The sequence below is a fragment of the Pseudorca crassidens genome, chromosome 4 (assembly GCF_039906515.1).
Source record: "Pseudorca crassidens isolate mPseCra1 chromosome 4, mPseCra1.hap1, whole genome shotgun sequence".
Lineage (NCBI taxonomy): Eukaryota > Metazoa > Chordata > Mammalia > Artiodactyla > Delphinidae > Pseudorca > Pseudorca crassidens.
The window spans coordinates 7,491,838-7,563,926 of NC_090299.1; the positions used below are offsets into that span (position 1 = coordinate 7,491,838).

The 72,089-nt window shown below is 36.1% G+C and overlaps 1 long non-coding RNA gene across 1 annotated transcript; it reads right to left on the bottom strand.

Moving 5' to 3' along the window:
- Positions 1-25,730: 25,730 nt before the first annotated feature.
- Positions 25,731-57,555, bottom strand: LOC137223073 (uncharacterized). Its single transcript, XR_010942709.1, has 3 exons — positions 55,274-57,555; positions 46,213-46,326; positions 25,731-25,956 (listed from the first exon to the last, which is right to left on the bottom strand). It is a non-coding gene; the product is annotated as an uncharacterized lncRNA (long non-coding RNA).
- Between the last annotated feature and the right edge of the window lie 14,534 nt (positions 57,556-72,089).

Here is a 72,089-nt window from a genome sequence, read left to right on the forward strand (position 1 = left end):
TGTTGCACAGCACGTTCGCGTCTTTGAAAGTTCCCAACTTGAATGTTTGTACGTAGGGGGCTTACTGTATAAGTATGCCCTGTGTGTCCCTTACATAAAACTCCTATTGGTATTCAGAGCTGAATTGTGTGTTATATTTTATTGGATAATATAAGCTACATATAATAAACCGTTTATGTCTCCCCATAGCAAAGAAGTTGTTTCTCCTTATTCATTGACTGTACAAACAGTAGTTACTGTATTGTAGTTCCTACTATGTGCCAGGAACTGTATTAGTCACTGAGAGTAAAGCAGTCAGAAAATAACAGTTACAGGCCATTCTTCCATAAATATGGTGTAGTACAGTACATTAAAATAGACTGTGAACATTCTATGAATGAAATTTATAAAGTTATAAGTTCATAGAGCCTAGGAATTCATTATAGTCAAGCTAATTAGGGAAGGGCTCTTGATTAAGTAATATAAAGCAGATATCTAAAGAAGGAAAGTTAGTTAAGTAGGAAAATGACTGAGAGGGGAGAGAAAGCAATAGAAGGGAAAAGCCTTCTAAACAGGAGATACAGTACGAAAAAGGAACATAAAAGTTTGGGGTAAATTTATGAAATATTGCCTTTTCAGCTCCGGTATCCAAGGGTTGCAAATCGTAGATCATTTAGAAGATAACAGTAAGAAAGGGGGTAGAGTGTGATGACTTCTTGAACTAGTATGGTGACAGTGGAAAGGAAATAAAGTTGTTTTTAGTGGAATTTTGGAGATAAACAGATACGACTTAGGGGTACATAGGATATAATATGTGCGGGCAAGTGTGACTTCTCAGTATCTGTCATATTCATAAAGATGAACAGTGGTATCAATCACTGAGATACAAACCTGGAGGAGAGACAGTTAATTTTCTTGCTGGGGAAGACAAGGGAAGAGATTCTGAGCTTATTTGGAATATGTTCAATTTGAGGTAACTTTGGCCTTTATTTAACATATTTTTAATACTCTACTTTGTGCCAAGAAAAGTTTTAGTTCCTTTAGGTATTAAGTGAACAATTAGAGATGTGAGTCTGGAGCTCAATGAATAAGTTTAAATATAAATTTGCAAATAATTGGCATATAGATGATATATAGATGACGGTGGAAGCTTTTTAACATGAATAAGGTGAGAGTGAGAAAAGATACAGCACTGAGTCTTGAGGAACTCCAGTGTTGAGGAAGAGAGGTGATAATCCAGAAAAAGATCAAGAAACAGGGGCCAGATATAGCAGAATAAGATAAACACGGCTTGAGTGACAAAATCCAAGGAAAATGTTTTGCAAAGGAAGTAATTCACCAGACAATTAAGAAACCTAAAAATATGCCTCCAAATTAACCTCCGGGAGGTCCTCAGTAATTAAAGTGAGTGTTGTTTGGATGGAATGATTGGAGCACAAGACAGCTGAATGGGGTTAAAGAGTTTAAAAAAAAAAGTGAGAAAGTGGATACAGCATATGTCAACCACTGTAAAGAAACTTCATTGTGAAGAAGGAATTGATGTTGTAGTTGTGGAGGTTACATATGGCCCAATAGACTATTTTAAAGATAATTTGACAATGTTTCATTGACAGTTGAAAGGTTTTATTATAAAGTAAGTAGTTGACAAAACAGATGATGTAGGATTCCTGATAAGAAGGGTGGAGACAACATTGTTGAGGTTCTGAACAGTATGTATACTGCTAATGCTCCAATATTCTCCAGTAGTACATGTGACCCTTTTTGGAAGTGGAGAAAACAGATGATCAAGCAGTGGGTGCAATGAGAATAAAAAAGTGAACGATGTTTAGCATATTGGCATGAGAGTTATTAAAATAATGAGCCACGGAGCAAAGACTGAATACGGAGGGGCAAACGATGAGGGCAATGAATGGAGATATGGAAATATGGAAAAGTGGAGATTTGCATGGGGTCAAAAGAATGTATGGATAGAAGTAATTCACAAGTGAACTGAGAAGGTTGGTATAGAGAGCAAAGGTGAGTCGTAGGAGCACTACCGGGTGGAACAAGATATAGCTTATGATGTAGGATTATGTGGCCAAGGAAAGAGGGAGAAAAGTCATTGGAGATGAAGATATTAAAGAACAGAGAGGCTGAATGTTGAGATGCTCACCTATATGGAAAGTGGGGTCACCCAGAATATTGGCAATGAATGCCGTGGAGAGGAATACTGAAGTTAGATGCTGACAGGTTACAGATAATAGCAGGAAGAGGAATGTTGGGTGGTATAGCACAAGGACACATGTCTCAAGGTGCAGAATATCTACAAGATCTACAAGGTTAGTGAGTATAGATCTGGACCTTACACCAAGGATCAAACAGAACATCAAGCACAGCAAACAAAGGTGAAGTGCATATGGGGTGAGTGAATATTCACCACTGGGTAGGGTTACATATAAAGTAATTCTCAAGGAAGGGGACATACTTCAGTTAAGGCATGAAACACTTAAGAACACAATGATAGTGAACAGTATATAACGTTTAGGTGAAGAGCAATAAGGTTACTGAATTAAAACTTATTGAGATGAAGTTGCAGTAGATGATAGATTGCAAGGGTAAGATATGGGGAGGGTATGGAATTTTGAGTGGGGAAAAGAGGACACTATATGGTTTTCAGGGAAGACATTTTTTGGATAGTGTGCATAAAATTTAAATAGAGGTTACCATCTGTTTTACATTCCATTCCATTCTGTGGTTCAAAATCCTACAGGGACAACAGGCTCACATCTCCTACCCACTGCCTTAACTCTGACAAAACATTAACTATAATGATCAGACTTGTTTTCCTTTCTTAAGCTAACAGAGGTGAGGATAATTATCAACATGGTAGCAATCCTTATCCACTGCCTACAAGCATAATTCCTCCTCCATTATTTCAAAAATTATTATTTTATGAATACATCAGATACTATGCTTGGACACTATAAGACTGGAGCAAGTTAAAATACAGATGGAATCATTTGTGCATAATCATGATCATTTCTCATTACTGGAGGCTGCCTATCACTATATTTTCAAACACACCAGCTTGAAGCATTTGGTATCTCCGTAAGTACTGTTCATCATGAAAGCATTAACATTGTGTTAGAAGGTGAAGTAAGTGCAATAAATGCATCTGTTTTAACATTATGATCCTTCAATTTATGTTAATTTCAGAAGACATAAAACAGTATCTTATGTATCTGAAAAATCTGTATAAGGTTGTAATTTTAATTTATCAGTGTTTCTACATTAATTAAATATGCACAGATTTTTAAAATAGAGATCAAAATATGAAAGTGATGAAGCTATTTACAATCTAATTAGCTCAAAATTGGATGAGTAATATAAATGCATAATTTATCTGGTTTGTCTATGACAAACTTGAAAGGAAGATTATGGAATTAATAACAGAAAAAAAATATCTAAAAAATCTTTGTAATCAAAGCAAGAAGAATTTCATGACATCTTTAAAATAATTCTTCCATACTTTATTTTCTGGAAAGTTTTCTGACATATACTGGTGAACAAATACAGAGTGAAACGTGAAAATATTTTACTTCCTACAGAATTCGTAAAAAGACCCCTCTTGTTGCAAAATACTTACCAAGTAGATAAATAACAATTTTTATATAAACTCACTTGATGTATCTTTTGCTCACTCTCTCTCATTATCTTTTTCTTTCACTATGAACAGAGTAAGTTGTATATTTCATTGCCCTTTATCCCTAATACTTCAGTATGTATTTTTTAAGAATAAGGACATTCTTTTATATAACCACAGTGCAATTATGAACATGTAATATTGATAAAATACTTTTATCTAAATTGCTCTGCATATTCCAGTTTGCTGATTGCTCCAATAATCTTCTGTAGCAAATTTTTTTTTCTCCAGTAAAGAATCCAGTGTAGCTGATGAAAGAAATGGCAAATGATACTAACAGATGGAAACACTGGTCAGTATTGTCATCATCAAAAAGTCTACACATAATAAATGCTGGAGAGGGTGTGGAGATAAAGGAACCCTCCTACACTGTTGGTGGGAATGTAAACTGGTACAGCCATTATGGAGAACAATACGGAGGCTCCTTAAAAGATTAAAAATAGAGCTACCATATTCTCCTGAAACCCCACTCCTGGAGCTATATCCAAAGAAAACCATAATTCGAAAAGATACATGCACCCCAATGTTCATTGCAGCACTACTTACAATAGCCAAGACATGGAAGCAACCTAAATGTCCACTGACAGATAAATGGATGAAAAAGATGTGGCATAAATATATACACAATGAAATACTACTCAGCCTAAAGAAAGAAAGAAATAATGCATTTGCAACAACTTGATGGACCTACAGATTATCAAGCTAAGTGAAGTAAGTCAGAAGGAGAAAAACAAATATATGATATCACTTATATGTGGAATCTAAAATGTGATACAAATGAACTTATTTACAAAACAGAAACAGTCTTACAGTCTTAGAAAACAAAATTATGGTTACCAAAGGGGAAATGGGGGTGGGGGGAGGGATAAATTAGGAGGTTGGGATTAACATATACACACTACTATACTTAAAATAGATAACCATCAATGACCTATGGTATGGCACAGGGAACTATATTCAATATTTTTTAATAACCTGTAAGGGAAGAGAATCTGAAGGAAAAAAAATATAAACTGAATCGCTGTGCTGTACACTTGAAACTAACACATTATTGTAAAACAACTATACTTCGACAAAAAAAGTTTGTAACTATGTATGGTGACAGATGTTAACTAGACTCATTGTGGTGATCCTTTTGCAATATATACAAATATCAAATAATTATCTTTTACACCTGAACCTAATATAATGTTACATGTCAATTATATCACAATAAAAATATAAAAACATAGTTTTACAGAAAAAAATTTTAAAAAACAATCCAGTCTAGGATCAGGTATTCTATTGAGTTGTCATTTCTCTTCAGTCTCCTTAGATCTGGAAAAAATTGTCAGCTTTACTTTGCACTTTATAAATTGATATTAATGAAAATTATCATCCCTCTGGTGTTGTTTTAAATTTATTTAAAAACAAAATTTTGAGTTTGTCTTGCTTCCTTATGATTAGATTCAGGTTTTATATTCCTAGCTTGAATATTCCATATTTTGTCCCTCTTAGTGTAGATATCACTTCTGGAGGCACCCAATGTCCATCTTCCCCTTATTAATAATATTAATTTTCATCATGTCAAGGTGTCTTCTGATATGTTCATTATAAACATGGTTCTCAGACTATGGGCCAATGCATCCTAGGGTCTCATGGTGAACACATGGGGTGACCAAGGATACTTTTAATTTTCTAGGGAAACACAATGACACGTGCCATCTGCTAGTAACTGCATAAACTATTAGCTTGAGGTCAGCTTACATTTAGATTAGATCATCTTATGTTCTTTCAAAGATGTTCTAACGGTGCAAACCTAGGTATTTAGTGTTCACTGTGATGAAAACAAGACCACAAAAAAGCAATGTAGATACTCACAGTCTAATCTGATTCCAAATTTGAGAATTTGTTCAGTGCTCAAAAGGTAGACACATCCCATTAGGTTATTTAGGAATGAAAGAAAATGGTTATTTGTTTCCTTCAACATATGTGTATTTTTTCCAAATGGTTAGTAAATCTTTGGATATAGCTATTAATAAGTTGCTTGAATTTCCTTAATAAATTGAACTGTTTGGTATTTCTTTTGGACCAGCAAAACTATTAAAAATTACTCAAATATTGTACAAAGTGTTGTAAGCTTCTCTGCTATATGGTTACTAATCTTTTCCATTGTAATTAATAGCTAATCTATGCTGAGACACTAAGATACTCATTTTTATCTTCAATATTTAATCTACAGGGAGACACTTTAAGATCCTTAGCAACATGCACCAGTAATAATTACAACATGATTATTTATCTCCATTATTCCCTCCAAAATTAATGGTCCATACTTGGCCTTTTTACTGAATGAGTCTACTTTTCCTTCCCATTCATCCATCTAGCCAGCATTTATTATAGACATGGTCTCATTAATTACATCTTATTTCAAATTTTATAATTCATCACTCTCCTTAATTATTTTACTGATCAAACTGTCCCACATTTGGCCAGTGGAAGCCTAGTCAGGTGGTACTTATGTCCTTGTGACATGCTTTTTTTTTTTAAAGTGCTTCTTTACTTTCTGGCATGGCAAGATGCTCTAGTCTCATCTTGTCCTTCCCTGAACCAGCCATACATTTAGCTATTTCTCCAAGGAATCTAACTCATATACTTGCATATTCATGCACATACATATTTTAGAAATCAGTCCATATCAGCACCTCCAATTCAACCTGGCCAACAATTTTCTTTATCCCTTTCAATATTTGAAATCTTTTCTTCCAAAGTGAGATCGCTGGCCCCCACCCAAAACATCAAAATATTTGCTCATTTTCTAAATGAGCAAATACTGTATTCATATTTCAAATAATCATTTCTATTTGGGTATCTTATTCATTTGAAATACATTTGGGTTAATTTGCTTCTGTTTGTTTTCATTTTTAGCTTTTCCTTCCTCCCATTCTTATTTCAAGGTAAAAAATATAAATAGCATTCACATGCTTGCAGAAGTCAAGGTCTTACAAAGATCATTTATAGAAAGTGTCACTTGCTCTTGTCCACTTTCCAACCTCACCTCTTATTGGTGACCTGATTTTGGGGTGTGCTTTATACTTTTTGTGTTTCTTTTCACAGAGACAAGCAAAAATATGGTTATTGCTTACTGTCTCTACTTTCTTACACCAAATGTAGCATATTAAATATTCTATTTTGCAATTGCTTTATTTATTTTTTATACAACAGGTTCTTATTGGTTACCTATTTTATACATGTTAATGTATATATGTCAATCCCAATCTCCCAGTTCATCCCACCACCATCACCCCCACCCCAGCTTTCTCACTTTGTTGTCCACATGTTTGTTCTCTACATCTGTGTCTCTATTTCTGCCTTGCAAACCGGTTCATCTGCAGCATTTTTCTAGATTCCACATATATGTGTCAATATACGATATTTGTTTCTCTCGTTCTGACTTACTTCACTCTGTATGACAGACTCTGGGTCCATCATGTCCCTACAAATGACCCAATTTTGTTCCTTTTTATGGCAGAGTAATATTCCATTGTATATATGTACCACATCTTTATCCATTCATCTGTCGATGGGCATTTAGGTTCCTTCCATGACCTGGCTAGTGTAAATAGTGCTTCAATGAACATTGGGGTGTGTGTGTCTTTTTGAAATATGGTTTTCTCTGGGTATAGGCCCAGTAGTGAAATTGCTGGGTTATATGGTAGTTCTATTCTTAGTTTTTTAAGGAACCTCTATACTGTTCTCCATAGTGGCTGTATCAATGTACATGCCCAACAACAGTGCAAGAGGGTTCCCTTTTCTCCACACCCTCTCCAGCATTTGTTGTTTGTAGATTTTCTGATGAGGCCCATTCTAACTGGTGTGAGGTGATACCTCACTGTAGTTTTGACTTGCATTTCTCTAATAATTAGTCATGTTGAGCAGCTTTTCATGTGCCTCTTGGCCATCTGTATGTCTTTTTTGGAGAAACCTCTATTTAGGTCTTCCGCCCATTTGGGGATTGAGGTGTTTGTTTTTTTAATATTGAGCTTCATGAGCTGCTTATTTTATTTTTTTATATTAACATATTTCCATACAAATAACCCAAAGAAAGTTTAGAATTAGTTGTTTTTCATTGTTTGTTTTTTATACTGCATGTTATTAGTCATCAATTTTTTTTTTTTTTTTTTTTTTGCGGTGCGCAGGCCTCTCACTGTTGTGGCCTCTCCCGTTGCGGAGCACAGGCTCCAGACGCGCAGGCTCAGCGGCCATGGCTCACGGGCCCAGCTGCTCCGCAGCATGTGGGATCCTCCCGGACCGGGGCACGAACCTGTGTCCCCTGCATCGGCAGGCGGACTCTCAACCACTGCGCCGCCAGGGAAGCCCTCAGTAGGTTATCTTAATGAATACGTTAGATCAATGTTTTATCTGTTGGTATCTATACTACAATTACATGTGCTCAGGAGTGATTTCTGCACAGAAATTTGTATCAAAAGTTAAATATATTTTATCAAAAGTTAAATATATTTATTCAATATATTTATCATGCTTTATTTTTTTAAAAAAATCATATAATTAAAATCAAAATAACAATCTTTGGTAGCTTAACTTCCCTGAGGATCTTAATGAGGTAAACTTGTGTATTTCATCCATGCCAAAGCAAGTACTGTGTTCTAACATCAAAGTCCTATATGAATAAGCAGGTGAAGTGTTGTGGTTGTAACTTTTCTTTTAATCACTCAAAAACTGGGAAAACCATCCAAGACAGCTGGCATTAATAGCACTTAATTTTCATTGCAGGGGCTATTTTCCCCTCCTCTGCTCTTTGTGCTATGATGAAAAGGAGACATGAGTTTTGAGTTCAATTTCTCTTTTGAGTTAACTTTTTCACACCTCTGATAAAAGAAACACACAAACACACATACTTCCCTTCCCTAGTAAATATCCATCTGGTTCTACATTATGTCTGTGTCTTCTTTATCTCCCCATGCCCTACTCTCCCCCATTCCTGTCTGGAAATATATTTGGGGCTTAGAATTTATTACAAGTAATTTGTCTTCTTTTTCTCTCTTGCTCTCTCCCTCTCTTTCTCTTTCAGAGTTTATTCAGGTTGGAAGAGCTGAAACAACTAGCAACAATTAGTCTTCTACAGCAGCTGCTCCATCATTACAGAGCAGTAACTCTTTCTTTTTGCCTATGGGATGATCCAAATGGTGCCCTTCACTCCATTATCTATGTTGGTTTATTTTATATTGGAGTATAGTTGATTACCAATGTTGTGTTAGTTTCAGGTGTAGAGCAAAATGATTCAGTTACACATATACTTGTATCTATTCTTTTTCAAATTCTTTTCCCATTTAGTTTGTTACTTAATATTGAGCAGAGTTTCCTGTGCCATATAGTAGGTCCGTGTTGGTTATCCATTTTAAATATAGCAGTGGTTACATGTCAATCCCAGACTCCCACCTACCCTTCCCCCCCCCCATAAATTTGTTCTCTAAGTCTACGAGTCTGTTTCTGTTCTGTAAATAAGTTCATTTGTGCCTTTTTTGTTTTTTTTTTAAAGATTCCACATAACATTCCTTTTTTTTTTTTTTTGCGGTACGCTGGCCTCTCACTGCCGTGGCCTCTCCCTTTGCGGAGCACAGGCTCCGGACGCTCAGGCTCAGCGGCCGTGGCTCAAGGGCCCAGCCGCTCCGCGGCATGTGGGATCTTCCCAGACAGGGGCACGAACTCGTGTCCCCTGCATCGGCAGGCGGACTCTCAACCACTGCGCCACCAGGGAAGCCCCACATAACATTCTTAATTGAAATGATTATATTGTTCTTCCCTGATCTAACTGTTTCTATGTATAACAAACTTTTTTTTTTGCTGTATTTATGGTAGAGTAATTCAGGATTTAAAGAAGTGGTATTTATCATTATTTTGAACTTTTGAAAGATATTTGACACGTGGAACCATTGTAATTTCTGCATCATCACACCTCCTTACCCTAGGTAGTTCCAAAAATGCAACTTTTCTTCATATATATGGTTGTAAGGCATTCATTAATTTACTCACTCGACAGCAACTATGTGCCAGGTTCTATTCTAGGTACTGAGATTTCAACATTAAAAAAGATGAAGCTCTGTGTTAAAGGAAGTTGCATTCTTATGGAGTTGAAAAAGATTAACCAAGTTAAACAACCAGTTAGATTTCAGTAGTAAATCCTACAAATAAAATAGCACTTATTAAAAAATAAAAATGACCTATATAATGAGGATTATTACATAGTGTTTTTGGGAAAACTCTTTTCTGTGAAGGTGACAGTTGAATCATACAGTCAAAGGAAGAAGTTTAGCATGTTTAATTTGAAGAAAAGTGTTAAAAAAAAAAAAGTCCAAATCTTTTAACGTATGAAGGAGCTCAGCAGGTTCAAAGAAAAGGAAGACTAGTGTGGTTAAAGTACAAGATAAAAATAATAGTGTAATGGGCTTCCCTGGTGGCGCAGTGGTTGAGAGTCCGCCTGCCGATGCAGGGGACACGGGTTCTTGCCCCGGTCCGGGAAGATCCCACATGCCGTGAAGCGGCTGGGCCCGTGAGCCATGGCCGCTGAGCCTGTGTGTCCAGAGCCTGGGCTCCGCAACGGGAGAGGCCACAACAGTGAGAGGCCCGCGTACCGCAAAAAATAAAAATAAAAAAAAAAAAAAGTGTAATAAGCATAGAATAGTCAATGGTCAGATGCTATAGACCTTGCAATGGGGTTCATGGGGGTTTCCACTAGGAAATAATAAACCAGTAAGTTTACAGAAAAGTTAACATAACCTTAGCACCCTGTCCCTACGCTGGTGACAACTTCATGTATGTTACACAGCTTAAAAACATCCTGAATATGCTTCTAAAACCTCTGACTGATCCTCAGAAAAGGTCTCAGAACAGCTGTTGTTCTTGTTTTTTGGAAGGTATAGCTGTGCAGACTTGTAAATTTATGGAGCTTTATCTATAACCTGAGAGCATGAATCTGTAGACTACTTTCTTATATTAGGACTCTTTCTTTTCTCTTTTTAAAACACATTCCAGCACTCGTAAAGAGCTGGGAGTATTCGCTCAGTGCAGCCTTCTGCAAGTACACTGGTACATGGTTCCCCACGTACCATGGTGACTGTTGGGGTAGCTATCAAGTTCATGGAGGGGCATTAGGAATAGTAACCAAATGTTGCTATAGATACAATGGAACAGAAAAATAATAGAGCAAATCTTGCCCATCAAATACAGTCTATAATACATTTATGAATATTCAAATATACCAAAACCTGGCCACATTATTGTCTGGTGGAATAAATAGGTGAGAACCTTAATATTTTGAAAACCTCACTGCATCAAGTAGGCTTGTCGGAGTGTCTTACTTACAGCTCCTCTGGAAAAGTAATTCTGTATCTACAGATGCCAAAAGTAAATACAGTTGGCCCTTGAACAATGCAGTTTGAACTGCATGGGGTATTTTTCAATAGTAAATGCTATTGAAAACTACATGCTATACAACTACATGGTCCATGGTTGAATCCACAGATGTGGAGGAACTGAGCCTATCGAGGGCCAAATTAAGTTGTATGTGGATTAACCACCGCCCACATTGTTCAAGGGTCAGCTGTACATGAAATGAAAATATCAGTAACCTCAGCTTGTTATTTTCTAAGTAATTATACACACATTTAATATATAACTATATATAATCTTAATATATTATAAATTAATAATAATATTAATCAGGCCAAATTGTTTTATGTTCAAAAGAAGCTTTAGAATCCATTTCCTGTAACGATGAACAGGATAACTTTGATTTGTGCCTATATTAAGCCTTTAGGATTCCTTAAGACAGAATTTCAGTGAGCAGCTTGTGAAGACTTATAACATTTATGTAATAAATGAAATCAAGTTACGGTATTGGGTGGAAACATCTTTTAAGCAGTGATAATGTTACTGATGACAAAATAGGATTTATTGTAATCTATTATGTATATGATACTACTAATATGTATGTCATTGTTTCAATAAGCAACAATAAAACTTAGCTATAGCTTTCTAAAAACTTCAAAGAAAAACAAAGTTGCAGATGATTCATTAAAACTCTAAAAAGGCAAGGATAGTTCAGAATAAACTTTTCAAAGCGAAAAATACAATGCAAAAAAAGAACATCACTCTCTCCACGGTGAAACATGGGGAATGTTACTTATTTAGAGGCAAATTGAAAAACCAAAATATTTATACCAGCACTTGTTACATGTTGTTAAAAGTTCCAGGTAAAGTATGGTTGTGTAAATTCAGGTGTTATTCCACTGAGGGTTTGGCTGATACGGTGATTAATCAAGACAGGCTTTACAAAGTCGGTGGTCACTGAGTTGCTCTTTAACACCAGGTAAGATTTAGACCTACACAGATTTGAGAGAGGACATTTCTGTGGAGGGTATAGTAGGAGCAAAGTCATGGAAACAGAAACTTGAGAGCATATACAGAGAAAAGTAGAGCAATTCAGTTCACCAGTTTATGACACACTTAAGAGTGTGGGAGGAGCATAGATTAGAAAAAATATGTAAGAATCATATGTTGAAGACTGCAAAATAAAATTGTTCCTTATTTGCTCACTCACTCCTTATCTCCTATCTCCATTCATTCCTCCTTCTCTCCTTTCTACTCTAATATTTCCCGGATATCTGATTATTTAAAAGATTATCGCAGTATTCCATAATAGGTAGAACGATTAACGATGTTGTTTTCCTGTAATTAGAGTTCTTTCTTAATTGCCTTATAAGCATTTCCATATAAGTGCTTATGAGTGCACTTGCCAGGGTAAACAAATAAGTTCATAGGTTTATTTTATACTCCTGTGGATTCAGCAGAGACTTAAATCAAATTAAGGATGATCTATATTGCCAGGCACCCATGCCCCAATCTGAAATTAATCAGAGGTTCTTTGTATCAGGGGAATCTAAGGCACAAGGGCTATATTTATGCTAATTTTTGTTAATATGGCTGGAAGGCATCAGAGTATAGTGGAACACAGGGCAGCCTGGGATGCCTAAGAATAGAATTCATTTCTCAGCTTTACCAAAGGCAACATTCATACTATATAATACTAAAAAATTACTTTTGTCCCTTAATGCATTGTGAACATCTCTGTGGATCAGCAATTATATTTAACTTGTTCATTCTAAACTTTGGATTTCATTGTGTACTGACACAGCGGATACAAAACATATTTTCCGTTGTCTACCTGTGTATACTTAAGCTGATTTTAATGTTATATATTATTAAAAATCATGTAATGAGCATCTGTTGATGTGCTGCCTTGAACACATATCTGAATATATATGTATGTACATTTAAATTTGTTACTGACAAATTATCTTGAAATAAGTTGTATCAGTTTATTACCCTCACAAAGACCTGGGAAGTTGTGCACTGTTAATTTTCCTTCTATTTTGATTACGCTTCCATGGTCCCCTGTCAAATATCTACCTTGGGTCATTTATTGAAGAAGGATGGCTAGAGCACGACTACCTGTAATCTAACTGACAGACCCACTGGAATCTATAAGATAAATGTATACTTTTGGTGTGGGTGCATATGTTTTATAATTCCAACAGTAAGTGTTTGTGTATAGCATCATATCCGTTTTCCATAAGCTGTTAAAATATTCTACTATATCTGGGCACTGAAGCCATGTCTAATTTAATGCATATCGATATTATTATGAGAAGTATGTTTTGAACAAAGGTGTCTATTATGTGTCTATTTTTCAGTGTGTATATTTTAGAACACACAATAAAACTTCAAGAATAACATTCAGCCATAAGAAAGAATGAAATCTTGTCATTTGTGACAATAGGTAATCTAAAAATAAAACTAAACAAAAAAACCTCACACACACCCTCCCCAAACCAAAAAAACTACACACAAGCTCATAGATACAGAGAACAGGTTGATAGGTGATAGAGGAGGCATGAGTTAAGGGGTAGGCAAAACAGGTGAAGGTAGTCAAAGGTAGACTTCCAGTTAGTATAAATAAATCATGGGGATGTAATGTACAGCGTGGCGACTATAGTTAATACTCTATTATATACCTGAAAGTTACTAAACCTTAGAAGTTCTCATCACAAAACAATTCTGTAACTAGCTATGGTGATGGACGTTAACTAGGCTTATTGTGGTGATCATTTTTCAATATATACAAATATAGAATCATTTTGTTGTACATCTGAAACTAAAAGTTGTAAGTCAATAAAAATAGTAAAGACCATTATTATTTTAAATATACAATTCCTGCACGAATCAAATCTATTCAAATAATATTTCTGATCCATTTTTCTAGGTAATTGACAACATATATGTTGTATTTTATGATCACAATAAACCTATAAGCTAATACAAAACTGCTCTGTGAAGGGAATAAGCATATCTTATCATTCAGTACAAAAGTATGTCCCAGTCAGAAAGACCAGCATTACTATCCACCAATTCACTTAAGTCAAAGACATGAACTACACACTTTCGGCCTCTCCCACTTACCCAGACCTGATAACGAGCCAGGATACAGTAGTACTGTAAAGCTGCTCCTGTCTGTTCTTATTGATTCGACATTCAATCTGATTGATTGGTACGTATGCTGTGTTGGTTTTTAAATACTATGAATATTATACCTAGTTACATTTCACTCCATATCTAATCAGTCTCCAAGACTTACAATTTCCACCTCATAAGCCTTCTTGCAATATGTCTGTTTCTTTCCATCTTCACATAAATATGGATGTAAATATTCTAAAGAAGGACAATATTCTATGAATACTAAGATAAACTCCAAACTACTAAATCAAAGCTCTCTCAAAGATTTGAAGGCTTCAACAGTTCTTAAGGCAAAGTCCAAATCCATTTACATTACACAAAGCATTTTTTTTTTCCTTATATGGTGAGGTGGAGCAAATGTACCTAAGTTCAAATCTTGGCTCCAAGGTTTCTAAATTTTTGGTTTGGGGCAAAAGATTTAATAGCTCTTTAAGTTTCCATCCATGAAATAGGTATTATTATACTATTGCATAGAGATTGGAAAAATTCTGGCACATATCAGTTTTTCAATAAAAGTTAGCCTTTCTCCATAACCTCTATCACCATCAGTCATCATAAAATTGTGCTTTCATCTGGTGCTAATCTACAAATTGAAATGTAGATACCAATATCAATATTTAAACAATCAGGTAATCTCTCACTCTAGTTTTAAGTGTCCCTCTCTTGGAACTCTTACTTTACCACAGGAGGGCACTTGAGGTGAAAATCCAGTTAATTTGCAACTCTGCCCCTGTCATGATACGTTTTGTGCCTGATTCTCAACATAGTCTGCCGTATAGTTGTAGGAAATGAACATGTCTGACATATAAGCCCTCCTGCCCTCAAAGTATGCTGTATAAGATAATTGGCTAACTTGAGCATGTAATTCTCTATTTGACTTCTAACTTAGATTAGTCAGATATACACAATCCTTAAATATTACACTCATGCCATTCAAGTTCTAGAACTTCTGCATAAGCCAATGCTTCCCTTTCAATCTGTGGCTCATTCTAATCCATTGCAAGAGACGCTACAGCACTGTAGGAGTTTTCACCACTTCGCTGACAATCAGCTCTTGCTTATCTGATTAGTGAAAGATCTAGTGTGAGATTCACTTTTTAAAGAGTCTCCTTTCTGTGTTCATGCCTTTTTAAAATAATAGTTTCATTTCTGTTTTGTAGTTGTAGAAAATTGAGCACTGAAATGGCACTATCTTGTTAGTTTATAAAGTTGCAGAGCCTGAAATAGGACGCAGTCTCCCTGGTACTGGTCCTGGTTTTCAGTTTCCATACCTTGGAGGCTAGAGTGTACAACCTCCAGAGAACAGGGGTAGCAAATAGACATCCAGACACAGGTGCGAGGGCTTGTTCACATGCTCTTCATTATATATACCTTCATTTGAAGGATTTATAGGAGAGGAAATATATAGTGTTGAGATCATATTCAGAACATAATGTAGGGTGAAAATAAAAAGTGCTAACTTCAGTAAGGTTTGGATTAATGTGAGCATCTCAGAAATTTGGGAAAGATAGGCCTGATGAAGAAATATAATGAATATACTGTTAAAGGAGAATGAGTGCAAAAGTCCATATTATTGGGTGAATGATATCTTGCGAGCATCTTATTGGTTGTGTCTTGTGGCTGAGAGTAAAACAGAAGGTGAAGTTTGCCTTTGTACTTATAAAATTCTCAGTACACACATTCTACATGCTTTTTCTCTAAGGTTACAGAGAATGCAAATATTATTGATGAGTCCTTAAAAGCATAAGAAATAGGGGAAAAGATAAAAGAATAGAACCACTTAACGGTCAGCCAAAATACTGTCTTTATACAGACTTTTTTGGGAACACTTTAAGAGCAGTTTTACGTTTACAAAAAAAAAAAATTAAGACGAAGGTATAAAGATTTCCCATACACTGCCAGCCCCCCACAAATGGATGCTAGTTTGTTGACAGATTTGGTGGTGGAAGGATAGATGATTAGATGATCTCTGAGTTCTTGTTTATATATTCTTAGTTAATTGAGGCAAAAACATCAGGTAAGAGTAAGGAGAGTTCACATTGTGTTGGAGTGTTGAAGATAGAGACGAACAACAGTCACTCGGGACAGTGGGAAAGTGAAGATGCCAAGAAGTAAAACAGTCTTGCCAAGAATATATTTAAGATTAGTCAATAGATATCTCAGATTCCATGTTTTAAAATGTGATCTATCAGTGCCATCATCTTCAGAACCAGATTTTCTGCACATGCACCAGAAATATTTGTAAGCAATTCATGAAATCATGAAAATGTGGGTATGTGTGAAAGGGCATGGGGGGAGGGGTGGGCGGGGAGAGAGGGAAAGAGGGAGGGAGGGAGAGAGGCAGAGAATAAGGATACTTACTAATCTTGAGGGTATTTTGAAATATAAGATATCCTTGAGTGGTAGAATTAGAAGCCTTACTTTCTTCTTTATCTACTTTTGGATTCCTTCAATATTTGAAAACGAGAAGTACTTTATAATAAAAATGGATGAGAGAGAGGAGAGAGAGATTTCTCAATGATTCTGTGCATTCTTTTGTAACAGTATCATACTCGTTTCCCTTCATGAGATACAAGTTGTGCTGTCAAGTTATTTCAAGTTTTCAACAGCAATGGGATGAAGTCGAATCTACTATAGTAAAAGTGTTCAGTCACTTGCTCATCTGGACTTGACAATTTCATTATGCGATCTTTTTGTAGTTGTTTTTAGCTTAAGGCATGGGTTTATGGTGACTCTACCCCAAAGCCACAGAGTGTATACAATTTTTTTTTTTTTTACTAACTTGTATTTCCCAAGACTTGTGGAAGTTACTTTATGAAAGAGTTTTCCAACATTCCATACTTCTACACATAGAGAATATTATGTATTTTGTTTGTTCATTCGTTTTCTCTCTACCATATTGTTTTCTGAAAATGTTTTTTGTATTCCTTTATATTAATAAAATTTGTATAGTTTACATAAAGTTATTACTTTAACAAATAGTAATTTGAAATAGCCATTATTTTAGAGATTTTTTTTCATAAGTAAACCTAAAGTTACATGGAGGAGACTGGAATATTTTGGATCTCAGATGAAAAATGCTAAAACTTAAATTATTTTATAATATAGTAACTAATTTTGTATAGATGTAGATTCTTTTCCACACTCTTTCCTACTTCACCTCCATATAGAATAAGCTCATATTGATTTATAATATTTAATTTTTTACATTAAGAACATATTTTAAGAAATCAACAAGAACCAAAGATCTCTTTTAAGAGATTTGTTTGAATAAAGATTATTGAGTAAGAGTTTGAACAGGGGAATACAAGAAAATGTGATATATTTTAGTAACTAGGAGTTTAATTTCCCAGTCTCTACTATTTGTCTGTTTCTTTTTCCTCCACTGTACTACTCACCTCACTTTAAAACATCCTGAACTAATTTAGAGAGCATAATCTTATTGTTTTGATGTTAAATATATGAAGCACATTTTCATTACCATTACTACCAAAATCTAGAAGAAATTAAAAATCTGCACTCAATTGCATTTGGTAGATAACAGTTCAAAGTGGCAAAGAATTAATGAGGAAGTTTCTTTGAAGGGGAATATATATATTTTTAACATCTTTATTGGGGTATAATTGCTTTGCAATGGTGTGTTAGTTTCTGCTTTACAACAAAGTGAATCAGTTATACATACACATATGTTCCCATATCTCCTCCCTCTTGCGTATCCCTCCCTCCCACCCTCCCTATCCCACCCCTCCAGGAGGTCACAAAGCACCGAGCTGGTATTTAAATAAGGAGGTAAAGGAGATAGATGTCTTGCTGTTATTTAAAACATTGTTAGTTGGTTCTATCAGGTCATTAAAATATACTTCACTCAAGTTGAAAGTTCTTTTTAAAAGCATTATTTTAACATGCTAAAATCATCTCCTTATAAACTTGTACAATGATCTTTGTCTGTATGTCAGCATAAATGACAAAGTCAAGTGAATAATGTAAGAAAAAGTCTCTATTGATTGGTATGCAGGACAGCCAGACTATTATTGGAATCTATATAAATCATCTCCTCCTAAACTAATGTATGTCTTGGAGCTATAGTCAACTTGATAAAAGCTAATTTGGAGAAAAGGCATTTGCTATGTGTCCTTGATGGTATAACTGTTAGTCTATTCATCACAAAATAATAATGACAGTGTTTTGAATATGTAAAAATCCATGAATAATGAATTTTGGCCTTAGCTTTTCATAGTCTCTTAAAAATAGGAACATGTAATTTGTTTGTCCTGATCTTATTTGGGGACTTTTCCTTATGGAGTGCATGCTCATCTAATCCATATATCACATGTTTTAAAACACTATATTTGTACCTTTTCAATAATTTAATGATAAGAGTTAATCATTGAAAATTCTTCCTTTATATTTTTATGCTTTAGTATTTGCTATAAAATTAACCATTATACAGGCATAAACTTTAGCTCATTCTCAACTGATAATTTAAAATATTCATTCACTGTCTGATAAAGTGGTCATGTAGCTTAGTTTTTGTCAGTGAGTTGCCAAGAGGAAGTCTCGTGGAACAACAAATGGTTTCTGGGGTGTATTCAGGTTCCTGGTAACAGAGGCAGATGCATAAAAATATTCCATTTTCCAAGCCTTTTCACCTATTCTTCCTGCCTATTTTCTGAAAATACGTTGCTTTTTCTTGAGATGGGCAACCCAAAAGGTAAAACAAAGGCAACGTAGACGGGTGAGTAGAATGATTAAGAGAACAACGTTCTTAGGGTCCTTGTGGCACTGTGTCAAGTATGACGTTTCTTATCTCTGATCTCTAATTACGTAAAGCAATTAGATGTCTTTAATAACTACAGTGGTAAGTAATCTCTCAATTTGTAATCCAAATCTTTTCTAACTGGTATATTTCAATATTTGACTTGATCACAAACAATAGATAAGAAGTTCCTCCATAATCCAAACACACCATTCTGCAAGATTGGCACTGGAGGATATGTGGAGGGTACACACTGCTTGACTAGGAGGTCAAATGATTTTTTTTTTTTTTTTTTTTTGTGGTACGCGGGCCTCTCACTCTTGTGGCCTCTCCCGCTGCGGAGCACAGGTTCCGGACGCTCAGGCTCAGCGGCCATGGCTCACGGGCCCAGCCGCTCCGCGGCATGTGGGATCTTCCCGGAGCGGGGCACGAACCCGTGTCCCCTGCATCGGCAGGCGGACCCTCAACCACTGCGCCACCAGGGAAGCCCTCAAATGATTTTTGAGCAAATTATCAAGTGACTGTGAGTTCCATATTCTCTCCTAAGCAAGAGTATAGGGATGGCCCCTACTGCTTAGCTGTGTGCTACATGATCAATAGATGGCCTATAGTTACCTCACATCAGGGTCAAGGCTGCCTGAAGCAATGGTGAAAACTCAAGAGATGAAGGATGGAAGGGCAGTACTGCATACCTAAAGAAAGTCAATGACCAAGCAGGTAACAAGCATTCAGCCATAAAGATGGGACAGTGAGTGAGCTGTCTGATGATGGTCAGGTTATTTTCTCATGAATCCATGAAATAAATCCCAACAGCACTCCAATGCCAAGTCAAGCTGACCATAGCCATCCAATAGGATCTTTCTTGACCCTTATATCACTCTTTCCCACGTCACTTTTAGATGATCTATTAAATGAGCAAGTACGTTAGTCTTCTAACGCTGCTGTAATGAATTACTACAAACTTAGAAGCTTAAAATAACACAAACTTATTATCTTAGTTTTTGCAGGTCAGAAGTCTGACATGCATCTCGTTGAGCTAAAGTTAAGGTGTTGTCAGGACTGCGTCTTTCTGGGAGCATTTGTTTCTTTGCCTTTTCCAGCCTCTAGAGTTCTACTGCATTCCTTGTCTCAACCCCTCTGCTGTCTTCAAAGCCAGCAATCACTGTGTCTCTTCGAATCTTCCTCCACATTTCTCCCTCCCCCCAGCAGTCTGCAAATTTCCACTTCTAAGATTACTACATTGCAATTACAATTGAACTTCATAAAACATAGACTAAGGCAACAAATTAAACCTTGGAAAAAATGTTAAGGCCTATATGATTGACATTTTTTGATAAATGTATTTAATGCTATCATTATTAAATGTGCAAAGGCTAAAATGATACTAAAAATTTTAAAAGCTTATTAAAAAGAAAAAATAAAATGAATGAGGTAAATATATAAGTATCTATATAGAAATGGGTTTAATAAAATATTAAGTAAAATTTGGGAGAAGATAATTTCTAATTTGTTATTCAAGTACATATCAAAGTGTGTCTTAAATGTAATTTCTTAAATCAATTCAAAAAATCACTCACTGAAAGAAATTGTTTGCTTAGATTATTTTAATGCCTTGTTATAACTTCCCACTGGCCTCTAGAGCATTTGATATTTGAACTTCAGTTCTAATGCACAAAGTTCAGTGAGCTAAAAGAATGGAAATACCTAGTGACAGTAATCATGACTTTTTTCCTATTCACAAATGACAGTTAAACAGATGTCTCTAAATCAGTGATTGAAAATAATAAACATGTAATGATTCAGAACATGAGTCTTATAAGTACACTTCCAAATTAGGTTTCTTTTTTGCTGAATTGACTTTGATCTTTACAGTGAAACTGAATTATATGTACAGGCACAGATTTTTTCATGAAACAATTAAAATATTTATATAATTTTGCTATGTAATTTAAAAAATAATTTATTTTATTTTTGGCTGCGTGGGATCTTCCTTGCTGTGTGTGGGCTTTCTCTAGTTGTGGCGAGTGGGGGCTACTCTGTTGCGGTGCATGGGCTTCTCATGGTGGTGGCTTCTCTTGTTGTGGAGCATGGGCTCTAGGTGTGCAGGCTTCAGTAGTTGTGGCCCGCGGGCTCAGTAGTTGTGGCTTGTGGGCTCTAGAATGCAGGTTCAGTAGTTGTGGTGCATGGGCTTAGTGGCTCTGAGGCATGTGGGATCTTCCCGGACAAGGGATCAAACCTGTGTCCCCTGCATTGGCAGGCGGGTTCTTAACCACTGTGCCACCAGGGAAGTTCCAATTTTGCTACATAATTAACCAATGATTATCAATTAATTATTGGCTAATAAATGGTGCTGAGCACTGTACCAGTTATATTTTAGTAAATTATGATATTTAATGAAAACATATGCATTTCTTTCTCTCTAGAAGTCTCACATCCTTCTGCACGAGGAGAAGAAACTAACACATCAATGACTGGAGAATATGCCAAATTAGATCACTCATTAGAAACTATGAACTACAGAACAATAAAGTGATACTCTAGCCAAGGGAACAGATGAGTATGGAATGGAATAATCAGGGAAAGATTCATAAAATAGCTAATAGTTTAGATAAATCCTGAAAGAAAATATTAGAAAAAATAAAAAGAGGAAAAGAATAATGATAGGTGAGAGAAAGAATGTAGAAGATGTAACAAAGGAAGACAATAGAAATAAGAATGTATTTGGATTGAGAAAAATACGTTTTGAGTAAAGTTATGAATATAGAGAGAATAACTGTGAGGAATAAGAATGATTAGGTAGTGTGAGGCCATCTAATAGTCCAGTTGATCTGACAAATAAAATAGCTGATAAGAGCAACAGCCTTAATCAAAATATTGTGTCAGCAGTGCTATGGTGGATTCTTTACATCAAATGTGCAAAATATTTGCCTCCATTGTAAAGACTTGGTCATTTTGTAACACATCAGAAGAGAAAGCCTGTATTTCAGCTAAGCCATACCATTTCAAATGAAAAAGTTTTGTAAAAATCTTATGAAGTAAAAATTGCCATGTTAACTGTCAAGAATATTCTCTCCTTTCTTCGAGCGAATGGAACTCAGTATTTGTGATTCTTCTGATATGTGTCATGTTCCCATGCACCACAACATATGTTAAAAAGTTAATAGTGTCACATAATTCTTACATATTTAAAAAATTCTCTATTGCCTATAAAGCCAGAATTCAAATTATTCTAAGTATTAAAACTGCCATGGACTTTTCAATACTTTATTGATTTATAATCAGACCAAGGTCACTTTAGTAGGAATTCCAGAGGAAATCCTAATTTAGCTCAGAAGCCTTTCAAAGGGGTGGATGCAGGGGATCACATGATCAAAATGCATAGGCAGCTTCTGTCTAGGATATAGAAAATTGGAAAGAATATCATTCCCCACTTTGAAACAAAAAAGAGCAGGGTAACAACATTAGTACTTTTCTTGAAATCATCAGAGTGCTGCAGTACCAGGACAAACAGTTGCCTGAATTCCAGGAAGAAACAGAACCTTGCAGGTAGACACAGTTCACCTATACAGATCATGGTAGACAGTGGTGTGAGCCACCATCTAGACGGGCAAGGAGAAATCATCTGGCGTTTAAACGAAATGCCAAAGGCCAACCATGGGACAGGGTGACATGATGGGACTGCTGAGAACACCACACAAAAAGACTATTTGCAGATCCTTCTTCATAGATGCCCGTCTGGTATTCAGGAGGAAGTTGGGGGAAGAACATGGGATCAGGGAGCCTGGCTCACTGGGACGTGTGTGTGGGGGATTGGCTGCAGCTTCAGAAAAGGCATATGGCCTCAGCCCAGCCTGGATATCTCCTCACAGGACAAGGGGAGAAACCCAGGATCCTGTGACAACATTACAAGCACACTGTAGGTGACCTAAGTAAAAACAAAACCCAAACCCAGCTCAGGATCCGCTTAGATTGACTCAGATCCATCTGTTTCTCACCTCACGGTCTGACAGAAGTCAAAAGCCAGGTGCTGGGTATAGGCTGTGTTTGGTGAGACAGAACTGAATATCGATGAATGTACTATAATCAGAAATTCATTATAATTATTTATATGTCAGTTTTAAAGTAGTTTAGACAGCTGAATATCTATTTGAATTGTCTCTTTGCACTTATTACAGGATCTGGATTCAGACATTCTCACCAAAATCTTTTGTCATCTTCATTTTTGAATATCCTTAAAGAATCACTCCAGAGATTGCTATATATAGGTGTCTAATCAAAATCATATGGGCCAGCCTAGCAAGTAGATTCTAGATGGACTGAGAACAACCTGGTAATACACTGCAGTGCTTTTAGAAAATTTGTTCTAAATGTGGTCATATTCCTAGTATATACCTCAGGTTAAATTTTTCTGCCAAATGTGTGTGAACAGGGGAGGGGTGTGAGTAGATGATGGGGAGGGGGTTAGGAAGACCGCTAGTAAGAAATTTCAAAAACTCAAATCTACTAACTCGCTACTAAACAAAATATAGCTATTCTTATTTTGGTTTTTTAAAGTATGTAAGTACACTATTGAAGTTTTAAGGCAGTTTTAAGGGTTTAAGGCAGATGTATAACACTATGCCTTATGCATTTGCAAAACCAATTCTGTAGCAAACTTCCAATAAATTATATCTCCCATCTATATTATGACACACAGTGGGACTCCCTTCAACATACACCACAACTAAGACTATCTGGTGCATTACTCCGTCAGATGTTTACTAAGAAATGCATAACACTTAGCAAGGAACTTTGGTATCCAAGATGCATCAGTTCCTTGTATTTCCTAAGGTAAGGGTAAACACTGGAATGAGGCCTTAGGCAGGTGTGGTAGGTTATCTGCTCTAATTACAATCATTAGTTAGTGGTTCTCATTTCAGAATAGGTACAATGTGTAATTTATTGGCAAGAGTGTAGGTGCTAATTTTGCTTGTAAATGAAAAGAACAAGGGTTTTTGAATTAAATCAAGCCTCTGCTTCACAGTCACTAATACTAATAGCTACCAACAAAACTCCAAGCCATTACTCTAAATTGTTTAATGAACTGCTCTTAATAAGTAGTAAACTATAACCCTGATTCCTTCAAAATTCTGGGCTGGGGCTTAGTTATTTAACTTACCTGTCAGTGACTCCCCTGCATTTATTACAGTAGGATGGAGACAAGCTTTAAAAACAACATTGCACAGAGATTTATATCCCAGTATATTTAAATACCTGCATGCTGGGTATATCTGTGGTTGGCATTCATATTTATAATCTTTTATGTGTTCAGCCATTTTCTGCTATTCTGTTTAGGATTTTAGCTGTTTTTTAGCTATAGGTTTTAATTATAAAGGTCACTGTTAGCCTACTCATTTTTGTCTGTTCATTGTTACCCAAACAATATCCTCAGTTGATAAAAATGGTAGATAGAAAAAAGCAAATATAATCTCAATTTTCATAGGTAACTGGACACTTCATACCTTCAAAACTGCACAGAACTCTTTAAAAAAAATTTATAGTTTGTAAAATATTGAAAAGTTTGATGTCAGCCTATGTTCTGGTATTAGGACGCTTTCATTCTTTTTGGAAGAATATTAAGATCCACTACTGAACCTAAAATGACTAGGACTACCTTTCAAAATCTTGTGTCTTTATCAAAACTATTAACCACCCACGTTATTACTTTCAAACATCAATTTGAAAATTCCAGTTTCAACTAGGAACTCAAAAATACTCTGAGTATATAGATACGATAGCATATCACGTATCAAAACTATCTTTGGAGTTTTTTCCAATGAAATTTGGAAGCTCTATCTTTTGTGTGTCTTCCATAACAAAAGTCTGTAACTTTCTATGTGGCAACCATGATGAAGCAATACATTTAAAACAAATCTAATTCATATTGTCACCATATTTTAGTTTATATCTGGAAAAGTTAAATAGCTAAAGCCATAAAACTGAGTACCATCAAATATAAGTTCTATCTACAACACATGCAGAATGTTTGATGAGTATCAGCTAAACACAAGAAATACATACTTTATAATAAGTGTAAAGTTTTTCTTACTAAATATTTTTTCTGTTCAGAATTTACACTAAAAGAATTAAGAGACACAGACATAAACACATTTTAGTTTCTGACCAAAAATAGTCACCTGAAAAGTATTACTGAAAATTTATCAGCGAGAATCAGAGGAGGTGTTCTTACCAGCCATCAGGTGATTTTTATTACACGAAAAACGCAAAAACTTAGAATTGTTTTGGTTTCTTTTCCAGTAGTTAAAAGGAAAATGGCTAAAAGCAATACAGTATTTATAATAACATTTAAAAAATGCAGATGAGGAAAATATGGTCAGTTCTGACATATATAGTGTAATATATGACTAAAATAGTGTTCAAGCAGTACATGTACAAAGATATTTTGCTTAAGTTGGTAAACCAGCACACATGCTTCAAAATTTATAATGTGACTATTACTAGAAAACACATTGTTCATATGAAAATAGGCATTATGTCATAGATGGCACATTTAGAGGTGTATTATTTTTCTTTTGCTTGGTAACAAATTACCACAAATTTAACGGCTTAAAACAACAAAAAATTCTTACCTCACCATTTCCGTAGTTCAGAAGTCCGGTACCACCATATGGCTGGGTTATCTGGTCAGGGTAACACTAAACTGACGCCAGGGTGTCGGCCAGGTTAAGCTCTTACCTGGAGGCTCTGGGAGAAGTCTGCTTCCAAGTTAAATTCCAAAGTATGTACCGTCCAAGAAAAACTCAGTTTCTTGCCGTTGTAAGACTGAGGTCACTGTTTCCTTTCTGACTGACCGTCATCTGGGGCTGCTCTCAGGCCCTACACTCTGCCGGCATCGCTTGCCACAAGGTCCCCTTCACCTCCAAGCCAGAAACGGTGCATCACGCTTCTGAGCGCCCGAGTCTTGGACCTAGACCCAGATTTAAAGACTTTATGTAATTAGGTCAAGCCTACCTGGATAATATGGCTCTTGTTAGGCCAATTGATTTGGTAATTGTACCTGCAGTATTCCTTCTGGAAGGTACCTAAATTACTGTTTAATTGAATAATTGGGAGCAGATGTGTGCACACCAGGGGGCTGGGGAACACTGTATTTGAGACCATCTTAGAAGTCTGTGTATAACAAGAGCAGCTCCTTTTCTCCCAGAATGAATTTTTTCTTTTGGGGGAAATAGTTAAGTAAGCCGGCTTAAGAAAGTGTTCTGATATTAGGAACGGAAGATAAAGGCTAAAGAAACCAACCATACGGATGTGGAAACTGTATTTTCTATTTTTCAGAAATTAATAACAAGAAATCCCTCGAACCGATGGGAACTGAAGGAGCAGTGAATAGAAAATGTAAGTGCCTGATGTGGACGTGCGTTTAGGTCCTGGTTAGTGTTTGTGAGGTATTTATATTAAAAAATGGAATTTTTTAAAAAACTTTTTTTTGGAATTTATTTTTAATTACTTCAGTCTTCTTGAACATAGCAATAGGAAAATATGGTCTCTGCATTGATTAGGTTATATGTGTAATGAATCTGACCACTTCAACAGGAAATTTTCTCTCATATCCAATAGGGAGGAATAAATATACCTGAGAGAAACTTGATTGCGTTACCATGAATCCGGGTCCAACACATCCTTGTTAGAACAGGTTGTTTACACATAGTTTTGTTTATTGACTTATTTAAAATAAATTCTTTATGTTTATATGACTTTTAAAGGTTTTAAATTTTTTATACACATTTAAAAGTTTACTTTCTATTTACAGTTATTACAAATATTGGCTATATTCCCCATGTTGTACAGTACATCCTTAAGACTATCTTATGCCCAATAGTTTGCCCAAAGTCCTTATGCCCAAAGTCCTTCTTTGTCTCTTGTAATAGTCTTTATTTTAAAGTCTATTTTGTCTGATATGAGAATTGCTACTCCAGCTTTCTTTTGATTTCCTTTTGCATGGAATATCTTTTTCCATCCCCTCACCTTCAGTCTGTATGTGTCCATAGATCTGAAGTGAGTCTCTTGTAGACAGCATATATACGGGTCTTGTTTTTTTATCCATTCAGTCAGTCTGTATCTTTAAGTTGGAGCATTTAATCCATTTACATTTAAGGTAGTTATCTATATGTATTTTCCTATTACCGTTTTCTTAATTGTTTTGGGTTTGTTATTGTAGGTCTTTTCCTTCTCTTGTGTTTCCTGCCTAGAGAAGTTTCTTTAGCATTTGTTGTAAAGCTGGTTTAGTGGTGCTGAATTCTCTTAGCTTTTGCTTGCCTGTAAAGGTTTTAATTTCTCCATCAAATCTGAATGAGATCCTTGCTGGGTAGAGTAATCTTGGTTGTAGATTTTTCCCTTTCATCACTTTAAATATGTCCTGCCACTCCCTTTGGCTTGCAGAGTTTCTGTTGAAAAATCAGCTGTTAACCTTATGGGGATTCCCTTGTATGTTATTTGTTGTTTTTCCCTTGCTGCTTTTAATATTTTTTCTTTGTATTTAATTTTTGATAGTTTGATTAATATGTGTCTCAGCGTGTTTCTCTTTGAGTTTATCCTGTATGGTACTCTGTGTTTCCTGGACTTGATTGAATATTTCCTTTCCCATGTTAGGGAAGTTTTTGACTATAATCTCTTCAAATATTTTCTCAGACCCTTTCTTTTTCTCTTCTTCTTCTGGGACCCTATCATTTGAATGTTCTTGCGTTGAGGTCTCTGAGACTGTCCTCAATTCTTTTCATTCTTTTTTCTTTATTCTGCTCCCTGGCACTTATTTCCACCATTTTATCTTCCAGCTCACTTATCCGTTCATCTGCCTTAGTTATTGTGCTATTGATTCCTTCTAGATTATTTTTAATTTCAGTTATTGTGTTGTTCATCATTGTTTGTTTGCTCTTTAGTTCTTCTAGATCCTTGTTAAATGTTTCTTGTAATTTCTCCATTCTGTTTCCAAGATCTTGGATCATCTTTACTATCATTACTCTGAATTCTTTTTCAGGTAGGTTGTGTATTTCGTCTTCATTTATTTGAACTTGTAGGTTTTTACCTTGCTCTTTCGTCTGTAACATATTTTTTTTTCTCGTTTCTTTTTTTCTTTTTTTTGATGGGTTGGGCTGTTTTCCTGTCTTACTGGTTGTTTGGCCTGAGGCGTCCAGCACTGGAGTTTGTAGGCAGTTAGATAGAGCTGGGTCTTGGTGCCAAGATGAGGACCGCTGGGAGGCCTCACTCCGGTTAATATTACCCGGGGCCTGAGATTCTCTGTTAGTCCAGTGGTTTGGACTTCGAGCTCCCACCACAGGAGCTGAGGCCTGACCTCCAGCCTGGGAACCAAGATCCTACAAGCCACATGACATGGCAAAAATTTCATATATATGAAATAATATACATATCTATAATTTCATTTTCAATTGGGTTCTGATTCTTATAATAGAAATTATTTAATTTTTAACATATCCAAAGTATACAAGTATTTCTCTTGAAGTATGGACAGATGAATAAATAATCTAATGGAAAGTTGATTTTTATCTCAGAGAATATTGCATCTCAGAGAATATCTTGCAGTGTTGGCTATTACTGAATATTTCTCATGTATATGACAAGGATAACTTTTTCCAGGTCTATATGTTTTAATTACCATTTAAAAAGTCAATCATTTAGAATTAGTATTTCTGTTTTCTTTGTATACGTACCCAGGTGGAATTGCTGGGCCATGTTATAGTTCTATTTTTAGTTTTCTGAGGAACCTCCATACTGTTTTCCACATGGCTGCACCAATTTACATCCCCACCAACAGTGTACAACTGTTCCCTTTTGTGTCTGCCTTTTTTCATCAACATAATGTCTTTTAAGGTGCAACCATCCTGGTTTTCCTGGGACTGTGCTTGTTTTAGAACTGCAGGTCCTGTGTACTGGGAAGCACCTCAGTCCCAGGCAAACTGGGACTGTTGGTCATCCTATTGTGAATTCATCCATGTTTTGTATGTCTTTGTGGTTTGTTTCTTTAATTGTTGAGTAGTATTTTATTGCATCCATTTTCCTGTTGATTGCCATCTGTCTTTATTTTTTTCTTTTCACAACTGTGAATAAGTTGCTATAGACAGTCTTGTATGAGTGTTTTTGTGGATAAATTTTTTTTTTTTTTTTTTTTTTTTTTTTTTTTTTTTTGCGGTACGCGGGCCTCTCACTGTTGTGGCCTCTCCCATTGCGGAGCACAGGCTCCGGACGCCCAGGCTCAGCAGCCATGGCTCACGGGCCCAGCTGCTCCGCGGCATGTGGGATCTTCCCGGACCGGGGCACGAACCCGTTTCCCCTGCATCGGCAGGCGGACTCTCAACCACTGCGCCACCAGGGAAGCCCCTGGATAAATTTTTTTTTTTTTTTTTATTCCCCTTGGAAAAATACCTAGAAGTGAAATTTCTGGGTCAGAGTGTAGATAATCTTTAACTTTATTAAAAAAAAGTAAGAACAGAATTTGTTCAAAATGGTAGTACCATTTTACTCTCTACCAGTATCGTATGAATGTTCCAGGTGTGCCACATTCTTACCAAAATTTGGTACTGTTCAGAACTTTAAAAAAAGTTTTAGTGATTCTAGTGAGTACACCAGTGGTATCTAATGGTATCTCAATGAGGTTTCAATTTACATTTTCCTGATGACCAACTGTGTAAAACAATTTTTCATATCATTATTGGCCATTCACATATCCTCTTTTGAGAAGGGTCTGTTCAAGTCTTTTTCTACTTTTAAAATAATTGAAATGTTTTTTCATTATTATTGAGTTATAAGAGCTTTTTATGTATTCTGAATATACTATGCTGAATATGTTTTGCTGATATTTTCAAAATATGCTGAATTGATTTGCCTAGTAACTTTCTTAATGGTGTGTTTTGATGAACAAAGTTATTTTTCATTTTGATGAAGTGTATTTTGTCATGTTTTAATTGTATGCTTATTTCTTTCTGTGGCCTAAGAAATCTTTGCCTATAAGATCTGCACTTTCTATCCTCTTTCCAACATTAAATAATATTCTTCTCCTCATATTTATTTCTCAGTGCCATGCCCATCTCTCTGGCCGTGCTTTGAGAACCTGATACAAATTCTATAAAGGGCATCAACTTTCAAAAATGCCCCCCAAATGATTATCTTTAAGCAGCTTCTGATCTTAGACATGCCAAAATTACCAAGGAATAATTATAATTATGGGTCATGCTAACTTCTTGGAAAAGGGGAGAGGAAAGGGGATCTACGAGAAAAAGAACCACATTAGTATCTCAGCAGTTATCCTGACCTGCTATTCACCTGGAACATATTTGCATATAGGAGAGAAAAGGTACTTCCTGTCATTCCATCCTGGTGTTTTTCTTTCCCCCAGTATGCCACCGTTTGACATTAAGTCATCAGTCCTCTGATGTTGGTCAGGTTCTCCATAACTAGGTGACCATGTGCTCTGCTTTGCTTAGATTGATCCTTGTTTTTACCTTTTGCTATATCAATCTGTATGGATTAGATTTTTGTTACTATTTTAAACATTTTAAATTATTAATATTAGCAGTAACCTGGGACGAGTTTGGTAGATTGTTGCTTTGTCCATCCAAATTCTTCCATGGTCTCAGCTGGTAACATATGAAATGACTATGCACTGTGGCGAGCTCTCATTTTAAACTGTTGTCGAATATGAATAACTATCAGAAATGTACCCCTCTTTCCCCACCTCTTTGCAGAATTATCTAGCCCTTCTCTTTTAAGGAGAGTGTGGAAAGCACTAGCTGATAAAATGAATTACAAGGGGCATGTGTGAGCAGGGTTAGCTAATTCTTTCTGGTTATGGCAGGAGTAGTATTAGATATGATTGTTACAACCTACAATTTGATAAAACAGCCAGGTGTGCCATGGTTTGTGATGAGGTCTTCAACATGCAAGATATAGGCAGGCTATTAGTCAGTGGTGTCAGTGGCAAACAGCAAAAGAATAATATCATTTGTAAATCACACATAGAAAATTGAGGCTGATCGGAGCACAGAGCAAATAGAGAATAGCTTGAGTGCTCTTGCTACAATGCTTTAAATTTTATTGGTGTAAAATCTCACCTTTTTATACTGTTTTTTTTTGCTTTGTAACACATTAAAAAATTAAAATATACTCATTTTTTATATACTAAACTTAAAAGAAAAAAGTTTAATTAGTAAGTACTGAATTTCCATTTCTTAGGAATATTAATGTTTGATGATGTATGAGTAATCTGCGAAATGAATGGAAAGCAAGGCCTCATCACTATGTGAAAACCAGAAGAAACAAATCTTAGAATATGCATTGACCACTACTTGAAAGTAACCTTCATGTTAGAGATTCTGTGCCTAGTGAAGATAATTTAACATGTTCAGCTGCAGAATGTGCATTTACTTATTACTCTACAAAACATAGCCTTTATTTTAGGTCAAAATATTCCTCTAAAGTAGTGTCACTCATTTTCAAGTCTAAGTTTTCTCCTGCAAATACTAAAAGTGAAGCAATGTCTTTATTATGTCAGCTCCTTCAGGAGAAAGCAAAATAAGCAAGTGTTAAATGAAGTTCAATTTATGCCAGTGTCATCAGATGCTTCAAACAGAAAATCAGTTTCAGTCATGATTTTAGTTATTTAACTACCTCACAGAATCAAAGTGAACTATTTGGAGGTTCATTCTATCAATATGTAACATATGAAATTATTTGTGATTGCAAATTTAGTTAAGATATTCTAAATAGAAATAAAATGATTTACTTTTGTACTATAATATAAACAATATATTTATGGTAAAATAAAGAAACATGGAGCAAAAATGTACTTGGAATTGGTGGTGGTGTATACAAAATTCATATTCTTTCTAAAGAAGCATTAGTCATGTACCACTTGTAATAAGATCTATTATCAAAATGTGTCAGTAAAATATATAAAGAGAATAACTGAACTATAATTTTTGTGTGAATATGGTATCAGATGTAAAATGTACGTTTCAGCATGATAAAAAATGCTTTCTGTTTTTGTGACCAATCGTTAATTTAGAAGGGTTTGAATCTTTATAATAAATAAATAAATAGAGTTCTACTACTATTATATTTGGCATTTTGAAAATAATTCCAATAAACTTTGGCTTTATTTTCTTCAAAACCATTTGGAAACCTTTAGTCTAATATTCAAATAATGGAACAACAAAAATAATTTCAATTTTGAAGGATGTGATAACATGCAATTATTAAAAGCAATGATACAGGAACCTATTAAAATACACACCTGAAAGTTCAAGGGAGGAAGGAAACAAATAAATTGAGAGAAAAATATGTGTTGAAGTTTTTTTTTAATTTGGAATACTATAGATTCACATTGATAAATAACTTGCCAGAATGATTTTTTGATGAAGCTTTTACATTTAATTAATATTTTATTGTATAGTAGAATAAAGTAAAATTTAGAAAGCCTTTAGTTTTATAATCAAGACTTGATAAAATATTCTAAAGAATCATAAACGTATTATATTATTAGTTTTATTGTAATGCTATTTATCCAAGAAAGCTACTCTGACATGAGTCAAAAATAAAAATTTATGTGAGAAAATAAATTTGTTTGAAATATACGTAAATTTCAATATACAAATGAAATTGCGAATATCTTTCATTTTCAGAATTTTCTCTATGCTTACCAAAGACTTCAGCTACTGTAGACTGACGTTCCAATTAAAATAGTATTATGGTATAGAGTGGGGTTTATTAAAATGGCCAAGGATATTAAATTTATTATTCATTAAATATAACTTTGGAGAGATTGTAGGTAATTTTGACAAAATTAAAAAATAAGACCATACAAAAATATGAGTCCTAGAGAAAAGTATAAATAATAAGATATTAAATGCAGATATGGTGAAGAAGCAGTTTCTATTACAGGAATATATATCAGGAAAATTTTCCTACTAAGTTACTTTGAATGGAAAAAATGATTTCATGTATATTTTATATATTGATAAATCATTTTATTTGTAAAAATAGTTTAAATAATTATTATTTAAATATTATTATAAATATTATTATTATATCTATATACCCATCAATGAAATAAAACCTACTTATTGGCCAATAAATAACTATTTCAAAATTTAGTTATTAGTTATTCTTAGCACACCCTTTCCATCTCAAAAGCATCCAACTTTGCCTATAGGTAGCTCATACAGTTTTGGGGGTAATACTTGCCTCATGCTCTCCAAGAAAGAAAAAGTGAACCTTTTTCCTAATTTTGAGAGACAATCCTTAGAGTGTATTTTTCCTCCAGAAATGAGCTCAGCCATCCAAGGTTCTAAACATTGGACCGACTTCACTCTAAGTTTACATAGATGTTGTACGCGCTTCTCAACCTTGAGATGAGCCTGAAGGTAGAGTCTTGTGGAAAGTCCATGTGGGTGGGTGATATCAATTGGCTTTCCAACCCATCTCCATCAATGTCCACTTGGAGCTTCAAGTAGCCATTCCTCCAGCCTCAGGTTCCCACAGCAGGGGCGGGTGTTTCTGGGCCTGCCCATGTTCTCAGGGCAGCAATATTAAAGAAAAAATTGTTCTGACACTTGTTAAAACAGTAGGGGAGACTTTATTCAGAACTGTTGTGAGAGGTACCAAGATCCTCACAGTAGGAAGAGAGACTAGGATCTACTCTAGGTGAAACAAAGACAAGTGGGATTTACAGCCAATGAGCAGAGTGAGGGGATCAAGGGGATGGAATATTAGACATCAAAGATAAGTGGGAGGATTCTTGCTAAACCAACTTAACCAAGGATTTATACATCAAATGTGAGGGATAAGGAATGTGATCAGGTATCAAGGATGATCAGACATCAAAGGTGGGGTTCTCCCTAAAATAACTCAGCAGAATTCTTGCTAAAACTGGGCCAGGCAGGCCAAAGACAGGATGGGGGGCTAAGACGGAGGCTTAGTTGAGAAGTAAGTTCAGAGGAGCCTGACTAAAATTTGGTCAAGGAGCGAAGCTTCGTTAGCAGTGACCAACATGTTGATGTGTTAGCTTTGACTTTCATTTGTCCTTCCCCACTTTAGGATCTTGTCTGCCTAGGTGAGGTGACAAAATGGGGGGGGGTGTGGGCAGGGGCATACAGTCCAGTTTCTTCACTAGCTGAAGCTTCTCTGGTTTCCTGACACCACCTCCCGGCCCCCACTTAGACTACCTTAGCTTTTTTTAAAATTAATTTTTATTGGAGTATAGTTGATTTACAATGTTGTGTCAGTTTCTGCTGTACAGCAAAGTAAGTCAGTTATATACATATATACATATGTCCAGTCTTCTTTAGATTCTATTCCTGTGTAGGTCATTACAAAGTATTGAGTTCCCTGTGTAGGTTCTTATTAGTTATCTATTTTATATGTAGTAGTATGTATATGTTAATCCCAATGTGTTCGTGTTGACATTCTTTCTAAAATGTTGACTTTTCTTAAGAGAAACTAATAAGAGGGAACACTACCTCTATAATCTCTCCTTGACAGTTTCAGTTCACTCTCCTGCTCACACAGGGCCTGGTGCCTTTCTCCAAAGTTCATTTACTGTGTGTGCTTGAGGATATTCCATCAATAATGTGTGAAGGACAGACCACGATTTGGGGTGGACATCGGAGACCTTTAGGGCAGCCTGCAGTGGTAGAGTCATGAAAGCAGTTCTTACACCTTGATTTCCAAAAGTCTGCAAGTGACGTACTGGGGCATCCATGGTTTACTGGAACCTGTTTTTTCTTCCCTTGCCACTATGGCTTAAACTGCTGCCTAAAACAAACTTTTGTTTTTGTTTTTTTTTCTGATCGTCCTCATTGTATTGAGGGAACAGCCACTTTCTTCCATGCTTCTCTTACTTTTTTACTAAAATTTTACAGATTCAGGAGTTAGGAGAATTTCAGAGAGGAAATGAGGACAGTCATTTTGAGCATGTATCAGAACAAATCACTTCCTATTTTGATGGGAACAAAATTATAATTTTTTAATTGGAAATTCCTTAGTCAAATGCTTCAGTATCAAAATCTGTAACTACATTTCAAATGCCAAAACTTTCTAACCAGTCCTCTGTTAATCTAGGTTAGTTCTGATTGCTGTGTCACTTAGGATACTTCTAGATACAACAAGTAAGAAATGAAAAAATTTTCTAAGTGAAATAAATCAGACAGAGAAGGACAAATACTGTATGATATCACTTATATGTGGAATCTAAAAAGTAAAACAAACTAGTGAATGTAACAAAAAAGAAGGTGACTCACAGATGTAGAGAACAAACTAGTGGTTACTAGTGGGGAGAGGGAAAGGGGTAGGGGCAATATAGGGGTAGAGGAGTAAGAGATACCAACTGTTAGGTATAAAATAAGTTACAAGGATATACTGTACAACATGGGGAATATAGCCAATATTTTATAACTGTAAATGGAGCATAAACTACAAATTGTGAATCACTATATTATACACCTATAACATATATTGTACAGCAACTATACTTCAATTAAAAAATTGTTCTATAATCTCAAAGCATTTATCACATATTAAAAAAAAAAGTCTAGGTGTAGGATAGTATGGAAGACAGACTCTGCAGTGGTCTCCATGGTCCCTGCCACCTGGTGTTCACACCCTGCATGAACCTCGCTCCTGAGTATGAACAGAAACTGTGACTAATCTCTAATCAATAGAATAAGGCAAAGGTGATAGATGTATGTGATTATCTGCACATGATTCCATGACATCAGCTGTAAGTCATCTAGGTAGAAGATTATGTCCTTGATGGCTGTTCAGAAGCAGGTGGTCGTGCAGGTAATGCCGGTGTACCAAGAGTATGTGAGTGGCCTCCAGCTAATAGCCAGCAGGCAACCGAGAGCCTTGGTCTGACAGCCCAAAAGGAGATTGATTCCTCCAACAACTATGTGAGCCTGAAAGCAGATCCTGCCCAGTCAAGCTTCAGATGAGACCACAGTCCTGCCCCACAACTCGGCTGCAGCTTTATGACACCCTGAAACAGAGGCCCCAGCTATGCTGGGCACAGACGCCTGACCCAAAGAGACTGTGATATCATAAATGTATGTTAGTCAAGGTGCTAAGTTCTTGCTACACAGCAATATATAACTAGCACAGAAAATTGAAAGTTGGCTAATTCAGTAGTTCACAAACATTGTTCTAGGTCTGTGTTGAATCTATCATTGCAAAACAGATCACCCTGGACTTTGTGGCTTAAAACAACAATAATTTTATTATGCTCATTATCTGTGAGTCAGGAATTCTGGCAAGGCTCAATGGGGTGATTCTCCTGATCCATATTTTGAGGTGGTATTTAGCTCATTACTGGTTTGGTCTGAAAGGTTCAAAAAGCCTTCTCTCGTATGTTTGGCACCTTGATAAGGATGGCTGGAAGGATGGAAGACTGGCATTAGCTGGCCATTCTCCTTCTCTCTCTCCAATGGTTGAAGTTCTCCTCATATGGTCTCCCCAGCAGGTCACTGGTTTTCTCACATGGCAGCTAAGGGTTCTAAGAGCAAGTGGTTCAAGAGACAAGAAGTGGGAGCTGCCAGTCTCTGAAAGGTCCAGTCGATCGGTCAAAGCAATTAGAGAGCCCACTTAAGTCCAAAGGGAGGTGACCATAGACTCCACCTGTGTTATGGACATAATGTTTTTGTCTCCCCAAGATTCATATTTTGAAATCCTATCCCCTGGTGTGATGATAATAGGAAATAGGCATTTGAGAGGTAATTAGGTCACGAGAGTGGAGTCCTCATGAAAGGATTAGTGCCCTTATCAGAAGGGGCACAAGAGAGCTTGATTCCTCTCTCTCACTCCCTCTCACTCTGTCTCTCCTTCATGTGAGGGTACAGCTAAAAGGTAGCTATCTAAAAGCCAGGAACGGGGCTCTCATCAGAACTCAATCATGCTGGTACCCTGATCTTGAACTTCCAGTCTCCAGAATGGCAAGTATTGCAGAAAAGTATTCCCAGAATTTTTGCCTACTAAGTTATACGATATGCTCAGATCTACCTATAGCAATCAATGGAAACATTTGGCTTAGAAAAACTAATATGCACATATCATATGTGACTATCATTTAATTTTCATAAAAACTGAGCTAGGTACTATTATCATACTAATGTTATAATTTTGCTCCTATCAAGTATGCTGATTCCTAAAAGTCTATGATAACTGCCTTATTAGCCATCCTCTGTCAACTTTACAGATAGTCATTGTCTCAAGTGATGTGAATGTTATAATGAAACATATATGCTCTCATGTAGCTTATATTCTTGTAGTACTATATAAATAATTAACATGTAAGTAAATATATTATTAAATGTTTGATATTGTGGAATAAACAGGGAGGCAAAGAACACATTAAAGAACAGATCATATATGTTACTGATGTTTGCCAGAGCCAAACACAAAACAGTTACAAATCAATTAATTTCAAAATAGCAAATTATTTTCAGGATGTTTTATTAGACATAGATGTAACATAATGAGTAGTATATTCTCCTTTCCTCAGAAACGATACATTTAAAAAGGTGTTTCAAATTATTGAGTTTATGATTCAGAAATATTTTAAAACCTATCATTAAGATAGGTGCAAGAGGGACTTCCCTGGTGAAGCATTGATTAACAATCCGCCTGCCAATGCAGGGGACACGGGTTCGAGCACTGGTCTGGGAAGATCCCGCATGCTGCGGAGCAGCTAAGCCCGTGCGCCACAACTACTGAGCCTGCGAGCCTAGAGCCCTTGCTCTGCAACAAGAGAAGCCACCGCAATGAGAAGCCCGTGCACCGCAACAAAGAGTAGTCCCCTCTCGCCGCAACTAGAGGAAGCCCTCACGCAGCAACGAAGACCCAACGCAGCCAAAAATAAATACATAAATAAATAAAAATTTATTTAAAAAAAAGAGGTGCAAGAAATATGATAACTATAAACCTGCTCTATGTCTAATTAAAGCTCTAAATGATTTTGTGCTGGTGGCCATATTTTTCAAAATCATATGCAAAAAATTGTGTATTTTGCAATGTCTAAAATATAAATCAGTGAAAGAACACCATTTTCATCATTTAATGCTGAAATAGTAAGCTAATATTTATTTTCACCATTAAATATTGAAACCAGTGTGCTTTCTGTGGAAGAATTTCAGCATTTTAAATTGGAGGCATGAGAGACCGTTATTATTATTAATCTTCTCTAGGCATAAGAACTTCAGTATCATAATGACATGCCCTACCATCTGCCTCCAAGCACTAGGCTGCATTCTGGAAAGGCCATTTGATGAGGGTTGAGATAAGGACATAAGACAGGCATGAAAAACAATTGTTCATGCTACTCCCCCTGCAGATTCATGGAAAACAATTGACTACGTCAAATGAATTTCTTCATTTTCTCTTTTACCATGGTATGAGCTATTCTCTTTCCTCTTTCTTTCTTTCTCCCTGCCCCCTGCTTGTTTTTGTTTTTGTTTTTGTTTTGGTTGCTGTAGAGCTTTTCATTAAGGGAAAACACACACATGTGTTAATATAAAATATATCTCCCACATTTTTCCCCCTCTTACATACATGCCTTTCTTCTTTGCAGGTGTGCCTAAAATGTTAATCATCATAACTTACAACTTTAACAATATTATGGATGTGACACATAGGATAACACTATGCAGGAAACATTAAATCTCCTTTGAAAGTGATATCCACTCTCTTATCTGTACCAGACCTCAGATTTAGGTGAGATTAGCATTTACAATTTCCAGAGATTTCACCCAAGGAGAGCACATAAATTGGAGAAGAAAGAACCCTGAAACAAATAAAGGTTATTATTACTTTCAATTTCCATAGTATCTAAATGCAAATCTGCTCTTCACAAAGAGTTTATAAATTCACTTATGTTAAAATACGAATGACAGATCAGTCTAAATTTTTGCTACCACCCAAGGTAACTACATTTAATGGACCCAGAATTCTGTCCAAAAATTATTCTTAGAATATGAGGCGTTGATGAATAGGGTGAAGAGATTTATGGTGCTTTTTGTGGATTGCAAATAGGAGTCTTTTGGGGGCTTTTGAAATAACATTGTGTGCAAAGTTGCCTATTCATAACACTGACAGTGTTGAGAAATGGAACAATTGCTCTCCTAATGGAACTGGCATTGAGAAATACATTTCATATTAATATTTGTCTTTTGTGTCAGTATATAATATTTTCCAGGTAACCATATTTGGAATTTTTGTATTTCCTTTTTTTTTTTTTTTTGCGGTACGCAGGCCTCTCACCGTTGCGGCCCCTCCCGCTGCGGAGCACAGGCTCTGGATGCACAGGCTCAGCGGCCATGGCTCACGGGCCCAGCCGCTCCGCGGCAGGTGGGATCTTCCCGGACCGGGGCACAAACCCGTGTCCCCTGCATCGGCAGGCGGACTCTCAACCACTGCGCCACCAGGGAAGCCCTGTATTTCCTTTTTTGCAAAAATGAATTTTCTCATTCTACCTCTGTGTCATATGTAATAGTCAAAAGAGAAATGAATCCTTAAATAATAATACATTTTATGCTTTTTTGTAGATTTGTAGCATCCAGTTGCCTAACTCGTCTAAAACAAATAAGTGCATAAAGAAATCCAACAAAAATTATCCTGCTATGACTATCCTTCAGTACTATAAGGGGTAAATCAGTGTATCTTATGAAAATTGAGAAAATACTTCCATTTGATTTCTTTTTCACTTCTTTTAGTTAACTTGTTAGCTAATAGGAATATTTATTAAAGTAAAAATCTGCGTTATGTGACCACTTTCTACTTTTCAACTTATGTGTAGTAACATGAAATAGAAATTTGAACATATTTCAGCCCAGTTACTTCTATTATTTCACTATTATTTGGGGAAATTTGATGATTTCTATCTTCCTTCAGGATTTGAATGTCTAGGTAAGATTTCACCCAAAGGCATAAAGCTTTTAACAAATGTAATTTTAGAGCAAGCTATCATGCCCTTTTTCTCTGACACATGAATTTTCACATATCAGATAGACTACAAATCCAATGTTTCCAACTTCCAAATCCAAATCAGTAAGAGGCCTTATTGATCTAACACAGGGAGTTCTGCAAGATAATGGAATGCTGCAGCATCACACTTAATTGTGATTTTGGTATTAAAAGAAAGAGGGTTGCTGTGGGTCCCAGGGTTAGTTAGGTGGTGAGAAGATCTGAGATTCAGTGAATGACATGGACACCTCCTTGATATTTCACTGATTATGAAGCCAAGGTCTGTTTACATGCTTTAGGAAATGGAAACTAGGTTTCACCTGTTTCCTAAGTGATTCACATGTGCTTTCTCCTTCTTCCTTTCTATCTATCTATCTACCAATTATCTATCTATGTATCTGTCCTTTCTATCTATTTATTTCTACCTATGCTGACACATTGCCTGTGAAACTGTCAATGATAAACACAGTGGGGCATTCGTTAAAAGAGTGAAAACAGATTTTACTCAGTAACTGCTGACAGGGAAAGAGCCGAGCTCCATTCCGATTTCTACAAAGGTGACTGGGAAATTTAAAGGGAGAAGGAGGGAGGGGAATTTTGGGGCTCAGTAGAGCTAGAGAGGTGAAAAAGTACACAGATTGGTCAGTATAAATGTGATTAGGCCAGCTATGTCTGCAGACTGGTAGTTATCCAAGTCAGGATTCTATCTTCCCACAGAGACTGGGAGGCAGAGGCCTTCTTAATGACTACATTTCAAAGGAATAGTTCCCAAACCCTGGAGAGAGATGCTTCTGAGTTACAAGAGACACATATTCAAAACTTCAAGTCCTTTTTAGTAAACACTCTAAGAAAGGGAGGTCAGGGGCCTGTCATAAGAGTTGGCTAGAACAAATAGTACAATAGTAAATTTTCCTATTTACTATTGGCAATGTTGGGCTTTTTTGGGCAGGCATTTTAATGGTGTGTGTGCTGCAGTGTCATCCTAGGGACCCAGGCTTCTGCTGCCAGAAGCTAGGCTAGAGTTTGGTCAAGTGTCTTAGTGCAAAGGTTTGGGCAGAGCTGTTATGTACCCAGAGTTCTGCAGTTTTTAATCTTTCTGATGCCCTCATTCCAAACACAAAGGGTAGCAGATTCCCTAATTTCTGCCTTCCTCAATGCATATGTAACAAGGGAAAGGTGTTGATTGGAATTTTAGTAAGAAGAAGTAATAAGGAAAATCTGTTGTCAATAAGCTCATCTGAAATTTGGTCCCTTTATAATCATACATTTTCTGGAATATCCAAGCCTGACTCTTATTGTGATTATATCTAGAAATCACTGCAGTCAGATACTTACTTACATTGTCTTTTTTTATCCATTAAGATACTTTTGGGGCTATATTTTAATTTCCAGCTTTTTAACTCACCATTTATGTAAGTGTATATATGTGTGTTTTAACAATACAATTATGGCTAATAATATTAAATCATAACAAATGATATATTATTACATTAAAACTTGTATTTAGAGTATTTTGTTTAAATTTTAATAATGATGAGTATAAAGTATAATAATCATACTAAAAGGAACAAATTATAACAACATACATAGAATTAATAGCCCTGCTTTTGTAGTTTTAAAGATAATCAATTCAGTCACTTTGTTTAGTCTAAAACTTAAATTTTGAAACTTATAAATGGAATGACTGCATTGATTAGTCAAGCAAGTTTTTATTATTTATTTATTTATTTTGAAAATTTATTTATTTATGGCTGTGTTGGGTCTTCATTCCTGCGCGCGGGCTTTCTCTAGTTGCGGTGAGTGGGGGCTCCTCTTGGTTGTGGTGCACGGGCTTCTCATTGCGGTGGCTTCTCTTGTTGCAGAGCACCGGCTCTAAGTGTGCTGGCTTCAGTAGCTGTGGCACGTGGGCTCAGTAGTTGTGGCTCATGGGCTTAGTTGCTCCACGGCATGTGGGATCTTCCCAGACCAGGCATCGAACCCATGTCCCCTGCATTGGCAGGTGGATTCTTAACCACTGCACCACCAGGGAAGTCCCTCAAACTAGTTTTTACATGGGAAAAATTCACTTATCATTTTGGTATTTTGCAATATTGACCTGTGATATTCATCCCAGGGGAAAACATTCTAGAGTTAAAGGTTGGATAACATGGAAAACAAATATAGTATTTAGAAATTAACTGGTGCTGTGAGTTTTGGATTTGATTAGAGAACAAGATCTCATCTATGAAGTGGACCTTCCATTTGGGAGGCTTTTGCTTGCCTTGGCTGGCTAGAAAAGCTCTCACCAAGTCAGTCTTCCTTAGTTTAGCACATGTACTCTCTTCCAGATGTTATCACAAATCTATTGCTGCTTCATATTTTTCCTTAACACTAGGTCATTTCTCACTTACTCATCAACCTGTTTCAGATCTAGTCAGCAAATCCATATTTGTCTTTCATCTGTTCACCACTTTATTCACTAATTATTTACTTTATGAAACATTGTTGCTCTGATCTGATGTGTGGCCTTATTGCACAATTTTAATATAAGGATTATCCTATGGGATTTCTATGCAAATCATTTAATAATGAGTGCTATTTTCCAGTTGCATTTCTCACTGAAAAACTAATTCATCGTTTTTAAAACCTGATGACAGATTTCTTTTGGTTTTTTTTTTGCAGGCCAGCAGGCAGTGAAAATAATGTTAGTCAACATTATACGTAATGCCTCTGGTTCATTGAAATTTAGCATTGTGAGGTGTATGACTCTAAGTGCTCTATGTTGCTGTTTTACCATAGCTCATTACATCTGACAGTTTTATAAACTTGTCTTTAATGTTACACCAAGGAATGAGTATAAAGTGCATCAATATTACATGGTGTTACAAAAAAGCAAGGAGCGGGGATTAGTGTTTTAAGCTAGAGAGTTTGCTTTATAATCTAGATGATATCATTTAAACTACTATATCAATTTGGGAAACCAAAATTACAATGCTCTGTTTTCTAATTTAGATAAATCTTATTATGCTCAATTCAATATCTTCTTAGTTTTAATAAAATCATACAATTAAGACATTCACTGTAGGGGCTTCCCTGGTGGCGCAGTGGTTGAGAGTCTGCCTGCCGATGCAGGGGACACGGGTTCGTGCCCCAGTCCGGGAAGATCCCACATGCCACGGAGCGGCTGGGCCCGTGATCCATGGCCACTGAGCCTGCACGTCCAGAGCCTGTGCTCCGCAACGGGAGAGGCCACAGCAGTGAGAGGCCTGCGTACCGCAAAAAAAAAAAAAAAAAAATTCACTTTATTTTTCATCATTCTTCATTTTAAAATATTTCAGTGTTATATCTTTGTGTAATCAGTTCTGTATTATTATATGTCTAATTGATATAGCAGATATAGTGCACTCATGACTATCGCTTTTATCTCATACATGAACATTAGGTACAAATATACAATACAGACTGAACTGTGTTGTCAAGTGTCAAGTACTTTCCATTGGTTTGAAGCCATTTGTGTGTTATACATGCTTTATAATAGTGGTTCTCACAGTGTTTTCTGAGGTCCTATAGGGATTCTGAAACCCTTTTGTGGCTTAGTGAGGGCAATATTAATTTCACTATAATCCCATGATATTATTTGCCTTTTTCACTCTCGTTCTCTTACAACTACCCATTTCCAGATGCTACATCATATGTGATATCACAATGATTTGAATGCAAAAGTGGAGATGAGAATTCAGCTGGCTTCTCTTAAGCCAGACATCAAGAAGATTTGCAAAGATATGAAGCCATGTCACTTTTCTCATCTTTTTTATTGTCTAAGACATTATAGTTATTTTTCATTAACTTGTAGAGGTCTATTGTTGTTGCTTTTAATGGATAAATAAATAAGGGGTTTTAAATTTCTCAGTTTTAATTTCTAGTATAGTAAATATTAGCCACATAAAGAAAAGCTCCTTGGTACCCTCACTAGATTCTAATAGAGAAAAGAGCTCTTAAGACTAAAAATCTGATCTAGAAGACAACCATGGAAATTGATTTTTTAATGTTTCAATTTTCTTTCAGTACCTAAAATACTATACTAATACTAATGATAACCATAAAAACCACCAGATTACCTGTTCATTTCATTCAAACACTTATTTCTTTCATCTCATTGAATTTTTCTTTTACATAATAACTTTCGTATTGAGAAGTACTCATCTTGCAGCTTTTGCATATGATTTAATTTCAGTTCACAAACATTTTTTCTTGCTTATTTCAACATTGACTCAGATAGGAAGAACATGCATTGTGGCCTTTTGGACTTGAAGTCTTCTCTGGAAGTCATTTGACAAGTGTCGCAAAAAGTCAGTCTAGTTTCTGCAGCACCTGTCTCTTTCATGAACGTGAGAGTTCAGTCTTTTCTCTAATATCGATATCCCCATTATTAAATATTTTCTTTCTCAAGAGTAAGAGATGGATTTAATATTTTAAAAAGTGCTTCTATTTAATAAGCAAACTTCAAATATACTGTATGGCATTAAATGCAGAAAGGAACCTGATCAAGTATTCTGATTATGTTTTATAAGTTTAAAATGTGAAATAGTCACTATTGATTATTCATACATAGCAGAAATACTTGCTACTCACACATATACTATAAATGGCATATTCCCAGAATCTTGAATTTTCCTATTTTCTGACTAATTAAAAGTATTTGAAAGTCATTAAATCAGTAATTTATTCTGATGACAATCTCCTATGGAATTTTATTTTTTACTGGCACTTTCAAATCAGAATAGTAAGTAATTCAAGAGTAATTGGTTATGAGAGATAGAGTATATTTTTGCTTTATGCATTAATAATTTCAATTAAAATAGAGTTTACGGTCTTTTAAAATTAAAAAATTCTAAGTGAAATAAAGAGAAGACAGCTGGGTATATGATTAAATAGTGAGACCAGTAGGTGTAGGGGACATCTGGAATTGGTAAGTGATGCATGAATTCCTTTTTTGTGACATACTTCACTGCCACTCTGGGAATTCAGGAAAGTGTTGAATACTACTGGAAATAAAAAGAAAAAACACCAGGAAAATTGCATTTTATGTGACTAGTTCATTTGTTCACAATTTGATATTGAATCCTATATTGTAGGAATTTTGCTTGAGATAAAGAATGCTGGTTGTTACAAATGAAATATAAATAAGCATTTTATAAATATTTATTAATTAGCTAAGTATAAAAGTTATATTTAACATATCATAAGGTCATATTCATTAAGATCAAGCACATACATGTAACATATAAATGCACATCAAAATTGAATTCCAGTGAGGTTATTTTTAAAGACTTGATCATGTTTCATTTTTTTCCTGCCTTGAGTGTGTAAAATGCTTAAGTGTGATAAAATAATACAAATTTTCTTATGTGACAATTTTACTTTTCTTTATAGCACTCATGGCTTACATTTGAAAAATAAGTATCCTGATAAGCTTTCTTGTAATGCTTTTTTGGTTTTCCTTATTCCAGCCACAATAGCTATGTACTCTCCCATTAAGTGAAGGAATAAACAGAGAAAGAAATTATAAAATACATCAGTTTCTATCATCTGTCTTGTATTGTGCCTGATAATTCTCTTTGAAGTAAATCAGATTACGGAACTTACATTTACATGTGGATCAGAAAAGAGACACAAACTTCTGACTTTACAGATGGCTGTTTTTCTTAATTATATGGATAACAGTTTAGAAATAACTAATTGGTCATGCCTGACAAGTAATAGCAGTTTTTCCAAGATAAACAAATGTTCACATTTTTCATACTTAATCAGAGACTTTATGTGCAAAAATGACCAAATGTATCATCTATTCTAAGCCTCCTGTGTTGTTTTGTAATAAACGACCATCTGTACTTTGATTTGACTGAGTTTGTCTGTGTGTGATGACCAGAGAATTTGATTACATGGCAGATGGTTTTGGGAGAAGAACTTGTCTTTTTAGAAGTAAGCAGACAAGCACTTCTCAATATTTTGTCCATACTCTCCCAACTGGCATCTGCTACTTTTGACACAAAGGTAAGATTCAAGATATCAGTCCCTTGATGTCATTCTTTTTGCTTTCCTAAATCATAAAGAAATGTGAGGAAGAGCTTGTACATAGCATAGCTACTGTCACAGGCATGCACACATCAGAATGTGCTTATTAAGAGGGGAAACAAAAGCGTGTGCTGGGCTTGGAATTACTCACGTGGGAAACTATGTTTGATTCTGTTTCTCAGTCACCAGGTCTTTGCCTTCTCTTAGGTATCTACATTGTTCTTGCTGCAGACCCTCTGGTTGTGAGGCACTTTCCAATGCAAGACTAGGTCAGAATCAGAAATTGTTTAGTCAGCTAAAAATATATTCATTTAATAAAATCATATACACCTTTGTACAATATCTTGACATATTTAAAAGTGATTTATATAATTCTCTCTTTTGAGCTTCTTAGTTTTCTTATGCATGAAGTACGTCACTACATTTCACTAAATTTTATGAGACGCTGAGGCTTTGACTGACTGAGTTACTTCCCAAAGGCCATTATTTATTAACTAGCAGAGCTGTAACTACAACTCAGGATAAAAAGAACTATTTTTTATTCTTATATGCTCCTCTCCCACTAGATGATTACCTTCTTTTTTTTTTTTTTTGTGGTACACGGGCCCCTCACTGTTGTGGCCTCTCCCGTTGTGGAGCACAGGTTCCGGACGCGCAGGCTCAGCGGCTGTGGCCCACGGGCCCAGCCGCTCCGCGGCATGTGGGATCTTCCCGGACCGGGGCAGGAACCCACGTCCCCTGCACCGGCAGGCGGACTCTCAACCACTGCGCCACCAGGGAAGCCCAGTGATTACCTTCTTGATGAAGTAATTGGTATGTGACTTCTGTTTATTTCAATTACTAGCAGATGCTTTACAAAAGCAAAAACTAAAACCCCAAAGTTTTACTAATTTTCAAAAGTGATATTTTTATGTTCTAAAATAAAATTTCAGACTGCTGTAAAGATTTGTGGACGATGTCCTCATGGAAATTCTGCTGGCCTAAGAGGCTATTTCCCTTCCTGTGAGTTGTGTCCTAAATCTTGAGAGACCAACATTGAGGATCTTACTTAATTGTGAGCATATATTCCCAATCAATAATCAAGTTAAAGGAATAGTGTACCAGTTGGATTCGATGCCGAATATTAGAAAACAAGACTGTTTCAGCAAAATCCAGGCTTTATAGACATTAGAATATTAGGACACTTATATATACCTCAGATAATGGTTAAAACATCAAGTTTATTGGGGACCTTAATTAACAAACAGCCTAGATAGTTTAAAAAGGTAAGATGTATCTGAATGTATAAGATTTTAAAGTACATTAAAAAGTAATTGGAGATAAAAGATTAAGGCTTCATGTCAAGAGGTGAGTTTTGAATTCATATATTATCCTCCACTGGTATAATCAAAGAGACAATTGAAAAAATACGAAAATATAAATTAATCCATACAATCACTAGAAATAAGTAATTGTGTCAAAGATGATAAAAATGTTAAGCAAATTTGCAAATTTTAAAGCAGAACAAGATCGACAAAATAGAGCAAAGATACAAAAAGAGGAGAGAGGTAAGTTGTTTGAGGTGGTTGTTGATTGATTTTTCCTTAAGAACACCAAAAATAAAAGAAAACAAACCCAAAGCAAAGTAAACTATCAGCAAGTTACAGAGTACTTACTGGAGTGATTAAAGTGGATAAAGAACTAACCAGGGTTTAATTGTTGTACTGAGAGGATGCAGCTGTTGTTTTTACTCCAAACTGTTAGGTGTAGTTCCCTCTGTGCATTGGTGTCTGCCATATAAGTGCCTAACACAGGTATTTTGGTGATAAAAAAGCCAGAAAAGACCTCAGGCAGCTCCATCTCATCATAGTAGCCAGAGGTGGAAAAATAGGTTTTATAGCATCTATAGATGCTGGGTGGAATAGAAAAGTCCTAAATTCTTCTACCAGGATAATGTAATTTTTTACTTTCTCAACTAAATGCTATTCTCACTCTACCAGTCTATGCCCTACACCAGCGATCCCCAAACTTTTTGGCACCAGGGATCAGTTTTGTGGAAGATAATTTTTCCGGACGAGGGTGGGAAGAGGGTAAGGTTCAGGTGGCAATGCGAGCGATGGGGAGCCATGGGGAGCGGCAGATGTAGCTTTGCGGGCTTGCCCGCTGCTCGCCTCCTGATGTGCGGCCCTGTTCCTAACAGACTGCAGACCGTTACCGGACCGCGGCCCCGGGGTTGGGGACCCCTGCCCTACGTGGCCAGTTTGAGGAAAACACCGTATTCAGGCAAATCCTGCAGGCAGAAGGGAACCCGCCCAGAGATGCACTAGCCGTCTCAGGTAAGTTCTTGCTGTTCTTTGTTCCACTTAGCAAATATAAAGATCTAAGTCATAAGATAAAATTGAGAAAATATTTCATAGAAATTTTAGAAAAATACAACATATAAACAAGATAAAAGGGCCATCAAAAAACAAGGGCAATTTCTCTGAGCTGAAGAAAACCTTATCTGGGTCAAAATGTTCTACTTAGTGTCAAGCAAGAATACTAAAGGAGAAGAACAAAAAATGGACACATAGATACATAAAAATAAGGTCACTTGAATATGATCTTTTGGCAAAGTGACCATAACAAGAATTACAAAGGAAATAGCTATATTAATGAAATTATTTTGTTCTGTATCTATAGCACTTTCATTAACAAAAGAGCTGACAGACTGTAATATGCATGCTCATGTACTCCAATATATTAATCCTCATTAATTTGCTCAGTTTGAAGGATGTTATGTTCAATTACATACTTATTAATTATGAAATCTAGACGGAATAGAGTCTTGAAGAAATAAATGAATTATGCAAATATGCATAAAATTATCTTAGAAAGGCTAAATTGACCAATACATGTGAAATAGCAAAGGAAAAAAACAAAACAAAAAAAACTAAAAAACAAGAAAACTAAAATGCCCATGCCCTCCCACAAAGTCTTTTAAGCCACAAAGGTATCTGCACAAAGATTTTCTGTAAAAATTGAAGTAAAATTGAGCACAAAATGATCTCTTTTCCTCCAAAAATTTCCAATGTAGAGGTAAAAGTTATAAAACTTCCAAGTCCATTTTATCTTAGTATTATATAAAGAGATAGTTTATATGCCATGCAAATCCTGAACCAGTCTTGCTTATCAGCATGGAAACAATAATTCTAAACAAAATAAATGTGAATCACCACCAGTATGGTATTGCAATAATTAATAAAGTATGGTCTTAGATTTAGTTCCTGATTCTACACTGCATTTTCTTTTCCCTGTATCTTTTTTAGCCACTTGGATCAACTCTATTCTATTATTCCTCCCACTTCTCAAGTATAGTATATATCAGTACTCAGTCATTACAGTTTTTTCCTAGGTTGATCTATATTTTCTTCAGCGTGTTAAATCTAATGTCTTGATCTCCCATATTTATCACCAGAGTTGCTACTCCTTTTAAAATTCATTCCCTAATATCGAATTTGTCCTGAACCTTCCCCCATGCGAACTCCATTTGGCATATTGCAAACAGATTAGTCATTTTAGAAAATTTCTTTGCCCATGGCACCTTTCTACATCAAAAAATTTCTATATCTCCCATTTGTTTGAAAAACAAAAATAGAAACAAACCCAGACTCCTTAGTTTGACACTTGAGACCTTTTTTAATGTGGCCATCATTAGCAAACTTATCTTTCCACATGCTTTTGCAAACGATATTTATTCCTCCAAGCTGACAATCCTGTTCCTAATATATATCTCACTCATATGACACTCTCCTCCTTTGCCTACACTTTCCTTCTCACTTGCTATCTGCCCTCTTTTGCATTTCCATTTTATAATCTCAACTTCAAGGCCGAGTTCGTAGTTGATTTCCTCTAAAATCTTCCCAAGTTACCAACTTCCTTATGACATTCTCTTCTTATTTCTTTCACAATTAATATGCAAATGCAGATAGCTTTGGATCATAAAATATGTCTAATAAATAGTTATTGAGTGCATGCACACAAGATTTTGAAGGCATAAAATTAACTTCCGTCCATAAAATGACTTAGGTATAAGTAAATTAAAATCATAAGTAAAGGGAGGGTGTGTAGAGACGTTCTGGTTGTCATGGCAATATATACTTAGGGAGCAATGGCCTATGAAATACTACTTAGTAGATCAAAGAGGAAATAAAAAGGTAAAATGAGGACAGAATTATTAAAAATAATAATTAAAATAGCAGAATCTATTTGGAAGAAACTTTTATAATGCACGTGGTTGCCATTTAGACCTTTTAAGGCAGAATTGAACATAGTATTCTGTCATTAGTAGATAGTAATTCTCAGGTATCCGAATTTACATCAGTTACCTTGTTTCATTCTTTAAAGAAATTATATCAGCAACACTGATATTTTGGGTGGATAATTCTTTGTTGGTAGGGGACTTTCTTGTGCCCTGTGGAATGGTAATACCCTCCATGGCCTCTACCCACTAAATGCCAGTAGCATCATACCCCCCCATTTTCACCACAGTTGTGATAACCAAACCTGTCTATTGAGATTTCCAAATGTTCTTTGGAGAAAAAGAATGACCGTGTTTGAAAACTATTGTTTTAAAGAATCTTTAGGAGTAAGATACACAAAGAGAATTTTTTCTAAAATTCCTTTGCTTCATTTGCTTAGGTCATAACTATTACGGTAATAAAATGGTACAGGATGTTCTTTAGTATTTTTCATCACTTCAAAATAAGAATAAATTTAAATTCCGAATTTAAATAGCAAATCTTTATACCATATTTTAAATCCTATATAGATCATGTGATTACTACAAACATTGGAAGAAATATTGTTTCCTACATTTTAAAAGTCATATCCTTGCTTTGATATTGGGTGTCAATGATCTATTTTTAATTCTTTCACAGCTCTGTCTTGTATATAAATCCCTTTCCTGTATGGTTTGAACTCAAATCTAAATTTGTATTTCTGAGAGTCAGTTCCTGTAACAAAATGTAGAGAATTGCATGTTGTACCATATTATAGAGGGGGAAAATTATTACAAAAGTTAGGAATAGCTTTTGCATTAAATGAGCTTAACAGAGCAAATCTCCCTTTGACATAAAACTCAAAGGAAACTCTTTTCTACACTCTTATTTTCCAAAAATACACAGCTATTTTAGGTGACATCAAAAAGATTTACTATTGGCTAATGGGAATGTTTAGCCCTTTAGGTTTTGGGTTAGATTAAGGTACACTGACTTCAACTGAGAGTCCCATTTCTTCCCATTTTCTTCCTGTGTCCAAAAAAAAGTGCTGAGAAGAAATCTTTTATATTCATACCACAGGTGACTAAGAAACATAATCTGGAGAAAAGTCTCTGGTTTAAGACTCCATATTAATTTGACATACTGAATCTCACACTACTAGCATAGGACACAGCTAACCTGTGGGTTAACAGCAATGCCTTTCACTTCTATATTTCATGTCCAGTTATGTGCAAAAGATCCAGTAATTATAGCAAAATTCCCACACACTTATAAAGAAGCTCCCATCAAAATCAAAATTGTGAAGAAGGTAAAACATGTGTGGGCTTCCCTGGTGGCGCAGTGGTTGGGAGTCCAATTGCCGATGCAGGGGACGCAGGTTCGTGCCCCGGTTCGGGAAGGTCCCACATGCTGCGGAGCGGCTGGGCCTGTGAGCCATGGCCGCTGAGCCTGCGCGTCCGGAGCCTATGCTCCGCAACGGGAAAGGCCACAACAGTGAGAGGCCCGTGTACCGCAAAACAAAAAACCATGTGTTTTCTTTCCTTTTATAATTTTCTTTCATTTTTGACTATAATTTTTACTAGAACTCTGCTTTTTCCTCCTACTTCCAGTAACCCAGTTTTCTAGTATGTTTTTTCTACCTGAAAACTGTCTAGAATTCCATGCCATTACACTTGACAAGCTTAAATTCTTTCTCCTCCATATAGTGTCTTGATGTAATACATATTCATTGGTGCATCAAAATAAACATTTTATAAATAATAAAATGTAAATATGGTGAGACCAGGATGGGAGTTAAATTCAACCTGAAAAAATAGGGATGAAAATTTAGGGTAAACTGGATTTATAGAGGTTACCTCAAATAGTTGGTGATTACATTTGCTCTTTTGTATGACTTCTAACCTAGTGGAGTGCCATGTGGAAGTTCTGAAGTGACACAGAGCTAGGAAAGGTTTAAAGACCATATACACAGTACCATATTTTATAAATTAGGAAAAATCTCCAGAGATACCTAAGTTATTGCGCAAAGGTTGCAGTGACTCTCAGCTGAGTGTGTCAACTTGGATAGGCTAGAGTCTCCCATTGTTCAATCAAACACTAATCTATGTGCCGTTGTGAAGATATTATCTAGATGTTATTCAAGGTCATAATCAGTTGACTGTAAGTAAAGGAGATTATCCTAGATACTATGAATGGCTCTTATCCAACCAATTGAAAGGCCTTAAGAACAGAACAGTGGCCTCAACGCATCCTGAGAATTTCATCTTGCCTTTCCTGATGGCCTGCTCTGTGGATTTTGGACATGCCTCCACAGCTACATAAACCAGTTCCCTCCAATAAATCACTTGGCATGTAACAGGTGGGAAATAAACACAGGGGCCTTCTACCTTAGTTAAATTTCTAGAAATTCAGTGGCATGAGCGTGTTAGATGTCCCTTCTAAGGTAAAAGATAAGTTGTCGCATTTGGCCCAACCAAAAAAGAGAGTCAGTGCTTAGTGTGCTTCTTTGGCTTTTGGAGGCAACATATTCCTGCTTTAAGTATGCTAGTCCAGTCCATTACCGAGTGGCCTGAACAGCTGCTGCTTTAGAGTCCAGAAGAAAGGAAGGCTCTGTGACTGGGGCAAGCTTCCATGGATGGGCCACTTGGGGCAGATGCAAGGGTGTGTGTGAGTGGCAGATTGAGATGCTGCATGGAGGCTTTGACAGGCCTTTACAGCTGAATCCCAGAGAATACTCAGGATTTTGGAGAAAAGTGCTGTCATCCTCTGCAGATAATGACTCTCCTTTTGAGAATCACCTCTTGACCTGCTCCTGGGCCTTAGTAGAGACTGAATGCTTAAGCTTTTGCCACCAAGTTACAACGCAACCTGAGCTGCCCATCAGGAACTGAGTATTTTCTGACCCACCAAGCCATGAAGTTGGGCATTCTGGGCAGCACTCTGGTTTCAAATAAAAGTGATATCTATGATATTGAACTAGAGCAAGTCCTGAAGACACAAGCAAGTTACACGAGGGGGCTGTGCAATGCATAGTCCCCACTCCTGCCTCATTAGCTTCTCTTTCTCAGCCCACACCTATGGCCTGGGTAGTTTCCCATAATTAGTCGACTGAGCAAGAGAAAACTCAGGAATGTTTTACAGAGGGTCCTGCATGGCATGCAGGCAGCTGCAGTGCTCCAAGCCCTTCCTGAGGCATTGCTGAAGGACAGTGGTGAAGGGAAATCTTCCCAGTTGACAGAGCTTGAAGCAGTGCACCTTGCTGTGCGTTTTGCTTGGAAGGAACAAGTGCCAGAGGTAGGAGTATATATTGATTTGTGGGCTGTGGCCAAAGATCTGGCTGACTAGTCAAAGACTAGGAAGGAAAGTAATAGCAAAATTGGTGACAGGAAGGTGCTGGGAAGAGAAACGTGCATGGACTTGCTGAAAGGGCAATGGTTGTGAACATATTTATGTCCCATGTGAATGTTCATCAAAAGGTGACCTCTGCAGAGGAGGATTTTAATAATCAAGTGGATAGGATGACGTATCAGCAAATACCAATTAGCCTCTTTTCTCAGCCACTCCTGCTATTGCTGGAATTTATGAACAGAGTGGGCATGGTGACAGGGATGGAGGTGATTCATGGGCTTGGCAACACGGACTTCAATTCACCAAAAGGAACTGGCTACCGCTACTGCTGGGTGCCTAATGCCAGCAGTACAGACTAACAGTGACTCCCTAATATGGCACTATTTCCCAGTGTGATCAGTCGGCTACCTGTTGGCAGATTGATTATATCGAACCATTTCTCTCATGGAAGGGGCAGCACTGTGTTCTGCATGACACTTATTCTGAATATGGATTTACCTGTCTTGCACAAAATGCTTCTGTCGAAACTATTTGTGGACTCACAGAATGCCTATCCACCATTGCAGTATTCCAGATAGCATTGTTTCTGATCAATGAAGTAATGATCACTTCTTAAGCAGCAAATTAAGTTTAGCAATGGGTCCATGTTCATTGAATTTACCAGTTGTACCATGTCCCTCATCATCAAGTATAAGTTGACTTGACCGAATAGAGCTACAGTCTTTTGAAGATTCAGTTACAGTATCAGCCAGGTGGTAATACCTTGCAGGGCTGTGGCACTCTCCACCAGGAGGCTGTATAGCCTCTAAATTAATGACAGCACACACAGTGTGCTCTTTTTTTCCACAGCCAGTATTCATGTCTAGGAATCAAGGGGTGGAAATGAGAGTGGCACCACTCACTACTGCCATTAGCAAAATCCTTCCTTTCTGTCCCTGTGACTTTACACTCTGCTGGTTTAGATGTCTTAGCCCAAAGGGAGAAATGCTTCCACCATGAGGCACAACAATGACCCCATTGAACTATAAGTTAAGAGTGTTACGGTCCATTTTGGTCTCCTCATATCTCTGAATCAACAAGCAAAGAAAGGAGTCCTGTACTGACAGGAGTGATTGATCCTGACCACCAAGAGGAGATTGGTTTGCACAATTTTAATTTCCACTATACAATGGAGGTAAGAAAGGATACGGCTGGAATACAGGAGATCACTAACTTATTTTCTAGTATTGCCAGTCTCGTGATTAAATTAATGGAAAATTGCATCAACCCAACTAAGGTAAGACTGCTAATGGCCCAGACACTTCAGGAATTAACATTTAGGTCACCTCAACAAGCAAAGAGCCATGGCCACCTGATGTACTGGAATGATAGTAGAAATGTGGTTATAAATATTAGCTATAACTTTGTGACTAGTTGCAGAAATGAGAACTGTAATATCTTTAATCATTTATTCCTTATTTTGCTTGAATGTGTTTGTATATAGATAGATAGAGATATATTAAGCATTTTTTCTCTTTTCCTTCCCATTCATTTTTTTATCATCTAACATAAGATGTATTAGTAATAGTTAACTTTACATCACAGTATTTAAGATACAGGATATCAAAAGAGAAGAGTAAAAATTACCTATTGACTGTGCATCTTCCTCCAGGGAAATGGTTATTGCATTTTCGGTAGTGCACAGGATAGCTGTATCATGGTAGCTGGAAAATAGGACTTTGTTACTGTTTTTATCTGGAGGGTAAACATACTTCAAGGAGATGTGTAGGGGTGTCAAGCTGATATGTGTTGGACTTTAATGGTCAGTTTTATGTGTTAATTTGGCTAGGCTAAGATACCCAGTTATTCAGTCAAACTAATCTAGATATTGCTGTGAAGACATTTGTAGGTGTGGTTAACACTTATAAGTGGTTGACTTTAAGCAAAGGAGATTATCCTAGATAATCTGGGTAGGCCTGATTTAATCAGTTGAAAGCCCTTAGAACAGAACAGAAGTTTCCTGGAAGAAATTCTATCTGTGTACTGCATCTTTAACTCAGCCTGAGAGGTCCACTCTTCCCTTCCTGATGGCCAACCCTAAAGATTGTGGACTCGCCTAGGCCGCCCTTACAATCATGAAAGCTAACCCCTTCATATATATTTACTACTGATTCTGCTTCTCTAATTGAACTTTGGCTAAAAAAGTTTCCTAAATATTTGGTGCCACGTCCAGGACTAAAATAATAACACAGGAATATCATGAAATTAACCAAAATAATGTTTCATAGACTAAATATTGGACTGAGTTATACAGATAGATTTTCCATGGGTCTGCTCATTTAAGCTCATTTTGTAATTATTTTATGCCAGAAAATAGAACACTAATTCATAGAGCAAAACAAAATGAAATAAACCTGACATAGTTAATTTGCTTTAAAAAAAAAAGCTTTCTAAGAAGGTGTCTCATTTTACCAAATTATGGCAACTGAGGAATATTTGGAAAAGATCCATGCAAGCTAAGTGATGGTCAATCTTTAGTTGTTAGAAAAAATGAACCACTTAAATGTGGCACACACAACACTAAGAATGATAATTATATAATACCACTTCTGAGGTTAAAAAAAAGACATAGCAGGAGAATAAAAATTAGAACTGAAAAGAAGAATAACACAAACAACATTGTGAATATTTATGGCACTTGCACTAAGGAAAGAACTGCTGGGTTAATATATGCGTCCTTATGTGCCCCCATCTCTTGATGCCCATTAATCTCGCTCAGTGTGAAGGATAACAAACAAAGAACATCTCGAGAAAGAAATGCTAATCTCCTGACAGTCTCAACATTTTCTGAAATTTATATATGAATCAACAGAGGATTCTGCAAAATGTAATTCCATTTGCTCTTCTGATCACAATTCAATCTGGAAATGAAAGAGAAAAAAGCATATAAGGAAACTGAACTAGAATCATAAATAGAAAGAAAGCAGGTATCATCCCCAGAAACAATAAATACATCTTGAAAAGGAACATGCTGATTCTTTGTATACAATGTACCTTTTTTTCCCTTAAGAACTGTGAAAGCCAAACCAAATGCTATTTGCTTTATGCACATGGCATCAGACACAATTAGTCATGACTGAGTATCCTTGGGAAAGCACAGCTTTTCTTGTGGATGTAAATGCTTTCAGCTCATTTCAATAAAAGACACTTCTGTCCTGTAGCATCCCTTTTTGAGACGGTGGATTTGGAGTACTTAGATAAAACTAAACTCCCCATGCTCAGAATATGATTATAGCTGCTGTGTGGGCAGCGAGCAGAGAGCTCAGGGGCCCTAGACATCAATCTGAGCCTTGTGATGTGCTTTGAGTTAACAAGGGGAAGCCCAGGTGATGCTTCTAGATTTCGCGGGCCAGTTGGTAGAGATGCGAATCACTCAACAAATTGGGCTGCCTTCATTCTCAAAGTCAACTCCAACAACAGCATTAGGCTGCAGACCCAACTACCCTGAATTGCTAATTAAGTTATTAGCAAATGGAACTTTCAGAAACCTCAGTGTATGGACTAAAATAGGAGAAAAATCTTATGAAAGCACAGGAGCATTTTTGTTTCGCCTTCTCTCAAAATGATGAAATTAGATTTTTTTTGGTCTCTGCCTGCCTCTGAATTATGAAAATAGCATTCCCAATTTCACACATTTTCTCTTCAGCTACCATGCACAATGTGGCACATTTTACTCAAGTTCCTTGTCATTAGAACCACCTCGAAACAACTTGAAATTTTGGATGTTTTGCTTTTTTATTGTGTTTACTTAAAACGTAACAATATTCAGAGGAAAGCATTCTTTGATACCTCAAATCATATTAAAATAGACAAGCTGTTTCTACTTCTTCCATAGTTAAGTATAATGTTACAATCCATAAAATAACAGGTGGTTAGTGCCTGATTACCATAGGAAAAGTGATGTTAGCTGGCATATCTCACAAAATAAATCTCATAACACTTTATTAATCTAAGCAAAACAAAGGAGAGTGGAAGTTATTATGTAAAGCAGTCATGGAGGAGAAATAAAACGAAAAGGGAGTGTGGTAAAATATTTGAAATTCAGAAGTACCAGCGCAGATTTTCCTAAACTGTATTCTCAAAATTACACTAAAATTTATAATTTAATCATTCTCCTAGCTTACCCCCAGAGACCTGTAGACATTTACCAGGGTGACTGTGCACTGGAGAAAGGAAAATAATCAGATTCTTTGGGGATTCTCTCCCTTCCCCAAAAAGGGGTGTCCTCAAATACAACATTCAAAATCACACTCTTGGAGAGTCACGATGTCCAGTGGCTTATTAAAGGCTCTGATAAGTCCTACAGTTTAAAAGTATAAAACAAAACAAAACCAACTATCAACCAAACTCTGTTTCAGTTTGGTTAAGTCAGTGAACCTCGGACTTATGTAACACCTCTTTTTATGAAAACCTATTTCATCAAACAAAAATATGATTCTGAGCATTTGTTTGAGGAAAAACTGCACTAGATTATTTACTTCACTCTCCAGATTTATTTGGAAAAAATCAGTGCTTTAAAAAATTAGTTTTTAAAAGATTATTATCATGTTTGTTTGGAGACCCCTCAGATCCAATGCAATTGTCACTGTCACTCCATTACAGATTTTACCCCTTAATCACCCAGATTGGTTTCTGTAGAAATTCACATTTCTATAGTTACATTACTCATTATTTTTCAAAAGACTATACCATTTACTTTCTCCTCACACCTCTCCCATCTCTCAGTGCTGGTGACTGATTCTTCCTTCACTGAGAAATAAAAATAGACCTATTCTTTCCATTAACAAATCTATCAATATATCTAACCAATAGTCTGATTTCCCATGTGTTACAAATGATCAAATCACAAAAATCCTTCCAATTTAAAAACAAACAAAAGCCTCTTTGATTCCCTGAGCCCTCACATAACTGGTTATTACCACATTCATATTTGCCGGTCCTTTTATAAACACAGTTAAATACTAATTTTGACCGGGTGGTTTAATACTACTAAGAAATTACTATTACTGATGTTACCAAAACCTTCACTGGCCAACCCCAATGATCAATTTTAACCAACATCATACTTGAAGTTAAGAACCATTGTATACAATACACCATTCCTTCTTTCATGAAAACTTTTCTTTGTGGATTCCCAAACAAAAATCTCTACTGGATTTCTTTCTTTTAATGAATCCTTTTCAGCCTAATTAATGACCCCTCCCCCAATTCCCCAAGTCTATGTGCTCACTCTCAGATCCTTTCTTCTCTCTTTTGAGTTGATTACACGCATTCCTATGGATTTGAATTCATTTTATCCACTGACAATCCTAAAATGTATATCTGGAGTTCATAATTTGATATTTCTGCTTCTAGACATCTTCATTTAAATATGAATTTGGCGTGTACAACTTAACACAGTCAAAATGGATTTCTTGGCTCAAAATCCTGCTCCTCCAATATTCCCTGTATCAGCAGGTGATACCAAAACCCCAGGATTTATCCTTGCCCTCATTCCTGGAGATGGTACATGCAGTCCATCAACCACTGTCTGGTTGCTCAGCCATCTGTCAGCTGGTTGTTTACTGTCTGTAAGCTTAAGCATAAGCTTTCTAATTTGACTTCTTCTAATTACTTACACTGCTACAAGTCCAAACCATCATCATCTCTTTTCCAAATTACTTTAAAAACCTATTAACAAAGTGGTCTCTGGGATTTCGCCTGATTTATTACCTATATTCTACACAGAATCCAAAGTAGTCTTTTGGAAACATAAATCAAATCATATCTCTATCATGCTCAAAACCTTCCAGTGGCTTCCTATTACAGAGTAAAATTCAAATTCTCTAGTTTACAAAGCTCTACTTGATATGATCCCTGCCAGGTCTCTGGCCCTGTCTCCTACCTTTTGTTTCCCTACTACTCTGTTTCAGCCCCTCTGGCCTTGCTGCCCTTGAACCCACTAGGTCATTTCTGTCCACACACCTTTACAATTATTAATTTTTCCATCAGGAATATCTTTTCTGAGATCTCTATTTGGCTGGTTTCTTTATGGTAATCTTGTCTCTCACCCTTTGTCATCATCTCAGAAAGGTGACATCTTCTCCCCAGCTATCTAACCTCCCTCTTCCCCTCACTCTTTATTCCCACACCTTGCTTTAATTTTATATATGTCGTTTATCATTGACCTGAAACTATAACTTAGGCTTAGATATGTGTTTATTCCTTATATCTTCCACTAGAATGTAAACTGTAAACAGCAGGATACTAATCTGCCAGTTTATTTCTCTTACCCTATCTTTGGACAATACCTGTCACAAAATAGATTCTCAAAATATTTCCTGAATCAAATGCTTCCTGTGTCACATGAATTATGCTACCTAGTTATGCTATAAGTGAATGAAATATGGTCTCTGAGGAGCTCACATGCAGCAGGGTATCCTGGTGTTAAAACAATCAATTGTATAGTTTTCTCTTTTTATTGTACTTAAAATTTTAGGTTAGTAAAACATTGTCAAGTTGTGTTGGTTTTTACTTTAAAAGTTTTAAAGCTTTATTTGGTATATAGTGCATTATGAGGTCAGATAGGATTAGGATAATTGCCAACAGTCATAACTTATTTGGTTCGTATAATTATGATTATTTTTAATCCTTTTTCAATATTCTTGTTCAAGATTCTTCTCTGTTTCAAGACCTCTGCTTCACGGTGTTACAAAGACATTAGAAAGATGCACTGAATTCATGTTTTAAGAAGAAAAAAATACATTTAAAACATTTGCATAAAGTACCAAATTCTATAATACATTTTGATATAATGTTATATAAAATAGGAAGGCAAATAATAATTAAATGCTGCCTATGGAAGTGAAGATGAGTTTCACATATTAGACAGTGGGGCTCTTGAAGGGAAGTTAGGAGTTGGTGTTACAGACAGGGTGACGGCACACTAGCAAACATCCTTTGTGCTTGTTCAGTGTCTGTGCGGTACTGGTGGTTGTATACTTCATATACATCACCTCATTATAGGAAATGGGTAAATATTTCCAGTTACACTTAGGTATGATAAACATGGTGCAGGTATATAGGCCTAGAATTATCTGTATCAGATGGATCTAGAGAAAAAACTATTAACTTCTGAATTCAGATACCAAAATCTGCAATTTTGTAGCATCTGGTGAAACAGCTCCGTCCTTGGACCACTGTCAACTCCCTTGGTGATCTCATCTAATCTCATGGCTTTAAATGTCACCTATCTGCTGCTGATTTTCTTATTGTTTTCTCCAATGCAGACATCTCCCTTGCAGTCCCCAGCTTTTATGGTCAATGGTTCATTTGAGCGTTCCAAATGAATGTCTAAGACTTAGTATATGCAAATCTAAGTCCCCTCCAAATTCTGCTAAACCTTTAGTCTCCTTGATCTCAATTATGGAAACTCCTTTTTCCTAGTGGTTTATACCCCAAAGCCATCACTGCTCTCTTCTCTTTCTCTCACACCCAATATCCATTTGTCAGTGAATACTGCTGGCTACATATTCTGAAAATGTCCGAATCCAGTGACTTCTCACTGCCTCCACCACTCTCCCCCTCCTCTAAGACACTGTCACCTCTTGCTCGAGATTTTGTAAGAGTCTCTATAATATTTTTCTCCCCTTCTAGGCTATGACAGGCTTGCTCCTCTCTATTTCCTTTGAAGTTAGACTTGACCTCGTGACATACTTTGGCTAATGAGTTGTAAAGGGCTGTGACACTTTAAGAGTGTATGCATGTTTTGCCACGTCCCCTTTTCCTACCTTATATATTGTTGAAGCCACCAAGACACAGCTGCTGCCTGTTTGAGCTCCTTAATGACCATGATGAGCAGAGAACCCTTGTAAACCTGGGTTGAATATACATGTGTGAGAAGTAAAATTTATTGTGGTGATTTACAGAGGTGATGAGATTTTTTTTGGTACATCAGTATACATTGTAACTAGTATAGGCTTTTAACTGGAATACATGCCTCCACCCAGTCTTCTGTTAGAAGTGCAGCCTGAATGTATAAAGAAGATATGGTACATATACACAATGGAATACTACTCAGCCATAAAAGAGAAGGAAATAATGCCATTTGCAGCAACGTGGATGGACCTAGAGATTATCATTCTAAGTGAAATAAGTCAGACGGAGAAAGACAAATATCATATGATATTGCTTACATGTGGAATCTAAAAAAAAATGATACAAATGAACTTATTTACAAAACAGAAATAGACTCACAGATGTAGAAAACAAACTTATGGTTACCAAAGGGGAAAGGGAGGGGTGAGGGATAAATTAGGAGTTTGGGATTAAAATATACATACTATTATGTGTAAAATAGATAACCAACAAAGACCTACTGTATAGCACAGAGAACTATACTCAATATCTTATAATAACCTATAATGGAAAATCATCTAAAAAAGAATATATATGTGTGTGTATGTGTGTATACACACACATACACACACACACATATATATATATATAAATCACTTTGCTGTACACCTGAACTAACACAACATTGTAAGTCAACTATAATTCAATGAAAACGAAAAGAAGTGCAGGCAGAGCAACCCTGTTACAACAGAAGCTAAGCCTTGTCACTCTTCTGCTTAAAACCCACCCATGACTCCTTATTTCTCTTCAAATAAAGGATAAATTTCTTATTATGACATACATGGCCCAAGGTGATCTGACATTCATTTCCTGTCCGATCTTATTTCCTTCTATTTCTCCAGCTTGCTCTCCTCTAGCCACAGTCATCTCCTTCCATTATTTTTTTTAATCTTTATTGGAGTATAATTGTTTCACAATGGTGTGTTAGTTTCTGCTGTACAACAAAGTGAATCAGCTGTATATATACACATATCCCCATATCTCCTCCCTCTTGCATCTCCCTTCCACCCTCCCTATCCCACCCCTCTAGGTGGTCACAAAGCACTGAGCTGATCTCCCTGTGCTATGTGGCTGCTTCCCACTAGCTATCTATTTTACATTTGGTAGTGTATATATGTCAATTCTACTCTCTCACTTCGTCCCAGCTTACCCTTCCCCCTCCCCATGTCTTCAAGTCCATTCTCTACATCTGTATCTTTACTCCTCTCCTGCCCCTAGGTTCATGAGAACCATTTTTTTTTTATTCCATATATATGTGTTAGCATACGGTATTTGTTTTTCTCTTTCTGACTTACTTCACTCTGTATGACAGACTCTAGGTCCATCCACCTCACTACAAACAAAGAAAAAAACTCAGTTTTCTTTCTTTTTATGGCTGAGTAATATTCCATTGTATATATGTAACACATCTTTTTTATCCATTCATCTGTTGTTGGACACTTAGGTTGCTTCCATGTCCTGGCTATTGTAAATAGAGCTGCAATGAACATTGTGGTACATGACTTTTTTTGAATTATGGTTTTCTCAGGGTATATGCCCAGCAGTGGGATTGCTGGGTCATATGGTAGTTCTAGTTTTAGTTTTTTAAGGAGCCTCCATACTGTTCTCCATAGTGGCTCTACCAATTGACATCCCACCAACAGTGCAGGCGGGGTCCCTTTTCCCTTTATTGTTGCTGTGACATGGCAGGCACACTCCCCACTCTGAGTCTTTGCCCCGCTTTATTCCTCTTCCCGAAGTGCTCTTCGGTCAGACATTCTGACTGAGCACTCTCACTGCTCCTCCAGACCTTTTCTTAAATGTCACCTTCTCCATGAAGCTTTTTCCATCTAACTCTTTTCCAGTTTCAGTCTCTCCCTAGAACTCACCACACTTATAAATCTAGTTTTCCTGGCACAATCACTTTAGCACATAATTTGTTAATTTATTATGTTTATGTTTCTCTGTCTGACATTCTACACTAGAATGTGAGCTTCACAAGGGCAAGGATTATTTTGTCTGTTTGAGGAAACAATTGAGAAAAAGTAGCGTTGAAAAGATGGGGTAAGGAGTAAAAATTGAAACATAAATAGAATAAGTATTGTTTATCTTATTAATTATGAATCTTTTTAACCAATATTATTTATGTTTAATCAGAATTAATCATTTCTAATTCAACACAGCTAATATTACTTCTAGATCATTTGTCCCTGCTGACTGCACCCTTGTTACAGCCTTGTATATGGAAAGCACCTTTAGATGTTTATGTGATCTTTCTTCCAAATTCTTTAATGTCTCCAATTTCTCCCTTCTTTTGAGAGGAAGTTTACAGTTACTGGTAAAACTGTTGACAAGCATGTCACATGGTAAGTGGAAATAATAACCCACCCTTAGGTGGAACATGTCTTTCAATCCTTGTGTGTGTGTAGGTGTTTTTCACACTAGGGAAGATATAATGAGTCCAGGAAAAAAACTGGATATTCCTCTTTTCATTCATAATGTCATAAGATCATTTCCTAAAAATTTATGACACTGATATGAACTGAGTATTTGTGTGCTCCCCAAATGCATACATTGAAATTCTCACCACCAATGTGATGGTATTAGAAGATGGGGCCTTTGTGAGGTCACTAGGTCGAGGGTGGAGCTCTCATGAACTGGATTAGTGCCCTAAAGAGCTCTCTCACCATTTGCACCACTGAGGACACAGTGGAAAGATGGCCATCTCTGAACTAGGAGGCAGGCTCTCACCAGACACCCAATCTGCCAATGCCCTGGATTTTCCAGCCTCAGGAAGAGTGAGAAATAAGTTTCTTGTTGTGTATAAGTTACTTGGTCTATGGTATTTTTGTGATAGCAACCTGAATGGACTAAGACACCTACAACAAAGTTAAGGTATTCAACTTTTGTAAATAAATTAATTTTAAAAACAGTCTGTGTTGTATTGACCAGCATATAATCTTTTGATTACAAATGAACAATCTGAGACCCAATTAGCAAATTCTTTAGCTAATGGTGGTGACACCAAATTTCAGCATTAAAGTTATGAATAGAGCCCAAATTTAATGGACTTTTAGTGGACAATTTACCCCTGTATACTGGCTCTTAAAATGTATTAGCTAAAAAAAAAAAAACCCAAAAAACTCCATATGGTTTTGTATGAAAAGGCTTATTATTTTTACTAACACTGTTAATAGTCGTCTTTCTCCATCCAGGTAGCATATGGTCAGTGTTTCTTTACCTGGGGTCTCCTATCTCCATATATAAATAGGTGACTACTTATGATATTATCCAGTACATCTCACCTAATCTCCCCTTAAAAAACAGAACTCAACAATGCTTAGAATTTAGCATTAGTATTCTGAGAGATTTATTGACGGGTATTTTACTTTAAGGTCACTTAGTATAAAATTGGCTAGAGATCTTAGGGATCCCTTCAACCTTTAGGCTTTTGCAACCTCTTACACCTGAAGTTTATATCATCACTCTGGTCTGAATGTTTGTGTCTTCCCCAAATTCATATGTTGAAATCCTAACCTTCTAAGGTGATGTTATTAGAATGCGGGGCTTTGGGGAGACAGGTCACTGATGAACGCCATTAGTGCCTTATAAAAGAGGCTCCAGAGAGATCCCTAACCCCTTTGCCACATGAAGATACAATGACAATCTATGACCCAGCAGTCTGTGACCCTCAAGCAACAATGCTGGTATCCTGATCTCCGACTTCCTGCTTGCAGAACTGTGAGCAATAAATGTTTATTGTTTGCAAGTTACCCATTTGCAGTATTTTGCTATGGCAGCCCAAATGTCATAAGACATATCACACTTTGAGTGCCCCAGTCATAGTTAAAATGCTCCTAATGTCACTGGGGTATTATAGATGAATAAAAACTCAACATATATTAATGGTTTGCCTGAATAATAAGAGGCAATAATTTTCCCAAGGGCATGCACTAGTGATGGGATGTTTTCTGAGCTAGTTAAGTTCCCTGACTCTGAGGCTGACATTACTAAATATGTTAATTAGTTATAAAATACTTGAAAGCATTACTTTTGAAGATTGCAACAACATTCTAAGTTAAAAATAATGCATTTAGAGAATAGGGGAATGTTCTGATTCTTGATACAAGTAGCTTTTTGGGGGGAATGTTGCATGACAAATGATAAATTGAGCCAAATTGTCAAAAATGGGAGTTATATTTGAGTGAAAAAATAAGTAAAATATTTGTTTATATTAATCCATTATAAATAAATCTGTACATTTTTATCCATTGTAAATCAGTCTGAGATTAGGATTCAGAGGATGTGGATCAGAGTTATGTTCTAATGCCAAATGGAATCATAATATTTATTGGCAATGAAATACTTATAAAGTAAAATTCTTAGAATTCTTAGATTTGTCTCTAAATTAATTGAGGAACCAAAATACAATTACAATTTTTTAAACATATTTTTGGAGTATAATTGATTTACGGTGCTGTATTAGTTTCTGCTGTATAACAAAGTGAATCAGCTATACATATACATATATCCCATATCTCCTCCCTCTTGTGTCTCCCTCCCACCCACACTCCCTATCCCACCCCTCTAGGTAGTCACAAAGCACCAAGCTGCTCTCCCTGTACTATGCGGCTGCTTCCCACTACTATCTATTTTACATTTTGTAGTGTATATATGTCAATTCTACTCTCTCACTTCGTCCCAGTTTACCCTTCCCCCTCCCTGTGTCCTCAAGTCCATTCTCTATGTCTGCATCTTTATTCCTGTCCTGCCCCTAGGCTCTTCAGAACCACTTTTTAAAAAATTCCATATATATGTGTTAGCACACAGTATTTGTTTTTCTCTTTCTGACTTACTTCACTCTGTATGACAGACTCTAGTTCTATCCACCTCACTACAAATAACTCAATTTCATTTCTTTTTATGGCTGAGTAATATTCCATTATATCTAGGTGCCACATCTTCTTTATCCATTCATCTGTCGATGGACACTTAGGTTGCTTCCATGTCCTGGCTATTGTAAATAGAGCTGCAATGAACATTGTGGTGCATGACTCTTTCTGAATTATGGTTTTCTCAGGGTATATGCTCAATAGTGGGATTGCTGGGTCATATGGTAGTTCTAGTTTTAGTTTTTTAAGGAACCTCTATACTGTTCTCTATAGTGGCTGTATCAACTGACATTCCCACCAACAGTGCAAGAGGGTTCCCTTTTCTCCACACCCTCTCCAGCATTTATCTTTTGTAGATTTTTTGATGATGGCCATTCTGACTGGTGTGAGGTGATGCCTCATTGTAGTTTTGATTTGCATTTCTCTAATGATTAGTGATGTTGAGCATCCTTTCATGTGTTTGTTGGCAATCTGTATATCTTCTTTGGAGAAATGTCTGTTTAGGTCTTCTGCCCATTTTTGGATTGGGTTGTTTGTTTTTTTACAATTTTAAAATGTAAATACATGTTTTGGCCTACCTCCAAATTTTCTACTATTTTATATGTTTGAATTGTTTAATAACAAGAGTTTTGATAGTCACAATATTTTGGACTAATGATGAGATAGCATTTTCTTGTGATTTCTGTGATTTTCCCATAAAAGAATCAAAATAAGCTATTCTATTTTTAGTATAAGTATTTACAACCCCAATAACAAGTTTTTTTTTAATTTCTGAAATAAATGGCATGTAGTTAATTTTTCTTCAATCATTATTTAAACAGATTGTGTTGAGACTAAAAAAGCATCATATTTATATCAACCATCAATTGAGATTTTAAACCAAGAGTAAGGATACTGTTTTTAATAAAATCTTAGAACAAGGTTTACTTTTTTTAAATCTTGCATTTATTTCTTTTATCTCCTGAAAATGTGAGCAAACAGACTGCAGTACAGCAAAGGAATTGGAAAAGCTCTAAGAATATTCAAAGTAAACATTTTTTAGAGCAGGGTTGTAATTAGCTAACACACAAAGAATTCCTTCTACAAGCATCTTGCATAACAAGAGAATTTCTCTTAAAGCATACTCATGCCTGCAGGTAGAGATCTGCCTATAGGTGTTTATCTGCCTGTCTTCAGTAAAAATGAAAGAAAATTAAGGCATTTTTTTTTTAGCAGCATATATTAACCTTCTGTTGCCCGAAAGAAAGAAGTCTTAAAGCATATGTACCTGCAGATGGGAATGCATTGGCAAGATTTTCTGCCGAAGGCCAATATCAGTAAAATAGACTAGACTGTGTTTAAGTTGGAATAATCAGGGGAAAAAATAATGATACTAAGTACAAATTAGTAAGATTGGCGTTTAGCACAAAAAGGTAGAGAAATAGTTTTGCTTGCTTCTTTATTCTTGTTTTTGCTTTGGCCTTTTCTTTAGGAGTTAGTTACATTTTTAGTGTCGAATGTCTGCTGGGTTACTAATTTTTCCCTCCAAAGAACACTAATTTGTAAAGTGACTGAATTCTCTAAAACAGAACTCTTCCTCAGGTACTTGAAATAGCAACTGTTCTACTAAGGTGTTGGTTGGGATGGCAATACTTCTACTCATTGTTTTTTGTTGTTTTTTTTTTTAACCGTTAGAAAAACATTTTGTTTTGAAACAATTGCAAATTCCTAGGAAGTTGCAAAGATAGTATATCGAGATTATCTATGTTCTTTATCCAGTTTCTTCAAATAGTGACATCTCACATAACCACAGAATAACATCAAAATAAGGAAATTAACATCAGACAAATGTGGGTGTGTAATTCTAAGCTGTTTCATCACATGTATAAATTCACATAACCACCACCACAATCGACATACCGAAGGATCAGATCACCACAAAGATCTCCCTCCTGCTACTCTTTTTGTGTTTAAAATACATCTTTATTGCAGTATAATTGGTTCACAATACTGTCAGTTTCTGTTGTACACAAAAGTGAATCAGCCATATGCATACATATGCCCCCATATTTCCTCCCTCTTGAGCCTCCCTCCTACCCTCCCTATCCCACCCCTCTAGGTGGACGCAAAGCACCGAGCTGATCTCCCTGTGCTATGCGGCTGCTTCCCACTAGCTATCTATTTTACGTTTGGCAGTGTATATATGTCGATGTTACTCTCACTTCGCCCCAGCTTCGCCCTCCCACCCGCTGCGTCCTCAAGTCCATTCTGTATGTCTGCGTCTTTATTCCTGCCCTACCACTAGGTTCATCACTATCATTTTTTTTTTTAAGATTCCGTATATTTGCATTAGCAGACAGTGTTTGTTTTTCTCTTTCTGACTTACTTCACTCTGTATGACAGACTCTAGTTCCATCCACCTCACTACAGATAACTGAATTTCATTTCTTTTCATGGCTGAGTAATCTTCCATTGTATATATGTGCCACATCTTCTTTATCCATTCATCTGTTGATGGACATTTAGCTTTGTTCCATGTCCTGGCTATTGTAAATAGTGCTGCAATGAACATTGTGGTACTTGACTCTTTGAATTATGGTTTTCTCAGGGTATATGCCCAGTAGTGGGACTTCTGTGTCATATGGTAGTTCTATTTTTGTTTTTAAAGGAACCTCCATACTGTTCTCCATAGTGGTTGTATCAGTTTACATTCCTACCAACAGTGTAGGAGTGTTCCATTTTCACCACACCCTTTCCAGCATTTATTGTTTCTAGATTTTTTGATGATGGCCATTCTGACTCATGTGAGATGATACCTCATTGTAGTTTTGATTTTCATTTCTCTAATAATTAGTGATGTTGAGCATCTTTTCATGTTCTTCTTGGCCTTTTGTATGTCTTCTTTGGTGAAATGTCTGTTTAGGTCTTCTGCCCATTTTTTAATTGAATTGTTTGTTTTTTTGATACTGAGCTCCATGAACTGTTTGTATATTTTGGAGACTAATCCTTTGTCCATTGCTTCATTTGCAAATATTTTCTCCCATTCTGAGGGTTGTCTTTTTGCCTTGTTTATGATCTCCTTTGCTCTGCAAAAGCTTTTAAGTTTAATTAGGTACCATTTGTTTATTTTTGTTTTTATTTCCATTACTCTAGGAGGTGGGTCAAAAAAGATCTTGCTGTGGTTTATGTCAAAGAGTGTTTTTCCTATGTTTTCCTCTAAGGGTTTTATAGTGTCTGGTCTTAAATCCTTTTGGAGTTTATTTTTTTTTATGGTGTTAGGGAGTGTTCTAATTTCATTCTTTTATGTGTAGCTGTCCAGTTTTCCCAGCACCACTTATTGAAGAGGCTGTCTTTTCTCCATTGTATGTTCTTGCCTCCTTTGTCATAAATTAGGTGCCTATATGTGAATGGGTTTATCTCTGGGCTTTCTATCTTGTACCATTGATCTATATTTCTGTTTTTGTGCCAGTACCATAGTGTCTTGATTACTGTAGCTTTGTAGTATAGTTTGAAGACAGGGAGCCTGATTCCTCTAGCTCCATTTTTCTTTCTCAACATTGCTTTGGCTATTTGGAGTCTTTTGTGTTTCCATACAAATTGTGAAACTTTTTGTTCTAGTTCTGTGAAAAATGCAATTGGTAGTTTGATAGGGATTGCATTGAATCTGTAGGTTGCTTTAGGTAGTATAGTCATCTTCACAATATTGATTCTTCCAATCCAAGAACATGGTATATTTTTTCATCTGTTTATGTCATCTTTGATTTCTTTCATCAGTGTCTTATAGTTTTTTGAGTACAAGTCTATTGCCTCCTTCGGCAGGTTTATTTCTAGGTATTTTATTCTTTTTGTTGTGATGGTAAATGGGATTGTTTCCTTAATTTCTCTTTCTGATTTTTCGTTGTTAGTGTATAGGAATGCAGAGATTTCTGGGCATTAATTTTGTATCCTGCTACTTTACCAAATTCATTAATTAGTTCTAGTAGTTTTCTGGTGGCATCTTTAGGATTTTCTATGTATAGTATCATGTTATCTGCAAACAGTGACAGTTTTACTTCTTGTTTTCCAATTTGTATTTGTTTTTTTTCTTTTTCTTCTCTGATTGCTGTGGCTAGGACCTCCAAAACTATGTTGAATAATAGTGGTGAGAGTGGACATCCTTGTCTTACTCCTGATCTTAGAGGAAATGTTCTCAGTTTTTCACCATTGAGTATGGTGTTTGCTGTGGGTTTGCCATATATGGCCATTATTATGTTGAGTTAGGTTCCCTCTATGCCCATTTTCTGGAGAGTTTTTTATCACAAATGGGTGTAAAATTTTGTCAAAAGCCTTTACTGCATTTATAGAGATGATCATATAGTTTTTATTCCTTAAACTGTTAATGTGGTGTTTCACATTGATTGATTTGCATATATTGAAGAATCCTTGCATACCTGGGATAAATCCCACTTGATCATGGTGTATGATCCTTTAATATGTTGTTGGATTCTGTTTGTTAGTATTTGGTTCAGGATTTTTGCATCCATGTTTATCAGTGATATTGGTCTATAATTTTCTTTTCTGGGGATATCTTTTTCTGGTTTTGGTATCAGGGTGATTGTGGCTTCGTTGAATGAATTTGAGAGTGTTCTTCCCTCTGCGATGTTTTGGAAGAGTTTGAGAAGGATTGGTGTCAGCTTGTCTCTAAATGTTTTATAGAATTCACCTGTGAAGCCATTTGGTCCTGGACTTTTGTTTGTCGGAAGATTTTTAATTACAGTTTCAATTTCATTACTTGTGATAGGGTTGTTTATTTTTTCTAATTCTTCCTGGTTCAGTCTTGGAAAATTGTACCTTTCCAAGAATTTGTCATTTCTTCGTGGCTATCCTTTTTTTTTTTTTTTTTTTGGCATACAGTTGTTTGTATTAGTCTCTTATAATCCTTTGTATTTCTCCAGTGTCAGTTGTGATTTCTCCTTTTTCATTTCTAATTTTATTGATTTGCATCCTCTCCCTTATTTTCTTACCCATTGATTTCAGAATTGACAACTGGTTAAAAAGTAGAGAATCTGATTCTCCATGAGATATTTTCTTAAGACAAAGTCTTTATTTTCATACCATCCCAAACCTATTGTATCTAAATCTTATCTCTGTTTTGTCTTTTACATATTACTTTTTACTTATTTCTGTAACCTTATATTTACCCAATTGACTTCTAGAATGATGACAAAAAAATTTCACATTACCAAAAATTATCTATATACATTTTTGTGTTTATACTTGCTGTCTATCCTGATATGTATATGTCTATATATTTGTAGATCCATGGTGAAATCCTCATTCCAAATCATGCTCTTGTATTCCACATGCTTGCATAACCCACAGATATTCTACATGTATGTCCACAACTTTAAAATCCCTGTAGATACTCACTGTATTTGTATATGTATTTCTTTAGAGTTTTCAAGGAAATAAACTCTTATCATATTGTTTAGCTCTTAGAACAAACCTATGAAGAGAGTTTTACTGTACTTAGTTCAGAGATATGGAAACAGTATCTTAAAGATGATGAAAATTGCAAAATTAATATTCATGTTAAATAGCAGAGCTCTGATTTTTAGATCAACTACCAACATTTGGTTGGGGAGGAATCTCCATTGTTCACTCCTACTCATAAAATC